General features: G+C 43.2%; 2 protein-coding genes across 2 annotated transcripts in view; both read left to right on the top strand.

The window, feature by feature from the left end:
* Positions 1 to 2,429, top strand: part of STEAP2 (STEAP2 metalloreductase) — a 7,865-nt gene extending 5,436 nt beyond the window's left edge. The window contains exon 4 of the mRNA XM_040964842.1: positions 2,142 to 2,429. Coding sequence (XP_040820776.1) covers positions 2,142 to 2,429 — 288 coding nt within the window. The remainder of the gene's footprint in view (positions 1 to 2,141) is intronic.
* An 11,621-nt stretch (positions 2,430 to 14,050) lies between these two features.
* Positions 14,051 to 60,734, top strand: CFAP69 (cilia and flagella associated protein 69). Its single transcript, XM_040964500.1, has 23 exons — positions 14,051 to 14,170; positions 21,568 to 21,627; positions 22,876 to 22,941; positions 25,884 to 25,993; positions 29,294 to 29,370; positions 32,070 to 32,168; positions 34,542 to 34,691; positions 34,797 to 34,974; positions 36,151 to 36,274; positions 38,797 to 38,845; positions 38,948 to 39,069; positions 40,028 to 40,244; positions 43,517 to 43,681; positions 47,388 to 47,506; positions 48,926 to 49,044; positions 50,743 to 50,824; positions 52,835 to 53,027; positions 54,708 to 54,845; positions 55,395 to 55,471; positions 56,582 to 56,779; positions 58,538 to 58,624; positions 59,577 to 59,681; positions 60,173 to 60,734. Exons 1-23 carry the CDS (start codon positions 14,051 to 14,053, stop codon positions 60,341 to 60,343), a joined length of 2,826 nt encoding a protein of 941 aa, XP_040820434.1. The 3' UTR covers positions 60,344 to 60,734.
* The last annotated feature ends 214 nt before the right edge of the window (positions 60,735 to 60,948 follow it).

Consider the following 60,948-nt stretch of genomic DNA (forward strand, 5'->3'; position numbering starts at 1 on the left):
GTGGAGTCAGCTCCCCCGTGTCCTGTAAGGCGTGGCTAGCAGCACCTGTCACAGTGAGATAGCAATCATTTTAAAGAGAAAGCAGGGAAAGTAGGGTGAGGGTGTTCTTGGATCACTTAGATAAATGAAGGAAAACATTTTATATCAACTCATCTTTGTAAAAAAGTTTTCTTTTTAGTTCAAGTGGGGAAAAAGTAAGTCTGTCTTAAGGAAATGTATGTGTGTGCAGACTTCACAAGAATACATGCAGTGTGAGACTGACAGCAACCAGCCTTAGGAGTTGTTAGAACAGCCCTAAGTTCATATGCAGAAGTCCAAAACACCATTGTGTGCTTCAGTAAGGGCAACTAACCTTCACCTTGTCTGGTATAGCTATGTCGTAGGTTTGCATATTTAAAAAACATGTAACTCAAACTGAGACCCTGCTTATGTATCTCAAAGTGTATATGTGTGTGGTTATAGCCAGATGTTTACAGCACCTGTAGGTAAGTGTATCTTGATAGTATATAAAATTTTGTTTTCTAGTCTATTTGAGCTTTTTAAAAAAATCAGTTAAAGGGTCCAGCATGGTAGCCTAGAGGCTGAAGCCCTCACCTTGCATACTCCAGGATCCCTTATGGGCACTGGTTCTAATCCTGGCAGCTCCACTTCCCATCCAGCTCCCTGCTTGTGGTCTGGGAAAGCATTCAAAGATGGCCCAAGGCTTTGGGACCCTGCACCTATGTGGGAGACCCAGAGGAGTCTGCTGGCTCCTGGCTTTGGATCAGCTCAGCTGCGGCCATTGCGGTCACTTGGGAAGTGAATCATCGGACGGGAGATCTTCCTCTCTGCCTCTCCTCCTCTCTATATCTGACTTTCCCCAAAATAAATGAATGAATCTCTAAAAATAGCAATTGAAAATCTCATTCAAATGGGACATAATCCTTCTCTCAATTCATTTTTCCTTTTTGATGAAGAAAAAATAAATGTATTCCAATTGCTAGTTTAATCACATATAAAAAGAAATAAAATGTCCTCTGATAAAAGGTGCTAGACAGGTACATATTGTCATTATAAATTCAGATATGTAATTGTAATCATTTTGCCTGTGTATTTTTCTAGTGAATTTAGATGTTATGTCACTATACAGATATAGTATTACTTTTTGTAGCCCAGACCATTTCTCAAAGTAAACAATCTTAAACGTACTAATTTAGGAAAGCAAAGAATATTAATATTTTAGAACTTAACCTGTAAACTGCCTAAATATTCACAATTCTATTTAATATAGATCTATATTAATTTAATATAGATACTAAAACCTTGGGGTTAATTGCCATTGGTATGATGTATTAACAGTGTAGAATTTTCATATTTACCTATAAATAGTGAGTGTTTGTTTGTGTGCATATGCATGTCCATAAAATGCTCTTCAGCACTTCATTTTTTGACACGTTTAGTATGTTTTTATAAACATACATAACATACATGTATTGAAGAGCTTAACTATAAAAACACTATATATGAATTTCAAAACTTTTGCACCAAACTAAGCTTGTCTTTCAACTTAATTGACCATGTACTTTTAGAACCTCTGCCATATACACTTTTTTTTTTTGGTACATGTCTGGTGGGGCTGTGGATCCCTTTGCAAAGGAGATGTTAGCATGTATCAACACCCTGACGCAGAAGGTACACAGGAAAGCAATAATTGCACTATGAGTTAGGAAATCAAGTACAGGACAGGGCCTACCGTGACATCACTGTAAGCTGAAAGATGTTGGAAACAGCAGGTAGTCAGCCAAAAGACTTGGTTAATTAAAGAATGCACATGCAAAATGCATGGGCTGTTATGAAGTATTCATGTTATATTTAATGACATGAGGGACATGATCCTGTTGTGGAAAATGTGATAATTAGAATATTGAATGTCTGCAGTATGGCCTACTTTGTGTGAAATAAGTTATACATGTTTAAATAAGTTAAATATATGTATATTTATGTAGAACAATAAAAACTGGTTAGTAACTTTGATTCAGTAGGGGCAGAGTTCCTCAGGTAAGGCAATATAGTTTTATGAAAACATGGAGTGTGTCTGGGTGACAAGTCTAAGTGATTCTTTTTGCTTGCTCTGTTCCCTTTGCTTGCTCCGGTGCGTCCAGTCCACTCTGGGCTATGTCGCCCTGCTCATAAGCACGTTCCATGTTTTGATTTACGGCTGGAAGCGCGCTTTCCAAGAGGAGTACTACAGGTTTTACACCCCTCCCAACTTTGTTCTGGCTCTGGTCTTGCCCTCGGTTGTCATTGTGGGGAAGAGCATTTTGCTCCTCCCGTGTGTAAGCCGGAAGCTAAAGAGAATCAAGAAAGGATGGGAGAAGAGCCAGTTTCTAGAAGAAGGCGTTGCTGGAACAGTTGCTCCTCTCTCCCCTGAGCGGGTCACAGTGATGTAATGGCCTGTGGGGCCCGCTGCTGCCACGGGAAGTTCTACACACGCCGTGATGTTGAGGACTCCTGCGTGATCCACTGTAAGCGTGCCATCAGATTTCTGTAGGTCAAACCCTGTGAAATGAAAATTCAGTCATATTAGCAACAGACTGTCCTTCGAGTTAAATTTCACAAATGCCACATTTTGCCAATATGCAATTTTGTAGTCACACGTACTGCTTCCCTTCAGCTCTCTTTTGTTCTTGTTATGCACAGATGTAACACTGTTGTAATGTTAACTGTACTTCGTAATCAGGTCAAAATATTCATAGTTAACAATATTGATGTAGCATCATAGTAAAAAAAACACTTTGCAAACCAGCAGCATTGTAAACTTTTAATATAATTCAGTGGATATAAACTTTTTTTCTGAAGCTTAAAATAAGTTTTTAATTATTATCCAATTTAAGAAATAGAAATGCATAATCACACACTATTTTTAAGAAAAGATACATTAGCATCTAGGTAAGGGTATGTGATAACATTCCTATATATATAGGATTTGAATGTAATTAACTGTATGATGCGATATTACCATGTGATAAAGGCAAATTTAAAAGACAAACAAAATTCTTTTTAAGGTGCACTGAAGACATGGCATACACCCCGATAATGCATACCTCATGAACACTTTCACTTTCTCCTGCCACAGAGCAGTTTCATTGTCATATTGATAAGTTGATCAGAGAGAGAACTCCATAATATTTGGCTTCTCAAACTGCCATGTCTGATATGGCATCAATTCTGGGAACCGGTGTCATCGCTCTCAAACAGCTACTGGTTTGTCACCACACGTTAGCCAGTCGCCATTCTCTGTGGAATGGGATTTTACAGCTTATGCTTACTGAGGGATTACCACGCACCAAACTCATGCTATGCACTCTACTTGCGTGATCCCATGTACAACTTACTGCAGCGCCCACGAGGTAGCTGACCTCATCGTGGATATAAGCAGCTCAAGTTTAGAAAACGAACTACTTACCTTATGGCCCAAGTCCACACAGTTAGTAAGTAGCAGAGTGAACCCTGAGGTCCAGGGAACCGTATTTCAGAAGCCAGGGTCTCAACTGCCCAACTGCCCAGCCCCTGCTCCAGCCCCAGGTGCAGAAGTGCTTCCTCTCTGGTAGGAAGACATCGGCTTACCTTAACCGTGGGTTTGTGTGTGAAAGGAGCAGTGTCATACGTCTATTTACGGTCACTGGGCCGGAGATCCGAAGCCCCCAGGGAATACAGAGGATGGCACAGTGTCAGCAAGTTACTGAGGTCCTACAGAATGTTCTCCACAGTTCCTGAGGGGCAAGCCATCTCCTCCTCTCCATCAGGGAAGTCCTCTGCCTGCACAGCTGCTCACTAGGGATCAGTTTATGGGCTGAGGGTTCATAACCTACTCCAGAGACAGATTACTCATACAATTCTTTGGTGCTGACATTCCGCCTTGCAATCATGCTTGGTTCAAATCTCAGCGTGCGTGTTCTTCCACTGACTTATTAAAAATGGAGAGTTGCAGACAAGAAACAATTATATGCATTCCTCTCCCAGAAATGACGACATCTCTGCCCTTACCCACTTTCATCTTGCTGCCAGAAAGAACAGGGCTTAGTGTTGCGGGGCCTACCTTGTCCGTGCAATCCTCTAAGTCTCTGACTCTCTGATGCTTCTGTGCTTTCAACTGACCGCCGTGTTTATTATTTTAATTATATCTCTTTTATTTTAATTATATCCCTTCCTCCTTGAGGATCGCTTGTTACTTCATAGATGGAATTCAGTTGGATGATAACTTTGAAGGGTGAACACCTCAACACACTATTACAGTTACAAATATCTTCAATACTCTCTTATTTCTTGCGTTTTACTCTCTGACTACCATACATTATCCTTTTAATATGGAAACATAACAAAATAGTTATAAAAGTTAGATGACTACTGAAGTATGCTGTTGTTTATAGTAAGTAGCCCAGAACACATGTGAAAGTATTGGAAAATGAATGCTTTGAAATTATGAGAAAAACTTGTATGAAAATGTATAAGTCATGTTTCACATGGTCTCCTTTTCAGTTTATAAAAATGGAATTATCTTGAAGTCTTAGGATGGTTGTAGGCTACTCATTATCATTCTAAGGATTTACAACCTTTCTAAAAAATGAAATTCATTTTTAATGCTTTTACTGCTCCCAATGTGATCATTTTTGTGAATCATTATTTTTATAGTAATTATAACTTTTTTTTTTGCTTCATTCTGCTGTCCTCAGCAAAAGGACTTAGTTCAGCGGTTGGTTAACATGAGACTGAAGTGGCGAGAACTGAAGAGCAGGGGCCTGTTTCCTGATCCCGTGCTTTAGAAGTGGCCCTGAGGAAATGAGAAGGTAGCAGATAGACTCAGGCTGAATCCTATGCAAAGAAAAGCTAGTCACTTTTTTCCTACATGGAAAATACCCACAGGCTAAGCGCTGTGACAAACCGTATGTACAGATTCCGTGCCTGCCCCTAGTAAAAGTATTTGAAGTCACATTTAAATAGGACTGTATTCATTAAACATCTGTTTTTCAAAGAATATATGGAAATCATCCCAGATTGTCTACCTGTGAAATTTTTATTTAAACTTTAAAATATTTAAATGTAAGGATAAATTATATTTGTAAGTATTTATCAGAGATAATTATTTTGAGCTACATAAAAGGTGGCTAATGAAGTCTAGTGTTACACTACCTGATTAATTTCTCATAAATTAGCATATCCGTCACTTAAGGAATTTGACTTTCAAAATCAAGCTTGTAACGGTGATTTAGGATATATTTATATACTCCCATCACAGTCAGTTATAAAAATGATCTGTGTAAAAGGGCTTCAAGAATGTAGCATATCCAATTTTTGTATTTGTCTCATGCAGTATGATGAAACCTAAATCCTTCTTCATTGCCTTTCATGCTTGAACTGCTTCGTGGTAGAACCTATGCAGAATCTTCGCTGCAAAAGTGGTTTAGGAAATTTAAGGTTTCTTAGGTGACTTTGTAAATAAAGTGCCAGAAATATAACCCGTAAATACTTCTGTAAACATGAATTAACTATGGAGTTGCTTCAGTCTAAGAGTCCTCATTTTGAAATAAGCGTTTCAGTAGCCTCAAAGGTCGTGTCGAAATTATCTCATGATTTTAGAACTTGGAGCAAAGCTGCGGAGAGCAGCCCCGCTCAGTGTGTCATCGGGAAGTGACACGTCCCTCTCCCAGCTGTTCCTGAGTCGGTGAAACAATGTCAGGTGTCTGTTGTGCAGCTGTTCTGAGCTCTAAATGGATCTGCAATAACTGCAGTGAAAATGCAATCTGTTCTCACCCTCACACTGAGCTTTCCTGGGACAAAGAAATTCTTCCATGTCTTTTTTTTTTTTTTTGTCCCCATGGGAGAAAACTTTAAAAGTGCTTAATTTTCAGAGATTCTATCCATCTGCAACTACACTGTGCTGTTTGGCCACACACACACAGATTTTTAGCTTTCGGGAACCATACGGATTTTCCCAGTGACTAAATGGGTTCAATTAAATCAGAAAGGCGGAAGCTTCGGTGTGGTTTCTGAATTGCCAGCCTCAAGCGAGTCTTCTCTCCAGGGTTTTCAGGAGGGTCTGGCCGTGCTGCCACTGCTCCTCCAGGAAAAGCAGCCTCTGGTCTGCCTGCTTCCTTCATCCTGCTGCTTAGCTTGTGGATCTCACTGTATCCCAGATCCCTGCAGAAGACCCTCAGATTCAACCCTAGGAAGACCTTGTGCTCTTCCCTGCTCCTGCCACATTGTCCTGCATTTAAGCCACTGGAAAGTGGAGTTTGCTACCTGAAGTCAAAGTGAATCCTTTCTGGACTTGGCCTCCTTGTCATGACACTGTGTGAGACTGTTCGAATAGAACAGACTGCAATAATTCTTCCCTTTAAAATCTTGTAAAGGGTAATGTGCAATTCATATAAAATTGGATTTCCATTGCCAGTTAATTGTACTTGTTTTTTGCCTTGATATTTCACTGGATTTTTTTGTATCTGCTTAGGGAACATGGTTTTCTTTATAATTGTGCAACTGATATTTACTAAACTGTGTAATCTACAAGATGTCATTGTCAAATTATATGCCAGGTTTTCATATAATTCTCATAGACCTGCCTTATAAACATTTAAAAATAAAATGTACTGAGGTTTTAACTTCTTCGGAGAAAAATGAATTTTTTTTCCCAGTTGGGGAGTAATAGTTACAGTTGATGGAAGCCATCTCACACACTTGTTTCCTTTCACCAGCACCAAGAAAGAATACAGGTGATGATGACTTGGGCTGGGGGTGGGGGAGGGTGTGTCTTAATAAGGTGATGTTCTTCAAATTATTTCACAACATGCACTCAGGAAGCATCTTAAATAAGGGCTCACACACAAGTTCAAGCTGTCCCGCAGGCTTCCTGATAGCACAGAAACTTTGAACAGCTTCAGAGCCCAGTGTCTAGTGCTGTGGAAGCCTCAGTAGATACCAAAGAGACTGTGATGAGTCATGGCTGATTGTTACAGAAGTTGGGTTATTATCAGTGACATCCATGTGGCCAGGCCCATTTCTGCCTGCCTCTTCATACCCCTCCCTTCACAGCCTCTATCCCTTGTCTTGCTTCAGGGCTGGTGGCCAGCAGCTGCACATTCACCCTAGAGCAGGGTCCCTGTGACTGCTGCCAGCACCAGCACACTGCTGCCCGTTACCGAGTCCTGGGTGCTGCACCTTGCATTGGATCTTGGAGTCCCTGTCTTCCCTTGCCTCTGCCAGGCAGACCCACAGTGCTGACATCTTGAAAGCAGAATTGTTGCTTATATGCAGTTAAATCAGAAGTGCCTGCAAGCAACCAGTGACCTTTCAGTGCAAGTGTGGTCCAAGTGTGGCATGTACGTCTTACGAAGTCTGGCATTAGGATTCAATTGGCTTGAACACAGGAGATGCAGCCTAAGACAGGAGGAGATGAATTCTCTTCCCTTCTTTTCCCCCAAATGAGCTGTTCATAAATCCTTCTTAAATGCCCTAGAAGGTGGCTGGGTTCTGGCATAGTGAGTTGGGCCTCTGCCTGCATCCAATATGATCACCAGTTTAAGTCCCAACTGTTCCACTTCTGATCTAGCTCCCATGTGGAAAACCTAGAGGAAGCTCCTGGCTCCTGGTTTCGGCCTGACCCAACCCTGGTTCTTGTGGCCTTTTCAGGGAGTGAACCAGCAGATGGAAGATTCTGTCTCTTTCTCCCTCTGTTTGGCTCTGCCTTCCATTAAAATGCATAAATAAAGAAAAAGAATCTTTAAACAAACAAAAATGTCCTGCTAGGCCACGCAGTTACCTGTACCTGTTACAAGGCTGAGTCACACCTACGCTGACACTCCCTTCTCTAAGGCCTCACTGTCACCTTGCTCACCTCCGCTTCCCTAGAGGAGCATTCCACAGTAAAGTACCAGCTGGTGAGTGCTCGCTGTGGTTGCTGGTGGCAGGCAGGGACCCCTGGCTAGCACAGGGCTTTGGATGGTGGATTTTTGGAATGCAAAGTGAAGCATGAGATAAATGAGGATTTTGACATCATCTGGGCACTTTGTTGAGACCCCTGAGAGTACACGTATCTCTCAAGGATGGATTCACATGGATCAAGTGCGCAGGGATTGATGGGAATAGTAATATGTCACTGCTGTGAGAAATGTCAATGTCATAGGGAAAAAAAATACTATTGTTACCTCATGTTTGTAAGGATTCAAATGAGAATCCAGAAAGTACTGGGATCTGTTATGAACTGTGTCGCTTTCGATTCCCTATGTTGAAGCCCTTATTCTCAACCCCCCAATTCTACCTTAGAATATGACTGGATCTGAGCTAGAACCTTTAGCAGGGTAACTGGAGTCAGGTGAGGCCTTACTCCAATGTGACTAGCAAAGAGATTAGGAGAGAAACTTGAGCAGAGGGAGGGCCACATGAAGAAAACGGGGGAAGAGACCAGGCCAGAAAGAAAGGCCTCAAAATGAAAACCATTCCACCAAGCACCTTCATCTGGGATTACTGCCTTGCATAGGGAAGTGTGTATTTATTGTTGAGGCAGCTGGGTCGGCTAAGCACCTGGCAGCCCGACAGGGTCCACACACAGAACGACTTGCGTGAGTCAGGGCCAGAATTCGTGCGGTTGGAGTAAGCTTGTCTGATCACTCCTGTACTACCAGAAAGCCAGTTCTGTCCTGGGGGGTGCTTCTCTGAATCCCCCCACCATGTGAAAACAATTAATGTTTGTTAATACTAAAATCTCAGGAACATGTTCATTTCATGTAATTCTTCCTATAAAACTGAAGTTTCACACCCGATAAGTGCAGTAAAGTCTTCATTTGTTACCATTTAGTCTTTCTGCTAGCTGAGACTACATCCTCCTGATTTCTTAAATTACTTCTGATTGAATTGTTGTTAGAACACTTTACGTTGGAATGGCTGACTTTAGGGTTGGCTGTTCTTTCACTTTTTACTTTCTCTAGGAAGTTATTATTCCAAAATTCACATCAACAACTGTTGCAAAAAAGCAATTAATTTTATGGTTTGCCCCATTCCTTAATCTCATATGGGTGCAGTTCCTATCCCAAATGCTCCATTTCCTATTCAACTTTGTGCTTGTGGTCTGGGAAAGAGGTAGAGGATGGCCCAAAGCCTTGGAACCCTGTACCCTCATGGGAGACCTGCAAGAGGCTCCTGGCTCCTAGCTTCAGATTAGCTTAGCTCCAGCTGTTGCAGCCATGTGGGGAGTGAACCAGTGGACAGAAGATCTTTCTCTGTCTGTCCTTCTCTCCATAAGTCTGATTTGTCTTTCCAATACAAATAAAAATTTTTTTAATATTTTTTAAAAAGTAATCAATTTTCTTTGACAGTCAACCTGACAGATTATTTTTTTTAAAAAAGTTATTTACCTGAAAGGCAGAACAACAGAGAGCAGAGACAGTGAGAGATTTTCCAAATGGCTGCAACAGCCAAGGTTGGGTCAAACTGAAGCCAGGAGCCAGGAGTGCCTTCCCAGGAGCTTTAGCAGGAAGCCAAGTGAAGCAGCTGGGACCACAAGTGGATTTCAAAAGGGCACTCCAATATAGGACACTGCTAACACAACCTGCGGGGCCGCAAGACCGGCCCTGACCTGAAAGATACTTAAAGACACTGAAGTAGATTAAATTCTAACTTTATATGAATTTCTAGTGATACAAAATTTCCCTAAAGGTAACCTACTAAGACAACAATTACATCTCATATGTGCTATACAATTTTTCTAACTTACTCTGACTCAGAAAGCAGTTAATACTTGTTTGAATATTTCAAACATCTGGTATTAATTTAAAGACTGCCAATCTTCACGTGTAATCTCAAATATTTATTAGGAATAGTCTTAGTTCATGTTCATAAATAATTACAGTTCTACTGAATGTTGCTGGAGTATAAGCAAGAGAACATCTTTTGAAAGAAGCAAAAAAACAGGAATCACATTATTTCTTAATATTCCTTTATTTCGAAATGTATTTAGCTTTCCTTATTACTTTTTAACATGAATTTTATATGTATGTTAACATGAAAATTTCTAGTTTATTTTTAAATCTACAATGACTTCTAAGAAATTGCAATCTGTGACTCACAAGAATTGTTCCACAGAATCATCAAATTGAGACATTTCCTTTCTTTTTTTTTTGCTTCAGTTTGTTTCTCCTTGTTACTCTACTATTCACGTATCAATTAACAGAAAAGAATTGCCATTTCAGCAGTCACTTTACCGTTTCAACCCTCTATATTTTGGTGCCATAAAGAAGGAATCAGTGTGTAATGCTTAAAGTTAAATCCACATAAGTCACTTAAACAACTAACATTTTTTTAAATCTTAGACCTGATTTGCTTACCAAGAAGAAAAGCAGAAAAGTCTAAGATTCGCGTCATCAGGCAAGCAAAGAACGTGGAAAATTCACAACTGGAATTGCCAGTAAAAACTAGTTTTATGGAGACTGATAAAGTTCCTCTTAAACAACAATGTACACACACACCACACACACACCACACACCACACACCATCCACACACACCACACCATAAACACACCACACACACACCACACACCACACACCATCCACACACACCACACCATAAACACACCACACACCATCCACACACACCACACCATAAACACACCACACACACACCACCACACACACCACACACACACCCACACCACACACACACCACACACCACCCACACACACCACACACACCACACCATAAACACACCACACACACCACACCACCCACACATACCACACACACACACCACACACCACACAAACACACACTACCCACCCACACACACACCACACACACACCACACACACACCACACACACACCACCACACACACACCACACACCACATACCACCCACACACACCACACACACCACACCATAAACACACCACACCACCCACACATACCACACACAGCACAAACCACACACACACACCACACACCACACACACACTACCCACCCACCCACACTATAAACACACCACACACACACTACACACACACCACCCACCCACACACACACCACACACACCATCCACACACACCACACAAACACACCACACACACACACACACACCACACACACACTGCCGCAGCGTCTGCAGCCTGGATGTGTGTAGGTCACCTGCAGATCTTGTTGAAATGGAGACTGCAGCTTCAGGCAGTCTGTATCTCTGGGCAACCCCAGTGCCAAGGGGCAGTACAATGACCCCACTTTGAGTGGCAAGGACCTAGTGTTGACCTAACTCTGAGTGACATGTAAAGTTAAATTGGGCTTCAAATAAAGTAAAAATGTGCTATAGCCCTTGGAGTCTTTTTTTTTTTAAGATTTATTTATTTTTATTTGAAATGCAGATTTACAGAGAGAAGGAGAGAAAGAGACATCTTCCATTGACTTCCCAACTGGCCACAATGGCCAGAGCTGAGCACATCCAAAGCTGGGATCCAGGATCCTCTTCCAGGTCTCCCACACGGGTAGAGGATCCCAAGGCTTTGAACCGACCTCTGCTGCTTTCCCAGGCCATTACCTGGGAGCTGGATGGGAAGTGGAGCAGCCAAGACTCAAACCAGGGTAGAGGATTAGTCTGTGGAGCCACAGCACCAGCCTCTTGAAATCTTGAGTGAGCATTTACTGAGCTCCTGGTGTGGTCTAGACCAGGCGGTCCTAAAGCATGACTTCAGACCTACATCCTTCTGCAGATGTTGCCTGTCCTCCGGACAAGGTGGAATGAAGCCACTCCCTCTCAAGTGACAACTCCGTCACATAATGCAGAAGTAACACAGGGGGACACTTGGCACCTCTATACCACAAGACAGTCTCTCAAGTCTGATTCTGGGATGTTTGAGGATGTCTGTCTTGATGACCTGTCAGTGGTTAAAGAAACTGCAATTCAAGTTCTACTCATGTCAGGTTGCCATGGAACCTGCCCCATGATGAGTTTCCCTAAGTTCACTGAGGAAGAAAGTTGAGGGGGGTTTTAGTGCTGGGGTGGGGTGGTGAGGGAACATTCCTGAGAATTGTGTTCAAAAAGCACAGGAAACAGGTATTGTGGACAGAATAAATATGTAGGTCTGTACACAGTGGGTAAGGTAAATATCTTGTTGATCATTAGTCAGACTTCAGTCACCCCAGGGGAGGCTTCCAGGGTCAGGAGGTCTGTGGGCCCTCAGCGTCAGCCTGTGATGCAGACACTCAGGTTAGCGGGTCTCCAAGGCAAGCTCTGCTCCAAGGGCGTGGCAGGTGTTTTGCAGGTATTTCGGAGATGAACTTGTAGATGGAAAGTCTCTGCCTCTTCCCTTTCTAGCTCTGCCTTTCAAGTAGATTTTTTAAAAATTAAAGGCTTTTTGTAACTGTAAAGATAAAAATTAAGGAGTGGGGGCGGTGCTTTAACCTAGTGGCTAAAGTCTTCACATTGTGTGTGCTGGGATCCCATATAGGTGCCAGTTCATATCCTGGCTCCTCCATTTCCTTTCCAGCTCCCTGCTTGTGGTCTGGGAAAGCAACCAAGGACAGCTCAAAGGCTTGGAACCCTGCACCCACATGGGGGACCTAGCAGAAGCTCCTGGCTCCTGGCTTCGGATTAGCTCAGCTCTGGCCATTGCAGTCAACTGGAGAGTGAACCAGCAGATGAAAGATCTTTCTCTCTGTGTGTAAATCTCCTGAAGTCTGTATATCTGCCTTTCCCATAAATAATAAATAAATAAATAAATGGGGGCAGGAAAGGAACGTGGAAACCTATGTAGGGAGATGCACGGAGGAGAGAGTGGGCAGCAGTGTACAGTGCTACAGGACGGAAGAGTTCACAGGCTGACCCCACTATTTGTGGCCTCAGAACTGCTTCTGCGGACTCAGCACATGCGGCTGGAAGAGCAGAGGGCAGAAAGGGGCACTGGGAACGCTCGGTCATCTCGCAGCACTGTGCTTGCTTTGGCGATGGTTTTGCACAGGTGCTGCCTAGGCCCTCCTGCCCGCACGTCTGTTCTAGGGCTTGAAATGGCACTCGGTGTCTGGGCTGGGAGCAACCTTAGAAATCACCGAACCCCCCCCTCCATCCATTTTATGAATCAGAGTCCCTGAGAAGGGAGTGATATTTACATGACTGGAGTTTGTTATGTGCTCTTTCGGAATTTACCAATTCTACAGATGTAAACATTAAAAGTTATATTCAAATCTTGGGGCAAAAACGGAAAGGGTAGGAGGATTCTAAGAATCTGTCAAGGCCACGGTGGTTAGAGCCAAGTTAAATGCTTTATCATCTTAATCCTTCTGATCCTTCTGGCTCTAAGGATGGAACCGTAGAGAGGGAAGGTCCCCAGTGCGGTCAACACTGGGCCTTTACTGTGCGCGCACCACTTAACTCCGTCAGTCCTCTCAACAATCCAGCTTCACTCATGACAGAAGTTGAGTTTCCAAGGGCAAACTCGCCCTCAATTCACCCACTGGCCACAGCCTTTTAACGTTGGGTACAGTTCTGCTCAGTTCTTGGGCTGTCCCTCCTACAGTTCAGGAGAAGGGGGAAATGCCAGGGACATCACCTCACTGACCAGGCAACACAGATCCACCTCTCAAGGTTCCACTCAACCAAGCCTGTTTCTAGCCAGGCCCGTTCCTAAACACCAATACCAGAAACATGCTCAGGTACTACTCCTTTGCTCCCATTGTCTTCCCTGCTTCCAACACTCCTTGCAAATCCTGCCTTCCAGAGACTGCAGGTGGAGATTAGCCTTTGGAGTAGTTTGACTCTCCGGCTCTCCGTAACAGTCGCCGCCTCTGACCCCGCCCCTAGCAACGCGCCAGCGTGTGTTAGCAACCGGCTGGCCAGCTGGCGTCGCGGGACCCGGGGTGGGCGGCTGCGGCGCCGGACAGGTAGCTCCCCGGTGGCAGAGGCCGCCAGACCCAACTCCAGTTGCTCGCAGGCTATCTTCTCTTTTCGGCATTGTAGAGGTGGAGTAGGGTCTCGCAGCTGCCTGCCCAGCGAAGAACAGGAGGACCTCTGCCCTCATCCTGTACCCACCCACCGATATGGCTACTCTCGAGGCCCCGGCGACGGCCGAGCCTCAGGGGTACGGTGGCAGCAAAAGGACCAGCAGCTTCCGCCAGACCCCAGTGGCCAGGCTGGTGACGGCGGACGAGGAGGCGCAGGTAAGGGCGGGTGTCAGGGGAGGCAGGTCACAGGGGCCGGGGGCGCGCGTGGAGACGGGGCGAGCCCGAGGGGGCGAGGGGCGCGTGGGGAGACGGGGCGAGCCGGAGGGGGAGAGGGGCGCGTGGGGAAACGGGGCGAGCGCGAGGGGGCGAGGGGCGCGTGGGGAGACGGGGCGAGCTCGAGGGGGCAAGGGGCGCGTGGAGACGGGGCGAGCCGGAGGGGGAGAGGGGCGCGTGGAGACGGGGCGAGCCCGAGGGGGAGAGGGGCGCGTGGAGAGACAGGGCGCGTGAAGAGACGGGGCGAGCCCAAGGTGGGGACAACCCCACGGCGCCACGCGCTGCATCCTGCCTACCTGCCTTCTGGGACCGTCCTGTGTGGGCGCTAGCGCTGACCTGGGCTCAGCCCGTGAGGAGCCAGGCTTGGGAAATAGCCTCCTTGGTGAGATTGGATGCCACAAGCAGATCCCTCGACCCTCAGATTTTCTCCACCGGTGATGATTGTAGGGCAAACTGGAGAAACGTGCGAGAGAAGAGAATGAGTGCATTCCGACCGTGCTGGGGTTGGCTTCTGTAGTTCTTTTCAGTCAAGAAATATCCGTTTAGAGAGTACACCACACACACACACACACATACACACACACACACACACTCACACTCACACTCACACTCACACTCACACTCACACTCACACTCACACTCACACACACGTTCCTGGCCGGGGTGTTTCCAGATCCCAAACCCTTTACTTTCCAGGAGGGTTTGCCATCCTGCTCCACCCCATCTCCACACTCCACTCACCTCAGGGCTCCAACGGGTGTCCCGGGAGCCCTGAATTCTATAGAGGAACCTGGTCCTGCCTCCCACTAATGAGCTGGGACCCCCAGGGAATCCCTGTGGAGGCTTGGCGAGTCCCCATTTGGCGTCAGGAGCACCTAGAGCTGCTGTGAGCTGCGCCTAGCCCCAAACCCTGGGGCATTTCCCGGAGGGCCAGTGGGCTGGGGAGCGGGCTGTGCTCCTGTCCCTGCTCCAGTCCCTGGGTCCCTCCAGGAGCAGAGAGGAGCCAGTGTTAAGGAGGGGACAGGGCCATTGCAGCCCGAGGCCGGGAGAAGTACTCAAGAGGTGACCCCTCTCCTGTCCCAGGGCAGGGCTGGGAGGATGCCCAGCATTATGGATCTGCCCCCGGATACAGAGAAGGTGAGCTGAGGCAACCCGTGGCCCTCGGATTGCCTGCCCTTTCGATTTCAGTTGTTATTATTGTTATTATTATTAAAGGAAAAAGGAGATATGCTTTTAACAAGCCACAGCATACCAAAGAAAGCTCAGTAAGTGTAGTTAGTATATGTATGCCAGGGTGTTTTTTAAGTTCTTGGAAAACGGAATTATGTTGGTGTAGAAAATTTTAAAATCGATGCTTGTGTGTATGTTTTTCTCTCTTTGCTCTCCTTTTTGTCTTTTTCTTTCTTAAGATTTATTTATTTTTATTTGAAAAGCAGAGTTACAGAGAGAACAGAGAAATTCTTCCGTCTGTCGTTTCACTCCGCTAATGACCACAAAGACCAGAGCTGAGCTGAACTAGTCTGAAGCCAGGAGTCAGGAGCCTCCTCAGGGCCCCAGCACGTTGGTGCAGAGTCCCAAGCACTTGGGCCATCCTCTGCTGCGTTCCCAGGCCATGAGCAGGGAGCTGGGTAGGAAGTGGAACTGCCAGGATACAAGCAGTTACCCATGCGGAATCCCAACACTGCAAGACAGGGTGCACTTGATCCAAAGTACAGCATTAGCCTGCTGAGCCACCGTGCTTTTTTCTTTTTCTTTTTTTTTTTTTAAATCTATCCTTTTCTCTCATCACTATCTTTCCTTCCAAGATCCTGGTTTCTTTTCCAGGAAGAAATTAATCCTGTCTGTGGCTTGTTAATAACTACTTCTAACAGTATTGAAATGTTCTAAAGGATAAAAATGTTTTAGAAGTGGTGGTGGCTTCTTGTTCTGAGTGTGTCCTGTCCAGCCATTCCACCCTGGCACCCTTCACCCACGTCTGCTTGAGAAGCAGTTGGTCCTGGCAGCCAGAAGTGAGTGTGGACGCCACTCAGTTCCTTACAGCAGCTCCATGGCTTACGAGCCATGGACCTAAAAGCACGTATTTTACCTTCTGTCAAATGGAGATAATGACACTACAGATGTTCATTCTAAGATTGGATGAGGTCATGCCTGTAGAGAACTTGTATAGTGCCACAAATATGCAGTTGTTAACAGCAGCAGCCACCTTTATCCAAGGCACTAGAGCTTCCAGAAGCATTTGGTCATAAAGCTTCGGGTATCTCTGGAGATCTTCATTGTTTGACTGTTCCAGGTGGTGTGAGTGAGGCTGCATCACCCTGAACTAACACTTGCTTTTCATCCAGATAGCCACCTGCGCCGTTTGTCTCTCCAAGGACAGTTCTAGCTGGCAGCTGGAGACTTGCTGATTCAGAAATGGCATGTCATCTGCCTGTGCCTTTGACAATTTCATACAGAGTGAAATCTGAACTGTTTCGCTTACCTCCAGCCAAGTTTATGTGTTTGAGGAGATAGGCCTCAATGTTGTTACCTATGACAGCAGGCAAAATGTGCAAGTTAGTTTGTACATTTTTAATGTATATTTCACCTGTACTTGAAGTAGTATCCGTTTTTGCATTTGTTGATAGTGATGATGGTTGCCCTTCCTCTGTCTCCTACTTGTTCTCATGTTACCCTGATTGAAGATCTTGCAGAGCCCTTTAGACAGGGGCTAACCGCAGAGTGCCTGAGGAGCACACAGCGTCTCATTCAGTTGGTAGATCTGGCCCCGTACAGGCCTGGGACGGACCTCAGGACCTGTGTCTCCAGGAGGTCCCCGGGTGGTGCTGTGCCGCTGGCGGGGCCATGCCAGGTCCCACAGGGCAGTATAACCAGCACTGCAGTTTCCCACCCAATCCAGGAAAGCTGTAGGAGATTGTGTCCTGCAGATTCAGATTCTAAAAGGATAAACAATAAAACAAAACAGAATTTCAGTCCTCCACTCACCAGATCAGAAGATTTGAAAAAATCTCGGGGCACCAGGAGGGCTTTAGAACTACTTGCAGTCTTCTCTTGCCACCATGGGGCATCTGTCCATCCTGGATTCTGTCGCATCCACCTGGTCAGCCAAGCATCCTGCCTCCTGCTCCCTGCCCAGGCTGTTTGCTTCAGATACTGCTTTCTCCTCCCCTGAGCCCGCCCTCTCTTCCTTTCAGAATCTCACTGTGTCTCACCTCACCTAATTACATCCACTAACTGACCTCACTTTTCCAGGCCTGCTTCCTTTCCTCCAACAACACTCTGCTGTACAGGAGTGTCCTCCAGTCCCGCGTGACCCTGACCTGCTCTGTGGGGCTGTTTTCAAAGAACAAGGGCCTAGCTGGGCCCACAGATGCGCTGTCGTCATCCTCAATATGGAGCACAGGACATTTTCCCAAAACTTACCCGAATGACCTTCAGTTTCAGGATCACAGTCCTCCGGAGGATAGCCGTGCTCTCTGCCCAGCCTGAAGTGCCTTCCTGGTGCTTCTCTGGTCGCTCCCTGCACGGGTGCTTGGTCTGTGTCATACCCAGGACGGGAATCTTCCTGTTGGTTTCTTCCATAGTGCCCCCCGGGACAGCACCCATCCCAACACCTGGTGTCTAAGAGTGATATTAAATATTTATTAAATGTGTGTACGCTGCCTCTCATGTGCATTCCACGAACTCTTACTCTCCGGGACGACACCATTTCCACTGGCCTTCATCCCGGTAGGTCTTCTCAGGATTGGGGACAGTCCTGGCTCAGGGCCACACGGCTTCTCCCCTAACACTACTCATTTTCTGTTGGCCACTTTTTCATTTGTCTAAGCTTTGTCTCTCCTGCTAGAATACAGGAGTAGGAGATACTAACTTGGTCTTCAAAGAATTCATGGAAAATCCATATCACAGCAATAACTGTGGATTTCAAAAGAACGTTTGCACCAAAATAAACTTATCTTTCATGCAACTTCTCCATGAGCTCTCCAAACCCCCTTCCCCCATAAACCCTAATAGGTTTATGTCCTTCCCAGAAGTCCTTCCTCTGTTAGCTTCTTCTAGCTTAGGAAGGTTTCCGTGAAGCTGCAGCCCCTGGCCTCCTGGCCTGTCGTCAAGGGGACCAGGCCTTGACATTTGCCCTAGCCAGCATGTTGCCTTAACCTGCTTCAAGACTTCACTGCAGGGTTAGCCCTCTCTCCGAGTCCTGCAGGGACTGCTAGAGAGATAACCATACTCCACAGCGCCCCAGCACCTCCCACCCCCTTGATCTTCTCTAGCATATCATCATCTTGTCCTGAACTATACAGCTTCCTCACTTTGTCTCCCTCAAAGTCTAGCTGTTTGTTATAGGAGAAGGAGATGGTGCAGGTTCTAATTACTGTCCTAGCCTGGCCCACAAGGGACACTCGATACATATTTGTGGAATGAATGTGTATTTGTGATTAGTTGACCTCATTTACCACAAATTTTCCATTACCACTGAGGCCTATTTCAAAAACCTCTGCTGCAAAGCTATGTCCTGTCCAGCTCAAGCCTCTTCCTTCAGCACGCCCGGAGGGCGAAAGGCCAGGTCACCTGGGTAGTCCCTCAAGCTGGGAAGGCATCCTGTCGTTCCTCCTCTTCCCACTGTGCCCATCAGTTCTACTTCTTTGATGATTTAACTCCAGTCGCTGTTGCCTGTTCCAGCTGCCAGAATCTTAGGAGAGCTCCAGAATTACAAGCTTAACTCCCTGCTCCGGTTCAGTCCCGTCTGGTTCAGTTTCCGCCGAGCAGTCAAAACGATGGTCCCATTACTTACATTGTTGGGGTTGAATCTTGCGGCGATCAAGGCCGCACTAATGAGAGCATAGACCGGCAGCTGCCGCTGTCTGTTGCTGTGGGCAGAGACGCAGGGAGGCAGGGAAGCTCTGCAGTGGGAAAAGGTGAGGGGGGACATCTTCTGATCTGCTCTCAGTGGAGGCGGTTGCCATGGGAAAGCTGGAGGTGAGCAGGATAGAAGCAGGGCATCCTATGAGATTGACTTGGGAATCATGTTATCACACATTTAGTTGGCTTCTTCTGCCAACAAAACGTCTTTTTGTTTCTGTGCTTTGTGTTTGATTTCTCTTGTCCTGAGTTAGAAGCAGGGTGGGCAATAGATGAGAAAGCTGACAGTCATTGACCAAAGCCTGGACATGTCTGGACCAGTTGCAGTGGGGCTGTGGCTTCGTTTCCCAGACTGGCTGCTGCAGAGGTTGTAGCCCCGGAGCAGTGTTAGTATTTATAATCTGGCTGCCATCCAGGTACATATTCAGTCACTCAGAACCCTTCAGTGGCTTCCTAAGAGTCTTGGTGTCACATGTAAGGCCTTCTTTAAAATCCTGCTGCAGACGGGTGCCCCTGAACTAAAAAGACAGTGTGTTCCCATGCCTGCACCATTCCTGAAGCATCTAACCTGCGAATAAATATTTGTGGAAGTAGGAAATGGCTAAGGAACGAGGCTGGGGGTGGGGCAAGACCAGGGAGGGGGCAAAGAAAGAAATCTTCAAAAATACACCAAGTAGGAAAACAAAGAGTAGCATGAACTGGTAAGTGAGATGTTCTAGAGGATTCTATGCTGTCGTCTTCACTACTCTGTGTCTTACAGAAGTTATCCCTGCCCCTCTGGGAGGGAAATCCAACAGCACACACAGAGATTGAAGAGAAAGCCCTGTGATGATTTTTATTTCAATATATTGACTAACCCTCCAAGCAAACACTGCAGAAAATCCAAAACTATAAACCCACAGTACCTATCTGTCTGTATTCTCACATATGTGGAATCCTTGAAATGTGTATAACCAAAGCAGCGTTTGTGGATTGACTTATGTATCAACATAAGTCCTCAAACTTGGGAAGGTAGCACCTCCGCTTTTGCCCGTCACCCACAGATAAACCTCGTCACAAAACGGCTTCTTCGCGGTTGGTTGCATTGTCCAAGCTTTCTTTGAGCAGTTAACAGTTCTGCTATGACAGATGCAGTGTTGGGTGTGGGAATGCCAGAAAACAAGTTTGGGTTTGGTTTGGGTTTGGTTTGGGTTTGGTTTTGGTCTTCATGTAGACTGCAGGGTGCAGAGTGGTGGGGGGTAGTCATGTGAGCCGTTTCAGAGCAAAGTGACAGGAGTGGGAATTCAAGCCGGTGTAAACGCAGGTGCCATGGGGGCGTGGAGGAGAGACTTTTGTTTCTAGCGTTTTTTATCCCTTGGCGAAGTGACACCAGGGCTTCATCTTGAAGGACCTGTGAGAATGAACTAAGGAGGAGACCAAGATTATAACAAAGTGACAACAGAGAGGCTGGAGTGAGGCAAAAGTAGTGAGGCACACAGCTTGTGTTCAGATCAGATGTTTATTTAAGCATAAAGAAGGAAGTTGAAGGATACAGGAGTGGATGCTAGAGGGACAGCAGGAAACCTGTACAACTGTGAGAAATGACACCTGAGGAACCAGGAAGGGAAAGTGACTCAAGAAAAGATGAAAAGTTGAGATGTAAAACCTTAAAGGTTCCTGTTTTCTGATGTGGATGACCTAAGCAGTGCTAGTACTCGCTGAGAAGGAAGGAGCACCTCATTCAACAAGAGGCTTTCCCACCTGTTAGTCTTACCGTGGGTCTCCACATGCAAACTTAATGTAACATGCATGCACATACCTGATAATTCAGGGCTAATGAAATGGTAACATAACTCTAGAATTCAGTGGTATCTTCCTCCAAAATTATTTTTTTTAAGATGTGCATTTATTTGAGAGGCAGAGCAACACAGAGTGAAGGAAATACAGACAGAGGTCTTCCATCTGCTGGTTTACTCCCCAAATGGTCACGGTCACAGTGGCTAAAGCTGAGCTAATCCAAAGCCAGCAGGCCAGGAGCTTCTTGGCAGCAGGCTGTCTTCATTGTAGCACTGGCGTCACACGGGCAACAGTTTGAATACAGCTACTGCGTTTCCCACCCAGGCCCCTGTTGGGTGTCTGGGAAAGCAGTGTAGGATGTCACAGGTCCCTGGGCTGCAGCATCACATAGGAGACCGGGGAGAAGCTGCTGGCTCCTGACGTCAGCTTGACACAGCTCTGGCCATTGCAGCCATTTGGGGAATGAACCAGCAGAAAGCAAATAGCTTTCTCTGTGTCTCTCCTTCTTGCTTTGTAACTGTGCCTTTTGAATAGATAAAATAAATCTTTTTTTAAAAATCTCATCTGCTCTTTATTCTTCTTGCTCTCACTGTCATAAGATATTTTCAAGTTGCAGAGGGGAAAATATGCTAGAAAAGTAGTGTGTTTGCTGTGCTGCTTTTTATCCTTGTGATGTAGAATACTAGGATTTGTGTGTTTTCCAGGGTGTTTTCAAGCCTGTGGACCTTAAGCGTGTTATCCGACTCCTCAAAGAAACTGATACAGTGAGTAAGCTACATCACTTGCAAAGTTTTAGTTCCCTGAATGGTGACTGATGATGCTTGGTTCGAACACTACCCTGAATGTGTTTTTCTTAAATGCTTTCTTAAGTTTTATTTGAAAGATGTGTGTGTATAAACACATACACACAAATACATATGCACACACAGAGAGATCCACCTTCTACCCACTGCTTCAGTTCCCAGATAGCTGGAATGGCCAGGGGTGGGCGAAGCTGAAACCTGGAGCCAGGAGCTTCTTCCCACTTTCCACGTGGGTGCCCAAATGCCTGGGCCTTCCTCCACTGTTTTTCCCAGACCACCAGCGAGCTGGATGAGAAGTTGAGCAGGCAGAACACACACTGGCAGCTGTATGGGATGCCAGCACTGGAGGTGTGGCTTCGACTGCTACACCTCTAAACATATCTTAAGAGCTACAAAATTGATCTGGAGTCAGATCAATGCCATTGCTCTTTATCTGTGTGTTTTGAATAAGTTATTACAGTGATTTGACTTATGCTTCTTGTTCTGTAAAAGGAGGATACTAGTACTACTAATATTTTCCTAATGTCAGAGTCATTGTAAAGTTGAATAAAGAATTATGTGCATAGTGCCTATCTGCTGCCTTGCAGAGAAAATATTCTCAGCATACCATTTCAACTATTACTAGTATTATTCAACTATTGTTAGTATTATATCTGGAAGTAACTGCTGCTTTTTAGGCTAACCTACTTTTTCTTTTAAGATTTATTTATTTTTATTACAAAATCAGACATACAGAGAGGAGGAGAGACAGAGAGGAAGATCTTCTCCCCAAGTGAGCGCAACGGCCGGTGCTGTGCCGATCCGAAGCCAGGATCCAGGAACTTCCTCCAGGTCTCCCATGTGGGTGCAGGATCCCAAAGCATTGGGCCGTCCTCGACTGCCTTCCCAGGCCACAAGCAGGGAGCTGGACAGGAAGTGGAGCTGCTGGGATTAGAACCAGCGTCCATATGGGATCCCGGCGCATTCAAGGCGAGGACTTTAGCCACTAGGCCACGCTGCCGGGCCCACTAACCTACTTTTATTTCCCAATTTTCTAATAAAATTTAAATGCTAGCTTTATTTTTTGCTTTTACTGTTTCAGGAAATATTTTGTATTGCTTAAAATACATTATCTGAAGAAGTACTTGATAATTGTAATGTGTACTGTTTATGTATTTGGCTTATCAACCGACTTAATAGCATAAGACTAAAACAGGTCATTTGTTTCAGGATGATTTAGAAGAAAAACAACTGAAAGCTGTCAAGAAAGTGACACAGTCTTATCAGAATGGACTTGTATCCTTCACATGTGTGCATTAATTTTGTTTATTCTGAAATGGGAGGAATTCTGTCAGAAAAGTATCATTTCCTGTTGCTGCAACAACAGATCATCACAAATTTAGTGACTTGAAATAATGCAAGCTTACTGTCTTATAGTTCTGGAGGTCAGAAGTACAAACCCCACCTCACCAAGCTGACAGCCAAGGTGTTGGAGGGCTGGTTCCTTCTGAAGACTCGAGTGGAGAATCCGTTGTCTTGCCTTTCTTGTCCAGGGGCTCCCTACATGGGTCCCTTGATTTATAGCCGTCTTCTTTCCAGTCGGCATCACTCTCAGCTCGGCTTATGACATCCCCTCTCCTTCTCTCTCACTGCTGCCCCTCCTCCCTCTCTGCTGTAGAAGGATCCCTGTAATTGCATTGTGTCCACGTGCACAAGACCTTGAATCACATCTGGAAGTGTCTTCATAGTGGAAGGCAGCATACACATTGATTCCCTAGGTTAGGGCATGGCATCTTTGGGGAAGCCATCGTTGTGTCTATAATTTTAAAAATAATGTAACATTTTGTGTTTTCACAGAATTTTACTTTCTGTCAGAGAATATAGATGAAATGAAAAAACAATGCAATGCAATTAACTTGGTGTCACTTTGTACAGATTCAGAAGGACTGTGGGTATAGTTAGTAGGACCAGTCAGGTCCTATTTCTACCAGTTTTTAATGAGCGCTTGTACCTTTGCTGAGCTTCCTAACTTCTCCATTCGTATAAAATAGGAACAGTCACACTTAATGAGTTTGATGAGAAGAGACAATATACATGCAAGTGCTGGCAAATCTGATTAACATTGTATGGATGCAGTATCCTGACTCAGTCTGCCACCCTGGGCAAAATACACGGAACCGCTATGCTTCAGAACCTTAAAACCATCTGTGTCTCAGGCAATGTGCTGTTTTGTTGTTAAAAAAAAAAAACCCTGTTTGTGTGTGTGTGTGTGCAATTATGAAGAATAGTAGTGGGGCAGCAGTATGGCTCAACAGATGAGTCTGCCACCTGTGATGTCAGCATCATAGGATCATATGTCCTATTCAGCTCCTGCTAATGCAACTGGGAAACCAGTAGAAAATGGCCCCTGCACCCACATGATAGACTGGGATGGAGTGCCAGGCTCGGGCTTCGACATGGCCCAGCTGCAGTTGTTAAAGCCGTCTGGAGAATGAACCAGCAAAGCAATCTTCTCTCCTCTCTTCTCCTCTTTCCTTCTTCCTCTCCCCTCCCCTCTTGTCTCCCTTCCCCTCTCCTCTTTTTTCCTCTCTTTTAGTAACTCTACCTGTCAGATAAATAACTATATCTTTTTAAAAAGAAATAAAAGTGCCACAGAAATAGCCGACTGTTACAAAGTTCTTAATTGTCCGTTCTCAATTTCTTACTTCAGACTGGAAGCCTATAGTCTCTGAGTGGGTAGTGTCCTATAAACTTTCAGCAGAATGCATGTAGACCATCTCTGGCCTGGTCTAAAGAACATTAGCTTGTCCCAGCGTCAAACACTGTGAGCCTTCTAGTCAGAAAAAGCTGCCCTGTACTTTGATCTAAATCTTCTTGTCCTCCTTTCTAACCTTGGTTCCATATGGATCTGTGGGATCAATCCAAGGGTTTTTGCATACTAAGCACTGTTCGCTAGTAGCCAGTGACTTCCTGTTGTAAAGTGGCACCTCAGTACCTGTATTAGTTGCTTTTATTTCTTCTTTTTAAGATTGTTTTAATATATTTTTTTACTGGAAAGTCAGATTCACGGAGAGAAGGAGAGACAGGGAGAAAGATCTTCCATCTGCTGGTTCAGTCCTCCAATGTCCAGAGCTAAGCCGATCTAAAACCAGGAGCCAGGAGCTTCTTTCAGGTTTCCAAGCAGGTGCAGGGTCCCAAGGCTTTGGGCCGTCCTTGACTGCTTTTCCGGGTCACAAGCAGGGATTTGGATGGGAAATGGAGCAACTGAGACATGAACCGATGCCCATATGGGCTGCTGGCACTTGAAGGGGGAGGATTAGCAAACTGAGCCATTGTTCTGGGCCGGAAGTAGAATTCACCGAAGACATTGAAGTCACAGCTACCCTGATCTCCTGGCTTTAGAACAAAATCAGAATTTGTTTACGCAACAGAGGGGCTATTTATAAGGGTAAAATAGAAAGATAATTTTACCTGAAGATCTAGAAGATAAGGTTTTGCTTTCATGTTAGTTTTAAAATTTTGTTTGTTTATTTGAAAGAGAGAAATGGCGTCATTCATTCTCGGTCCACTTTGAGCAAGGGCTCAATTCAGGCTTCCCACAGGGGTAGCAGGGACACAACTGCTGAGCCACTCCTGCTGCGTCCCAGGGTGTGCAGCAGCAGGAACTAGAGCTGGGAGTTGAGTACAGACACTCTGCTGTGGCTGCAGGTGTGTCACCCGCCGGACTGAACACCCAGCCACCCAACATACCAGTTAAAATGAACTCCTAACCACCGTAAACCCTCAATGCAAGAACATGAGTCTGAGTTCAGTGTAAAGTAGGGCAGTAATATAAAGTAAGCCTCCGAGTTACTATTTCTGGAACAGTGGATGTTTGTATGTAGGAGGTTGGGGAGAAAATACAATTGAATCCAATCACTAACTTTTTGTAGCATGTTATGCATGGCCAGTAGTATATTACTGATCAGCTGAATCCGTGGTGTTTGTAGTTGGTAATCTGATTCTAAAATTGTGATGACAGGAAAAAATGGAATAAGAGATTAGTGAGACAAAATAATACTATTCTAAAAAATGGACCTTAATTTTTTTAGACTTCAAAACAAAAGTAATTTAGCAGTATGTGCCCCATGTAACAAAATAGGTGGGATTCCGTAGATGTTCTTAGCAGAAGTGCTGTTTGGAATGTGCCAACAGCGATCTGAATCTTCCTCCTTATTCCTTAACCAGTGATGCTCAAGCCCTTAAGGGATTTAGCACAGATATTTAAAATTCTGAGTCTGTGTGCAGAAAAAATTGAACACCATCCTCGTTTTATAGAATCTACACATGATATCCTACAATTGTGTGGGTAAGTAGATTTTCTTTAATTTCATTTTGTATTAGAATGTGATGTTTTATTATTATGCATCACAAAGATATCATGTGTTGTGGGGTGTACAGACTCTGCAAGTTGATCACTTACGTCCAGCAATTTGTATTTTTAAAAGTTGTCAGTTTTATCATAGTTGAGATGATGAGCCACAAAAATAAGCACACTAAAATACATTCTTGTAATTAGTTGATGTTGAGTGATTGATAAATTTTAGGTTAAACCAAGCAACTGTATTTTTAGAGTGAATAATTGAGTTAATCTATAGATAATATCTTTGGTTTCAGTCTATTTTTTTTCTTATGTTTTTAGATAATTTGACTCTGATAATAATAAACCCTATGTCAAGTTTTGATATTTATAAATTTGAATGAAGAAAAAGCTATCAGTTATGCTTGGCTTATTTTTTTTTAAGATTTACCTTTTTTTTATTATTATTATTTGAAAATCAAAGTTACAGAGAGAGAGAAGAAAGAAAATTCCCCTTCACTCCTCAGATGCCACAATGGCTGGGCCAGCGCGAAGCCAGCAGTCGGAAGCTTCTTGCACGTCTCCCACGTGGGTGCAGGGACCCATGCATTTGGGCCTGTCTTCCGCTGGCTTCCTAGGCATGTTAGCGGGGAACTGAACAGAAAATAGAGCATTCGGCTCTCCCTGGGCACCTGTATAGGATGCCAGCCACACAGGTGTTGGTTTTGCTTACTGTGCCACAGCCAGCCCCAGGTTTATATATTTTTTTAAATGCAAATCAGAAGTTATTGGTAAAAGCGCTTTGTCCCATGCTCCATTTCCCCCTTTACCACCAGGTCAGAAGCTGGACTTACATTGTGCCTCTTTGCTGCCACACAGTGGCCTAGCTAGTTACATGTTGAATTGCCATAATAAATAAACTGACAATTTTATCTTCTAAACCTTTCTACCTATTTAACATCTTCAATAACATTGTTTTTTTTATATGCAAATAGTACTACTCATGCTACTATGTATTCATGATAGCATCTATCACTGTGGGATTTATAAGCAATAATATTTACAATCTTAAATTTAATATTGTTGATATCTTAATAAAATAATCAAGAATAATTGTTGGATGCCTGCATCATGTCCTACTTTTTAATAGGAACCAGGATAAATAAATAAATGCCCTCCTGCTTTCAAGAAACGAAAGAATAGGATATGATTCTCATTTTATTCTTTAGAAAGAAACTTTTTTCCCCACCCTTTTTATTTATTGTTTTATTTTGAATTTTATGGTACAGTTATGTAGGATCTGGTATCTCCCCCCACAAAAATCTTTCCCCTGACTGATTTTCCCCATATTTTTACAATAGTATACTCGTTCATAACAAGTTATAATTCCATCAGTATGCTCTTTAAGTGTGCCCCAACATTGCTGGTACAGACAATTTCAGACAATCCAGCATCCCATTATCTAGACGTGTCCAACAGTTTTGTTGGGAATCGGCTGGGGTCCGTGCAGTGGGTGTGGATGACACGAAGGTGTGAAGAGCACAGCTCCCCTGTTTGGCAGGGCCCGGTTGGTGTCGCTGTGACCACCCTTAACGCGGTCTCGCCCCCTGGTTGCATGGACACTCAAGCACCCCACTAAGAATTCTGCAATCTATTGAGACATTGTTGTTTGCTCCTGTGAGTGGTTTTTGCAGCCGATGTGAGCTTGAGAGTTAATGTCGCTGATAATGTCTTGGTGAGTGGGCCTTTAACAAGAGCTCACACAAGAGCACAATTAAGCCCATGCCATTTCTGGACATCTTATTGTGTGCTAACCATTGCCTCAGAGTCAGGCCCAGACATGTAGCACACCTTCTGGGAAAGGGCTTGATAAATATCCTAAATATTAATGCAAGTGATGGGAGTGAGAGCTGAAACTGCACTGGCAATAAATATAGTCACTGTGATCTCAAAGGCTAGCCTGTCTTTGCAATTTCTTTGGAACATAGAAAATGTAACTGTTTTAGCCACTTTTATAATTTTTAGCTAGAGGAATTAAGGATACTTTTATTAAAGAAATATGCTTATAGTTATTGTTTGATTGTTTATGGGGTTGTCGAGGGATTTAACATCTGAAACTTTTGTCTTGGATTTTTACGTTTTTCCTTGTGACATATTTTTTCCATTAAAAGATGGGTAAATTGTAGAAATAGGAATGTAGTAGGAATGTATTATTGATGATTAGCAGGTGATCGCATGGGCCTTGGCCTTGGAGTCCTGGCTGTCGCTCCTTGGCTACTACTGAAGGATGAATAATGGCTTGTTTTGAAATATATGAGTACAGGTTTTGCAGAATTATCTTTAGGGGCACCTGCTTAGCTTTGAAGTGCAGACGGAGTGACCAAATGTCTGTACATGCCCCCTCAGTCTTGAAGTAAGAATAGAACAATTAGTTGTTTGTGCCGAAGCTTGTGATGTGTCTGAGTAAATTAAGAATGACAGCTTCTTGAGCCGTTGCGAGAGGGCTCCAAGTGACAGTGTCCATGTCTGTCTTTATCACCGACTCCATGTGCCCTTCCCGAGCTCCGACCTCGGCTGGAGCTGGTCTCCTGCAGGAATCCATCTTTGATTTGGAAGTAGGGATGCATGTTGCATTGTATCTTCACATCTGGATACCGTAGTCTCTATTACTCCATCACTATACATTCCCTTAAGTGAGAAGCCACAAGATGAAGTCGGTAACAGATATAAGCTTAAAACAAAGACAAAATGAAAAAAGAAAAAAATCTCCATAGAGTCGAAAAAATGCACCACAGTGTATCCAATGAATGTGTGACAAAAAGAAACCACAAAGGTCTAATTTGCATTATGGTTTCCTTATATTAGAGAGAAGATATGGTATTTGTCCTTTTGGGTTTGACTTATTTCACTGAGCATGATGGTCTCTAGTTGGGACCGTCTAGTTGCAGTAGAATTTCATTCTTTTTAGTAGCTGAGTAATATTCCATGGAGTAGACGTACCGCAGTTTCTTTAACCACTGGATTGTTTCCATTACTTTGCTATTGTAGATTGTGCTGCTGTAAATATAGGATTACAGGTCCCTTTCTCATATGCAGTTTTCATTTCCTTTGGGTATATTCCTTTAGTGGAATCGCTGGGTCATATGGCAGGTTTATTTGCAGTTCTCCATGCCAGGAGGTGTTTTTAGTAGAGTTCTGAATGTATGCCAATCTCAGTGGAGTTAGGGCCCCCATCCTTTTTTTTACAAAAGATGTTTCTATCAAGGACATCGTTAAAAAGCTCTCTTACATTCTTCGTCCCTACCGAAGCCTGCCATTTTTGAAAAAGAAAACTTCGGATGAGATAACTTTCGCTGAAGACACTGCTAATTCAATTGCACTCCTGGGTAAGTTGTGATTTCCTTGTGGTAGAATGGAATGAAACAAATCAACTGTTCCTACTGACAGAAAGTGCCTATCTGCACTAAATTTCACAGAAATGTCCCCTCCTTGGGGAGGCTCTTGCTTTGTTTTCTGCTTTGAATTCAGCATAGTGTGCTTGGTGATGCTCTCTGCACAGGTGTTTTTTGATACCAACAAGATTCCGTCTTCCTTAAGTGCGAAAGACTGGCAGATAAGTCTTGGTGCTTCATCGACCTGACGTTGTGCAGTTTGAAGGAATGTTTAGCGTTTGTTGTCCACCAGAAAGCATGCATTCCTCTTCCCACAGTGACAGGCAGTCTTCACCTTACAACTCTGATACTTAATTTCTAGAATCTGCACTCCTCATTGCTCATTAAATTATATAAAATTTTAGATAAAGTCATAAAATGCTGACACGTTAAGAACTTGGGAGTAATACACAAAGACGCGAGGGCCTGTGTTATGTATACAGAAAACTGAGAAATCTCATGAAAGGTTAGGCATTCCCGTCTGAGCCATTGCTTCACTTTCTGGAGGAAGAGAGTAACCGTTTCCCAGGAATGAGATCAGTGAAACATGAGCTCCTTGAGCAAGCCCCTGAGACATGACAGCATGTTCCCCAGCAAAGCCTGACTTAACTCTAAAAGAAAAGAAAAAGTACAGGCCTGACTCAACAGTTAGATTTACTTGATTTTGGGGCCTGGTGTGATAACCTAGTGGCTAAAGTCCTTGCCTTGCATGTGCTAGGATCCCATATGGGCACTGGTGCTAATCCAAGCTGCTCTACTTCCCTTCCAGCTCCCTGCCTAGGGTAGCAGTAGAGGATGGCGCAAAGCCTTGGGACCCTGAGCCTGCGTGGGAGACCCAGAAGAGGCCCATGGCTCCTGTCTTTGGATCAGCTCAGTTCTGGCCATCACGGCCTCTTGAGGAGTGAACCAGTGGATGAAAGCACTTTCTAGCTCTCCTTCTCTCTGTAAAATTTGACTTTCCAATAAAAAAGAAATAAATCTTACAAAAAAAATTGACCTGAGTTTTAGTGCAAAGACAAATTTATACTGAGCAGACCTAAAGCCAGGACCAGGAGTCTCCTCTGGTCCTCCCATGCAGATGATGCAGGGTTCCAAGGCATCGGGCTGTCCTCTGCTGCTTCCCGAGGCCATCAGCAGGGAACTGGATGGGAAGTGGAGCAGCTGAGGCACTAACTGAAGCTGTCTAGCATCCTGGCACATGCAAAGGGAGGATTAGCCAATTGATCCACGGCGCCAGGCCTTTGAGAGCAGACATTGTAGGATAAACACTCGGCACATTTCTTACTGAGTGTGCACCTGCTCTTTGCCTGCTGGCTGATGCCTACAGAACCTGTCACTGTTGCCCGTAGGGGCAGAATGGGCTCTTGGCTTGAGTGAGCTCCCTGCACTGAGTACTAACTGAGTGCTGCTCTTCTGTTCCTTATGTTCTTAGTAGCTGCAAACCCAAGTTTTAAATAATTGAACACAGGACGTTTAACAGAGGCTGTTCACGATATTTCCTAAGAACTTGCAGTTTGTGCCATATGTAACTAAGTCATACTGTATTTTCCTTCAAAGGTAGCTGTTTCAGATTCAGGAGCAGATTTTCAGAAATGAATGAGGAAAGAAGTTGGTACAGCGACCTCAGACTGTAAAACAAAGTTGAGAGGCATTATCTGGACATATGATTGAGAAATCCTAAAATTTCCTATGAAATGTCATGTTTTCATGGTTTTGTTGAAAACAAGTGTAGTTGTTCTTATTGCTTAAAGTCTTTCAAGACCTAAACAACGCGTTGTTTTTTCAGTTCTAAAACAAAGGTCCAAAAATTAAAGTAAGAGAAAGAATCTTGAAGCTGACATTTCTTAAGTGATATCTTTTTGCAAATTACCCTGAGCCTAAAGATACTCCTTTGTGCCTCTCCTTCCACCCCCTTACTGCTTCCCTCACTGTCAGAGACAAACATTATCTAAGACCTAACACAAGAACACCTAAGCGTTGTATTACACTCAGAGAATCCCGCTGGACCCATTTGCAGCCTCACTCCGTGTGTCCTTGGGCGTCCAGTGGCTGTGACTCATTTCCGGAATCCCACAGATCACTCCGAGATTCCCTTGGAATGCTTGCAGGATTTCGACACGTGCAATCCAGCGCTACGTGGCAGGCTGATCTGATAGTCATTTAGATATGCCACGAAGAGGAACCTTCCCCAGCACGACACAGATAACTCAAGCATGGAGCTGTGGCCTATCGGGCAAAGACTATGTAGAAATGTACTTCCTTCCGGTCTGCCAACACATTGAAACAAAGCTCACTTAGGATATCTCTAAACCAAGAACACATTATTAAAAGAAACAAATTACTGACTCTTTAGTCGGGGAGAAAATGCTCACCTATATCGTGCCGAAGTAGTGATAATGCACAGTTGGCTTCCCAGGTTTATGTCATTGGTCGTTCTTCTTTTCCTAGGAAAGAGAGGCTGAACCATTGAGGCCCAAAGGCGCTGGGATGGGTCCCCGTCCACTCACACACATCCACATGGAGAAGATGCCCCGTGACCCACTTTATATCTCTAATAGGATATTTTTAATAACCAGTGCTAACACTGTATGCTTCAGTTTGCAAGTAAACTGTGGGCAGTGTCATTAAATAGTGCTCATTTCTCTTTCTGGCAGGTGACTTAATGAAAATACCGAATTCTGAATTGCGGATACAAATTTGTAGGTGTATTGTTGACTTTTATCATTCAGAACCACCAAAGAAGCATATCCCAGGTAAAGTTTCAACGGCCTTTTGGCGTAACTTGTGTCTTTAGAAAATAAAAATTTTTATGTCATTTCTTTTTGAACTTGCAGACAGAATGAGGTCGCAAATGCAACATGTCGCAATTGAGTTTTTTGGTACTCTCAAGTAATTCCTCATTCCATCCTGAAACCGCCTCGGTGTTGTGAATGGGTGGTTTTTCTCTCTCCCTATTCCCCACCCTCCCACCTTTGTCTTTTGAGTAAATGAAGTCGCTAGAGATCGTGCAAATCCCCATGAAATTTTTGAAGCCTCCTTTTGTTTAAGATCAGATTGCGAATAGCAGGAAGGAAGCTGAAGAAGCGTTCCATAGGATAACAGGGAGAGTTGATTGAGCGTTGCTGTGTCTAGGATGGTGGGAGCTGGAATCTGTGACAGAGGAAGTGACAGCTAGTAAATGAAAAGTACAGATTTCTCAAAGAACCTTTAAGAAAATGTTACAATACAAGTTAAGGGTTAGTTTTGGCGAAACGCAGGCATTCTTAAAAGGAAAGTAGACAGGGCCCAGTGTGGTAGCTTAGTGGCTAAAGTCTTTGCCTTGCGTGTGCCATGATCCAATATGGGCAACAGTTCGTATGAGGCTGCTCCGCTGCCCTTCCAGCTCCCTGCTTGTGCCCAGGGAAAGCAGTCAAGGACGGCCCAAAGCCTTGGAACCCTGAATTCACGTAGGAAGCCCAGAGGAGGCTCCTGGCTCCTGGCTTTGGATCAGTTCAGTTCTGGCTATTGCGGTCACTTCGGGAGCGAACCTGCAGGTGGAAAATCTTTCTGTCTCTCCTTCTCTTTGTAAATCTGACTTTCCAATAAAAATAGGTAATTTTTAAAAATCCTATTAAAAAAGAAAGTAGACAGTGGCATGATGCTAGAACACGAGTGTTGAGGTGTGAGACGTGGTGGCGGACCTGCTCTGGCAGCCTGCGGCAGGGAGGAACGTCCACACTCCTTCTAATTTCTGCTGCTGGGCGAGACTGGACACCTGGGGGCGGCTGGGAAATCCCCACGGAGAGTAACTGCAAGAGTTGTAGCCGGAAAGGTAGGTGTTAAGCTCATACTTTTATTATTACTCTGTTCTCCTAAAGAAATGCAGACTTAGTGGAAAAATACTTAGTGATTTTGAAAATATATTTTTAAAGATTTGTTTATTTTTATTGCAAAGTCAGATATACAGAGAGGAGAGACAGAGAGGAAGATCTTCTATCCGATGATTCACTCCCTAAGTGGCAGCAACGACTGGAGCTGAGCCAGTCCAAAGCCAGCAGCCAGGAGCTTCTTGGGTCTCCCATGTGGGTGCAGGATCCTAAGGCTTTGGGCCATCCTGCATTGCGTTCCCAGGCCATAGGCAGCGAGCTGGATGGGAAGAGGGCTGCCGGCATTAGAACTGGCGCCCATATGGGATCCTGGCGTGTTTAAGGCGAAGACTTTAACCACTATGCTATTGCGCTGGGCCCTTCCTTCATTCTTTTTAAAAGGTGTTTTGAATGCCTGCATTTTAAATGCAAGGCTAGAGCATGCCAGAGAGAACACATTTCAGGAGTGAGTGGGCAGGATCTTGTCCATGACCAGAGTTTGAACTCACAAAGATAAGACAAGCTGGCAGATATCTCAGGATTTTGGCAAAGTGAAGGAATCTTCTTGTTCTCAAAAGTCAGCAAGTTTGGAAATTAAATTAGTGAGATTGCTAAGAAAAATAACTCCGTCTGCAGTGAGATCGCTGGTGTTTATTCACCCCCTCATTGAATGCAGTTTCGCAGCTGGTAGCTGGATGGCTGCATTAAAAGCAGGGTTATTTTTCACAGGCCCTCACACAGAAGGAATACACATCACCAAGAACCAGCTTCCTAAGATACCAGTTTGCTCACTGGCATTTATTAAAGAAGCATTGTATCTTAGCTCTAATTTTATTTGCTACCTTATGAATGTGCTGACTTGAATGGTGACAACATTTAGTATGTGCAATCATGACAGTTTTCTGTACAGAAAGTCATATCTACTAACACATAAAAATGACACATTGTTCTTTTCTAGAATTTGAGGTCTGCTTCTACAATTTGTGGGCCTATTGCACATCCATCCCTACAGTCAGGGTCAACCACGGGCCTCAGGCCAGAATCAACCCACTGCAGACAAAAGCCTTATGTTGTGCAAAGCTTGAAATATGTGTACTTACACTGCGCCCTGATACAAAAAGTTTATCCGCCGTATCTTACACGGTTTCAAAGCTACACACTTTTATTAAAAGCTTTCGTCGTCGTTTTTGTTGTTGTTGTTGTTTATGTTAAATTACACATTCCTTTCTTTGAATGATCATTATATGTAATAGCTGTACATATTTATTATTTAATTGTTAGGTTACCAGCCAGCTAGTTCATCATACAAGATTAAAATGGCCGAAGTTGGAGGACTGGCAAAGATGATGGTCTGGTCAATGACCTTGCTTGAGAATCAACTTGCTGAGAAACTTTGGGTCCTTAAAGTCCTGCAGCATCTCTCCACTTCCGGTTTGTATAGTGTTATATCTGAATACTTCAAGGCCAGTTATTTTTGTTTCCGTCTAACAATGTCAAGGCCATCCCACATAAATCCTTTTTCACCTGTATTATCAGAGGTGAACTGTACTTCAATGATGGAAGCACGGGCAGCCAGGGAAATCTGTGCTCACCTCAATGACCCAGACCCCTCCGGACAGCTGCTGTTTCGCTCTTCGGAAATACTCTGGAACCTACTGGAGAAGTCTTCCAAAGAGGAAATCATACAGCAGCTCAGTAACTTGGAGTGTTTGCTGTAAGTATATGGCCTAGACAGAAAGAGGTTTTTAACCTTAAACTAACCTTGGCATCCCTGTTTGAATCTGCCATCAATTAGGCTTTGCAGTCCTGAATGGCTGTTCCTCAGGACGCCTTTTTTGTGCTGTGGCGTCAATGAATTCACACAGTCCTGCGCCAGGCTTTTACTGTATGGAAGGCTCTTCAAGTAGCTTACGAAGGCTGTTATGCCTTTGCATATGAATAATAAAAGACGTTTAAAAGAGCTATATAATTTAATCACTCATTAAATTTCTTATGAAATGTATGCTGTCTTCCAGATGCCAAAAGAAGCGTTAGCAATGGAATGTGAGTAAGCCATCAAGCTGCTCACTCATTTATTCCACAGATAACTCATCTACTCTGTGCCAGGTTAATTCTAGGCCATAAGAGTGCAATTGAAAACAACGCAAACACAGTCTTTATTTTCATGGAATTTGCACATGCTAGAGAAATGGGCAAATAGAGAAGCAACTCATAATAAGTGATATGATACATGATAAATGTAGGCAGGAAACGATTGCGGGGTGCTTGCCTGGTCTGCAGAACAAGGTTGAATCAGCACATTTTTGTTTGCAAAGGACCGAAACACCAACCGAACTGACTTAATCAGTATAGGAAATGTATGGGCTCACAGAACTGCAAAACCCAGCAGGGAACTGTTTCACGCGCGGCTCTCCTCAAGGCTGCACCTGGTCCTTCTTGATCCCGCTGCAGTCTCCCACTGCATTGGCTTCATTTTGAAGCTCCACGCGGTGAAACCTAGGGAGTTCAGATTCAGATCGCCTTGATCCCAAACCAAGCAGAAGAGTAGCGCTCCCGGAAAGCGCAAACAAAAGATGCAAGTGAATCCGTTTGGCCCTCCGTTGTCTGCTGTGAGCAGTGCCCATTCCAGAGTGCCTGTGTTCTGGCGAGCACACGTCCCCCGATTTCAGACTGGTGCCTTGTCATCTCCGCACATAGAAGTAGGAAGGCTTCCTGGGGCCCCTGCTGCTAGAGCACTGGTGCCATTCCTGCCACGTTGCCTCCCACAGCGCCCCCCTCCTAGAACATTACAGCGGTGATGTAGACTGCAAATCTGAATTTCGGAGGAACACAAACATTCCTTCCATAGCAGCATTGTCTTTTTTTTTTTTAATGTGATTTTATTTTCTAGGGCTTTGAAGGAAGTATTTAAGAATCTGTTTATGAGAAGTTTTAGTCATTATGATCGTCAGCTTAGGAATGATATACTAGTGATCACTACAATCATAGCTCAGAACCCCGGGGCACCGATGACTGTAAGTATAACCCCCACTGCACTGCGTGTAACTGAGCAAGTGGGGACCCTGGCAGGTGTCTATGTTATGTGATAATGTTTATGTATTGTGTCACAACACTGAGTTGTGTTTTTGCCGTAACAGTCACCGGTGCAAGCCTTGAAGCTCTGCCAGTGTTTCTTTCCATCCCCCAGAAGCTTGGGGCTCCGCTCATGTTTTGACACAGGGACACAGGTCTCCCTCCCATCCCGCAGCACTCCTCTTTTGCTTGAGCAAGGAAGCTCTTTACTATTTCTTCTAGTGAAATGTAGATTCTCTTTGTTTTAAACTGAAAATAGCTTAATGTATGTGTCATTGAATGTAGGATTCCAGGTTAAAAAACACAGTCTCTGTTCTGGCTTCCACAGTTTCTGATGAAAAGCAATCGTTTCAAATTGCTGTTCCATTTATTATGCTGTATCAGTTTTTCCTCCGATTATTTTCTAGAGTTTTATTCTGTCTTCAATTTTGAGCAGTCTTATGGTCGTGCACCAAGAAGGTCTCATTTATGTTTACACTATTTGGCATTCATGGGGTTTCTGCAATATGTGAATTGGCCATTATTTCTGCAAGTATCTTTTCTGCCCTATGCCTTTTCCCCCTAAGATTTGTTTATTTGTGTATTTAAAAAGAGTAGAGATGGAAAGAGGGGGGCAAAACAGAGAGACAGTCTTCCAGCCACTGGATCACTCCCGAAATGTTTGAGCCAAGCAGGTCTTGGCCAGGCTGAAGCCAGGTGCCAGGTGCATTGCCAGGTGCGTTAGTGGGAAGCTGGACTGAGACAAAGCCACGCTTGAGTATGAGATGTTGCCTGGTGTGCCCAGCTCCGTGGCAGCCCACGCACCATGATGCCCATCACTCAGCCCTTGTTTTTCCTTCTTATTCTGAGACTCTTGTCACTTGTCTGACTTTCTTTCAGTGATTTTCTGCTTATTCTTCAGATTGAATATGTGAATTACTCGGTTTTAAATTCATTGGCTCTTTCTGTCTGTTGCCCCCATTTTGTTGTTCATCTCATCTACTGCCTTTGTGGTTCAGATTTCTGTTTTCAATTCTGGAATGCTGTTTTGTGTAGCTTTTACAAGTCCTGTTATTCCACTCATGATAAGCCTTTACTGTGGGTTCTGGTATACTCTTTTTTTTTTTTAATTGCCAGGCATTTAGGTGTCTACTCACTGCTATGGTAGGTAGAAGTTCAAACGGTAGGTAGATTTTCAGTTCTTGCAGCCTTAGGAATGAGTGTTCCCTGCTGGTGTGTGAATCAAGCAATCAGGCAGAGACTTGGAGACAGATTATAAACAGATTTTGGACTTCTGTCTCCTTTGTCTTTCCCCTGTATGGGATTTCTCTCTGTGATGTGCTGGTTGCTGCTGGCCTGTGATATTTCAAGCCACCAATAACACAGGATGACAATGTTTTAGAATCTCTCCATTTAAAAAAAAAAGTGGGGAGGGAGGTAGGAGAAAGGAAGTTCATGCAGTGACATTCCCCTCTTCGAAGCCCTCATTCTCTTCCGGTGTCCACTTGCTGTTGACCACAAGGGTTGTTGTTATAATCTGTGCAGAGTTTATCACTGACTGTTGGCTACTGGAGGATTTGTCTGAGAGGAACTTCTCTGCCTTACCACAAGTTGAGGCTCTCCATAGATAGTGTAAAGCTCACTGAATAATGAGAATCCTGTTTTAGAGATCTTCGACAATATCCACAGATCAATAGCTGCATACCTCATAAGCTGTATTTCAAGGAACTGGCTCCCAATGCTTCAGTCCCCTCTCAGAAGAAGGGTCCATACTTTAGTGCGAACGGGCAGTCTTGCAAAGCATGCTGCTTAGGCTGCAGGGCGCAGTGGGCCTTCCTGCTTGGGAAGCCCCGATCAGTGAGTAAGCTCTCATTTTTGTCCTTCCCAGCACGGATCACATGGATCACATCTGCACAGCCTAGAGCAGCTGTGTTCGTTGTGAAGTAGACTAACAGCTGCAAGTTCAGAAGCTCCGGGTTTTCCCTTGCACTCTCCCTAATGTGCAAAGTGTGCCTGGACTCTGCTGCTGGGATGGGCACACCCCAGCCATCCCTGAGAGCCTTCCAGAGTCAGCGCTGTGTGCTATCTCTTAATCAAACAGTGTACTCGGAGTGTCCAGGGAGGAACTGGGGGTGTTTGAGAAGTTACACTCCTTTCTGGAGTTCCTTAAAGGCATAGATAACAAATTACAAACAGTAGCGCAGTGCGGTGCACTTGGAGTTCCTTGTGTGGTTTAACCTGTTATAACATATTCTAGAATAATGTAAACTGTTTCCTAGGGCCTGTAGAAATAAGTTTGAAACTGAATTACAAGTCTTACCTTGTAGTTTGGTTGTGGCCTTATTGCTTTACTTTCATTCCTAACTTTTATTAGCATTTTAGAAATTCAGATGAATGATAATGGAGGACTTTAAGAAGACAGATTAGTATGAATGTGTCTTAATTTTTAATTCACCTTCTTGTTCATTTTGTTTATTTGTATTAGGAAACAGGCTTTACCAAGGACTTGATATTATTTGCAACCTTTAATGAAGGTAAAAAATAAAAATAAAAATCTAAACTTCATATAATTATATTGGTAAGCCCTGTATATAATTTTGGATTTCATTTTACTCTTTTTATTCTCTTCTTTACAGTTAAAAGTCAAAATCCTTTGGTAAAAGGTCTTAAGCTTTCAAACTCCTATGAAGATTTTGAGTTGAAGAAATTGTTATTTAATATAATTGTGATCTTATGTAAAGATTCCCCTGCTGTCCAGGTAAAAAGTAATCAAAAGAGGAAAATTCATTAAAATATATGTGGAGTATATAATATGGCTGCATATCTTTTATCAGCCCATATATTTACTGTAGAAAATAATAAATTCTTGCCTGCTTTTCAGCTTTTAAAAATTTTCCTTTTTTTATCTCTTAATAAGCATCAAAGCACCTCAATTTAAAGAAAAAAAACCTGAGAGATTTATTGATATTATTTAAAAAAATATAAAATAAGTTTCATGCAGGTACATCCAGCTTATAATCTTTGCCTGACGAGAATGATAAATATTAAAGGAAACGGTTAGTCTTCGCACTGCCAATCTCAATCCCTTATGAATATTCATTTTCTTTTTTTTTCTTTTTAAAGATTTGTGTATTTAGTTTAAAAGAGTTACAGAGAGAAAGGATGGTCTTCCTCCTGCTGGATCACTCCCCGAATGGTCACAGCAGCCAGAGCTGAGTGGGTCCGAAGGTGGGAGCCACGAGCTTCTTCCCAGTCTCCCACACAGGTGCAGGTGCACAAGGTCTGGAGCCATTAGCAGGCAGCTTCATCAGAAAGTGGAGCAGCATGGACTGGCACCTGCACCCATATAGAATTCCAGCATTGCAGATGGAGGATTAGCTGGCTAAGCCACTGTGCCAGCCCCTCTACATTTTTTTCTCCAAGCAAACATGTTGTTAATTTTTATTTGTCATGCATCTACCTATCTATTCTTATGAGCTAGAGAGTTCCTGCCTCAGAAAAGGAAATCACAACCGACTGTCGTTACTATTGAACGTTGCTCTTTCTTTGTCGTCTTTGTGTCCGTACTTTGACGTGTCTTCAGTTCGTGGTGCTCAGGAAGGAAACACTTTGAAATTATCATCAGTGAAATATCAAACTGGAAATCTTTAATTTTTTAGACTAAATAAAGTTATTTTGGTTATGTTTCTAACAAAATATCCTTTGTTTCTCAATAGCTCCTAATCGATGGCAAAGTTGTGTTGGCTTTGTTCACCTATGTGAAAAAGCCTGAAAAACACAAGGTAATTGAATGGTCTCTGGCCCAGCATGAAGAACTGCAGCTGCATGCAATCGCCACGCTGTCCTCGGTGGCCCCCTTGCTGCTGGACGACTACATGTTGTGCCAGGGGAACGCTCGAGTCCTCGCCTTCCTGCAGTGGTGTGAAAGTGAAGGTGAGTGCGTGGCACTGCAAACGCCTAGCAAAATCCCAGCTCACGAACGCTTGCACAGAAGGAGAACGATGCAGTTCGTTGAGGAAGTGAGGAGAAAAATGCATAGATCTTTCTTCCATTTCCGGTGTGTCTGTTGTTTTAAGGAAAAGTACTGAGATTTCATTTTACGGTGAGACTTTTGAAAATGCTAAAACTGTGCTTAATATGCATCTAGAAATTGTGCACATGATTTGACTTAAGCTTTAGTATTATGTAAAAATTATATTTGGGAGGCCCAGCATGATAGCCTAGTAGCTATATTCTTGCCTCCCATGAATTAGGCTCCCATGTGGGTGCTGGTTCTAAAGCTAGCTGCTCCACTTCCCTTGCAGCTCCCTGCTTGTGGCCTGGGAAAGCAGTCAAGGACGGCCCAAAGCTGTGGACACTGCACCCCCGTGGGAGACCTGGACAAAGGTCCTGGCTCCTGGCTTCAGGTTGGCTAAGCTTCAGCTGTTGCATACATTTTAAAAAAATTATATTTAGGAAGGAAATAAATTCTGAAAATATTTTAATGCCTTCCTTTAAATGTTTATTGAAAGCTTACTAGTACCAAATATTATTTTTTGAAGATTTATTAATTTTTGTTGGAAAGGCAGACTTATAGAGAAGAGACAGAGAGAAAGAGCTTCTATCCACTGGTTCACTCCCCAGGTGGCCACAACGGCCAAAGCTGAACCATTCTGAAGCCAGGAACTGGGAGCTTCTTCTTGATCTTCCACATGAGTGCAGAATCCCAAGGCTTTGGGTGATCCTCTACTGTTTTTCCAGGCCACAGGTAGGGAACTGAAAGGGAGGTGGGGTATATGGGATACAAACCTGCATCCATTTGGGATCCTGGTGCATTCAAGGCAAGGACTTAGCCACTGAGTTGTCACACCAGGCCGCAGGTGCTGCTTTAGCAGGTGAAAATTTTAACAGTTTTGGCGTGACATTTAGCAATGCAATTAAACCCCAAGTCCTTGCTCCTCTGCTTCCTGTCCAGCGTCCTGCTGGTGCGCACCTTGGTAAACAGCAGAGGCAAGCCTGAGTAGTCAGGACCCTGCCACTCATGGGAGAGACCCCAGGTTGAATTCTGGAATCCTGGATTCAGCCTGTTCTCACTCTGGCTTTTCCTTTATGGGCATTTAGGGAATGGATCAGCGATTGGAAGATCTCTCTCTGATTTGTTCTCTCTCTGATTCGTTCTCTCTCTCACTCTCTCTGTTTATCCTCTACTCTCCTTCCCTGTGTCTCCCCTTTTCAAATAAATGAAAAAAATCTCAAGAGATTCATAACAAAAAAATTCCTACTCCTTGGTGCTTGAAATCTGTATCTGTAGTCAGAAATAATCAGTGGTTATGTAGTCTACCAAATTGTGCAAATCCCCAATTTTATTAGTATTTTTATCTCAATTCTTAGAAAGCAAACACAGTTGGATTTCAATTTTTTTATGCTCTACAATCTCTTAATTCTATTTTCTACAAACGTGTTGACGTACCCATAAGCGGCCTTCGTTATGCTCCTCCTGTGGAGGAAGGAACATACATGAGATGTTTTTTCTGTGCCTGATTGCTGAGAGTTTGTCCTGAGCAGTGTTGGGTTTTTGCAAATGACTGATGGCATGTGATCAGATGACCCTGTGCCCTTCCCTGAGGATGGGGTGATAGAGGCAACTCACCCTTTCCTGCATCCTTCAAACGATTACGATTATGCTAAATCAGGACTTCTGCCTGTTTCATTAGCTCTTGTGAAGGTAGCTTGGTGCAAGTATAACTATTCAAATTGATGTGTCTATAAGCGGATGACCACTGGACGGTCTTACTCAACAACTTTCATTCTCTGTCTTCACTGTCTGACACTGTGATACAACAGGTTAAGCCACCACCCAAAATGACAGCATCACATATGAGCTCCGGTTTGAGTCCTGGCTACGTGCTTCCAATCCAGCTCCTTGCTAATGTACCTGGAAAAGCAGCAAGAGATGGTCTGAGTGCTCAGGTCCCTGCCACCCCACGGGAAACCCTGCTGGAGCGCCTGTGGCAGCCTGGCCCAGCGCTGGCTGCTGTGGGAGTGAACCAGTAGATGGGACAATCTCAGCTTCTCAACCTCCTCCTCCTTTTCCTCCTTCTTTCCTCCCTCCTCCTGCTCCCCTCCTCTCTCTTCTTCACTCTATAACTCCGTGTTTCAAATAGATAAATCTTTTCTTTAAAAATGCAGTTCCAGTAGCATTAGTATTTACATACATATTTTTATTCTCTCAAATTTAAGCTCTACAAAAAATGTATGCATAATAATATTATAAAGCTTAGAGGCCGAGTGCAGGAACCTAGTGGCCTTGGGTGCTGGTTCATGTACTGGCTGTTCCACTTCCCATGCAGCTCCCTGCGAGTGGCCGGGGAAAGCAGTTGAGGATGGCCCAACAAAACCTTGGGACCCTGCACCTGCTTGGGAGACCCGGAAGAAGCTCCTGGCTTCCTGGTTTTGTGTCATCTCAGCTCCAACCATGTGGCTGTTTGGGGAGTGAATCAGCAGATGAAAAATGTAAATCTCACTTTCCAATAAAAACAAATCTTTAAAAAAAAACTTAGAAATTATAAAATTCTTCGTCAAAATCTGAATAAAATATCAGGCCACAATTGAGAGAAAGCATTTATTACTCCTGTGATAAATGTAATAAGTGATTCTATTTAATAAAGAACACCTAACCATTTTCAAAAAGGTAATTTTTAGTAGGTAAGAATAAAAAGGATAGGGATGGCTTTTCATAGAGAAAAACTTCAGACTATTCTTAAAAACATTTAAAACTGCCCAACTTTTCTGGTAACAAAGGGAGTATAAATTCAGACAGCGGCGAGCCGGGTTTTACATCTAAGACTCCAGGAATCGATGTTACGCGTCGTGTCTACATAGACACGTCAGCCAAGTTCAGTGAGCACAGCCTCTCAATCCTGCTGTCACGTGACCCAGAATGTTTACTGTGGATCTCTGTAAAAAAAAAAAATGAGTCTTTTAAAAACAATATTCAGCAGCAGAGACAGATTGCAAAATAAATGTGCAATGTGATATGCTTAATAAAATCTTAAAACATGTATCTGTTTTGAAAGAGAAAAAAAAGGAGATTTTTGTTTCCCTAAGCAAGCTAAAGCAAATGTGACAAAATTTTGACATCTGAACTCAGACAGAAGGTATCTGATACTGCTGTTTTATATTAGATGTTTTAACCTCCTTGATTTTTTTTCGATTTCCCCCCGCAGACTCCTTCTTCAGTCATGGCAACAGCTTTCATGGCTCAGGCGGCCGGGGCAACAAGTTTGCCCAGATGCGTTACAGCCTGCGACTCCTGAGGGCCATGGTCAACGCGGAAGACGAGACTGTGAGCACGGATCTCTGTGCAAACGGGGCGATCCAGCAACTCATAGGTGAAATGTAGCACGCTGGTCTCTGAAGACAGTAGAACATTCAAGAGAGGCTGTGTTTGAAGCGCTTCTCTACAAATGTACCTTACGTTAATGGCTGAGAAGTTTATATCAACATACATTGATGTTTATGGCTGAGAATATTTCCTTGATTCTCATATTACTGCTATAAATCCATTTGTCTTCTTACTGAAACATCATGTTTACTAATCTTCAATTCAGACATCATTTTACTTAGGATATTTCTCTCTCTCTCTCTTTTTTTAATTAGCTGTCCTTAATGTTTCATTCTTCTAGTAATAAGATCACTAGTTTTGGCCAAACATTCTGAAACCATTTTAAAAGGGGGAAAACGTTAACATTTTTTCAGTGCATCTAATGTGTTAAAACACTGATACTTTGGAATATATGAAGTATATATAGGGGTTTCTTTTCTGAAGTGAAATATCAGTTAGCTTTGGTTTTAACTTACAGTGTGCTGTGTTAAGCCAGCTTACCTCCCTCTCAGGTGTGTACGTGTGAGCCCAGCATGGAAATCTGAACCCCTAAGTGAAGCTTGCTTCGCATCTTGTTATTAAGAAAATAATTCTCCATCTGTCACCTTTCCTCATTTTGAAAAATGAGAACCAGTTTAGTCGCTTGCATTTAGCAATTGCTTCATTGAGTAAACGATACTGTCTACGGGATGTCAGTTGATTAAAAGTGTCTACGGGACAAGTCTTGTGTCCGTGGGAGCACCTGCCCCTCCGTCATCGCTGCAGGGGGTGATGCCTCCAGTGACTGCACTGGTGAGGAACAAGAGAAGGGAGCTAGGCACAGCGTTCACCTCCGTGCCGAGTTCGCTAAGCTTGACTGCATCTGAAAGTGCATATCATTCCAGTTCGTATTTCCTTGTTTAAAATTCAGCCTTTTAAGATTTACTTATTTATCCATTTATTTATTTATTTATTTGGAAGGCAGAGTTAGAGAGACAGAGAGAGATCTTTCATCAGTCTAGTTCACTCTGAACATGGCTACGTAGTTGGACCAGACTGATACCTCGAACTCCATCCGGGTCTCCCATGTGAGTGGCAGGGGCCCAAACACTTGGACATGCGATAGCTAGCAGTAAAACTGGGGCTTATTGGGGATGCCTGTATCACAGGCGAGAGCTTCTCAAGGCCTCTTCTTTACTGAAGGATTCCCAGGAAATAAGTCTTCTGTATGTGCAGAATGAAGTCTTATTTTTGCCTGATCTGGGGACATGTGACAGGGAAAAGAGAAGACCAATTGCAAAGATTCATCTCTTTTTAGGATTTTCTCCCTTTAACTGGGAAAAAAAAAAAAAAACAAAGTTGACCCGATGATCATTTGAGGTTTTGGAGGCAGGCCTTGTCTCACTAAATCCAAGGGGACTTTATCGTAGTGCCGCACTCAGTGAGCAGTGAGCGCGTTATAAATGTAAATGCTTTTATGCTTTCAGTGTGAGTTGCAAACGCTTGTAGAACAGGACACTTGGGATCTTCCCTTTGGCGAGAACACAGGAGAAAATAAGGCATGTCGTGGGAAGAGAGCACGCGCTTACCTGCACCATTAGTGAGGCGCTTGGTTACAAGCATAAGCTAAGAGGGTCAGGTAGCTTTTAAGAGAAGTCTCAGTAGAAGCTCATGAGGCTAAGGGTATTTTCAAGAGGGGAAAAACTGAATAGTTTTTCAAACAAGGGGATAGCATGAACAGAGATATACATTGCACTAAAATATGCTTGGTGATATATTCAGAGCTAATCCAAGTAAAACTGATGTTTTAAGAGGAGAACTAGTATAAGGCTGGTTGTGTAGTCAGGAGATAAACTGGAAAGCGTTTGAGTAATAGTCGACCTAGTTTGACCTTTAATCTTGAGGCACAGGAAGCTGACAATGAGGTTATGTGTAAACTGTCATTATATTGAAAAAAAAAACCCAGAAACAATAGAATGATTTGTAATAACATAAAAAGAGGGAAAGAAAGGCAGAGAGTTAAAAGGATACTAAATGTGGAGAAAACTCATTCAATATTACTATACTGTGTATTGCAGGACAGCAGGGGAAGTTACCCATTGGAGAATGAGTTTGTCTAGAGGCGGAAGCCGGCCCATGGCCCCCACATTGGATTCCCAGAGAATACTTTTGAAAAAGAACCTATTTGTGACCCTCTGTTGCTGAAAAGCCCATGCCTGCCCCCCAGCAGGCTCCAGTGGCTTCCCTAGGGTCTCATCCCCCACCTGTCAGTCATCCTAACAGGGTCAGCAGCCTCTCAACGCCAGCTTGGAAAATAGGTTGTGATTTCACAGCTCCTCGTCTGCCTGCTGGTACCAGGGACCCCTGCAGCGGGAGAGCTGAGTGTGATGCTTCCCCCGAGATTAAAGTGAGGCTCCTTCCGGACAGTTTCACTGCGGATCTCGTATCTCTGGTGGTTGAGGTTATTGCCAGTCCTTCAGTTCTGATTCCAAGCAAAGGCAGACTGCCGCTGTGGAAAGCTGTTGAAGATGCTCTCAGATAGACACGACGGGGCACAGAAAGCTGTAACAAGAAGAGGAGACACCATGAGAGATCTTTCCTGTTTGCTTAAAACTGACCCTAAGAGAGAGATGGAAGTGAGTCAAACTACAGCCAGGCGTTTTCATCACATGCAAATATTCAGGAATGCATCATCACTGCCTCATAAGGACTCTGTGCATTTCTGAACACCAGTTGCTTAGAGCGCCTTTTTAAAAAGATTTATTTTATTCTTATTGGAAAGTCAGATATACACAGAGAGGAGGAGAGACAGAGAGAAAGATCTTCCATCCGTTGATTCACTCCCCAAGCAACCGTAATAGCCAAAGCTGCACCAATCCGAAGCCAGGAGCCCAAGGCTGCCTCCATGTCTCCCACACTGGTGCAGGGTCCCAAAGGCCATCCTCTACTGCTTTCCCAGGACACAGGCAGGGAGCTGGGTGGGAAGTGGAGCAGCCAGAATTAGAACCATATTGTATCTATTAGGCATATGCAGGACGAGGACTTTAGCCGCTAGGCTATCGCATAGGGCCCTTTAGAGCACCTTTTAAAGACACTGCGGTAATATTGTGTTGGTGTTCTATACCTGAAGACCTACTGATTATATTGAACTTCTCTATTTTGGGGGCTATATACATGTGTTTGTAGAAAATCTCCCTGTTTGGGACTACTGATTATGTTAAGATTCAAGCAGTTTATCTTCTCTCCACAGCTTGTAGGTTATTATGTGCTCAAAGTAGCTCCTTTTGAGCCTGGAGCTTAGCCTAATGGCTAAAGTCCTCACCTTGCATGCTTAGGGATCCTGTATGGGCACCGGTTCATGTTCTGCGTGCTCCACTTCCCTTTCAGCTCCATGATTGTGGCCTGGGAAAGCAGTCGAGGACGGCCCAAAGCCTTTGAAACCCTGCACCTGCATAGGAGACCCGGAGGAAGCTCCTGGCTCCTGGCTTCAGATGGCTCTGCTCTGGCTGTTGTGGTTACTTGGGGAGTGAACCAGCAGATCTTTCTCTTTGTAAATCTGACTTTCCAATAAAAATATATATATATTTAAAAAAAGAGAGAGAGAGAGAGAAAGAAAACATCCCCTTCTAAAATAGATTCTTTGGGTGAAGAAATTGTTTAAAAGTGATTTTCAAACAATAATTACCAAAATTAAAATACAGTATCTAATAGCTTCTTCAAATGTTTTCCAACAGGAATGTTTACAGCTATGATTAGGAACCCTCATGAAAATGAAGAGGCTATTGTTTTGGAAATCCAGTCTGATATATTGCTCATCCTGTCTGGTCTTTGTGAAGATCATATCCAAAGGAAGGTACATGAATCAAAATTTTGGTCAGATCTCTCAATCACCTAACTATGAACTTTTCTTTAAGAAATGTCCATAGATGTTGTGTTTTTTATAAATTTTGTGAATATTTGATATTTTGTTCAGAGTACAATTAAATACAGTAAGATGTACAGATCATAAGTATATAGGTCAGTAGGTTTTGACAAATGTTATATACCCTTCAAGGACAAATACCCCGCTTAAAATATGGACTACGGCCATTTTCTATAAATTGTCCCTATCCCCTCCCCCGCCAAGCAGCCGCTGTCTCTCTCCCATCCCTCTCCACTGGTTTTGCCCCGTTAGCTTTGGCCGAGTGGGATTGCGACCCCTGTCATCCAGCTTCACATTCTGAAATATGCCCATTTGCTGACTGTAGCAGTAGGTAATTTCTTTTTATGGCTGAATGATATTCCACTGTGTGCATGTGCCTCGATTGTTTGATCCAGTCCCCAGCCTGCAGGGCTTGAGTTGTTTCTCTTGGGCCTGCTAAGAGTCAGACTTCAGCAGGCATCCTCATACCGGTCTGTTTGTGTGTATGCTTTTATTTCTCTTGAATAAATACGTGGGAATTTGGTGGATCATAAAAAAGACTCATTTATCTTTTTAAGAAACAACCAAATAATTTTATAAAGTGTCTAAACTATAAATGTTTGGTCTTTCAATTGGGTTCATACCTAAAACTGAAAGTTAAAGTAAGAGCTTAATTTCTCTATCATGTTTGGCTCCACAGTAGATTTGGAGTCTCGGCAATTAACAAAAAGAATTGAAATTGTAAATATAAAAATGAAAAATCATGAATATTTCCGTAGATGGCTTGTAGGGGTAGTGAATGCATGCTTAGCACCAAGCCACATACATTTTTGTTTATATATTCTGCCATCTTGTGCTTTTCTGGAAAAATAATAATTTTGCTTACTGGGAACCAGAACCAGAGGACTGGGAAATGAGTTAGGTAATTGGTAAGGGGAAAATACTAAGTGCTAACAACATCATGGAGATTATTCAGAGCTTTGGCTACCTTTGATGTTTCTCTCAGGAGCATTGGACACAACAGCTGTGCTGTGAAGTACCTGCCCCCAGCTGGACTGCATTGACCGTGATGTGGCAAAAAAAGAGGGGGCCACTCCTGGACAGTAGTTTTGGTTTTGAAGAGAAAAGAAAAAAAAAATCTAAGGAGACATTAAGTCGGCATGTTAATTAATGCTTTGTTTTTAAAATGACTAGTTACACAATAGTTGGTCTGAAATTACTCAGAATAAGCAAGTCTAACTTTTTTAAATTGCTTTAAAAATACTATCTTCCCAAAAGTATCACTATCAAGATATTCCTACTTGGAAAGGAAGCAGGGAAGGAAGGGGGTGTTTATTTCAAGAAATCATTTGAAACCAATCTCTTAAACAGGAAATGTTTGGAATAGAAGGCGTAGATATTATTCTTCATGTAATGAAAACAGACCCGAAGAAGTTGCAAAGTGGCTTGGGTTACAATGTACTCCTTTTCAGTACATTGGACAGCATTTGGTAAGTATTACTCTAACAAAGTTAGAAGAATCACAGCTTGCACTAAAGCCATGCACCCTGATTTTCTTCCCTCAGAAGCGTAGCAGCAACATAACTCTTCTTCAAACCTTTTTCCTAAAAACAGTCCAAAATGGCACCAAGAGTGCTTTGGGAAGTAATATTGAGGTCCATTCTTTAAGTATGATTTTTTTAAAATACCTTCCAATTTTTTAAAGTAATGTGTCATCTTTCTTCTTAATTTTATTGAAATACAATATATATGCAAAATTATAAATCATATAATTTATGATATATAATTAAATTAAGACATTATAATATATTGTTAAAATACTGATTTTAATTTAATATCTATTAATTTATAATTGTTCATATCAAATTAATATATTGGCATTATATGTTGAATTAATGTGATTGAATATATAATTGTATATTATATATAATTTATTTATATATATATATATTCTAGCATATTATTACAAAACTTGCACAATATATACCCATGGAGCCATAATCCTAACGTGTTTTTCTTGGGGCGAGTATTTGGTGCAGCTGTCAGGACACAATGACTGGGGTTGAGTCCCCACTCAGTTCCCAATTCTGGCTTTGTGTTATTGTGCACAGTGGCAGGCACACACTCGGGTGGCTGACAGCCTGAGGAGAGACCTCAGTGAAGTTCTGGGTTCCTGGCTGCAGTACTTAGGGAGGGAACCAACACATGCATGCTCTCTGTCTCGCTCATGTCTGATGCTTACATGATGATGAAGGCCAGGAGTCTCAGGTGGGGAAGGAAGTCCACAGGCCAGATGCCAGGAGCACTGCCGTGGTCATTCCGGTCCATCTGAGGGCCTGAGCACTAGGAGAGCCGGGCTCAAGCTCATCCGACTTGGAGTTCGACCCTCTGCGCTGGACTCCCAGCTTAACGACCAGACAGGGGTTCTCTATTGTCCAGCCTTTTTGTTCTGTTGAGGTCCTCAGCTGATTAGCGTCCACCCATTCTCGTACTGGTTTACTCTACTACTAGTACAAATATCAGTCTCACCAGAAACACCCTCAGAATCCAGACTGATCCTAATCGCTAACAACCCTGGGAAATGGTTTAGGCAGAACCACGTGAATGGCAAGGACCAAGGCAGCGAACCCCACCCGTTCTACAACCACTGTCAGGAAACAGGCCCTCTGTCCCCCAACAGCTGACCTCTCTGTTTTTCGCCAGCATGGGAGAACAGTGCAAGTGGCCCTCCCAGTATGCTCAGCCCTCAAGGACACTGCATAGGGCTAGCCAGCCGGCCCTTTGGTGAAAATACCAGCCCCAAATGTGAGATGGAATCAAAAACCAACCAATGTTTGAAATACACCAGCCTCGTGACAGAAGCAACAGACAGATACACCTTTAAAAAATAGTGACTAGAACAACTAGAGATCTTTAAGAATCACTAACACCCTAAAAACAAAATGTTGCTTTTCTAGAAAGGAAATAAGCAGTTATGCAAATTAATTCACTGATATTGGTTTAAAAATAGTTGAACTTAAAGTTGCTTCAGAATTCCATATATTTTTAAGACATTAAAGAAATAAGCTACTTGTAAAGAAACAATTAGGAACAAAAAAGCAATTAGTCTTTGTAATTAGTTGATAGAATCCACAAATGAATTTAACGAAAGATGTTCCAGCAAATAACTAATTTCCTTTAACTTTCAGGTGTTGTATTTTGGGATGTTACTCCTCCGAGGATTACTTTCTCGAAAAGGAAGGCATTTTTCTCCTTCTGGATATGTTGGCTGTAAGTTTTGTTGCAAGGCAGAAGATTAATAATCTGAGTAACACTGAAAACTACTCAGTGGAGAAGTTTGCCCCTGGATTGTATTTGAATGCCGTGTTTTAAACAAAACCTTTTCTTGAAGAGCCGTAGTGAACAAGCATGTTAAAGACTGAAGATGGGCCCAGTGAGATGGTTCAGTGACTAAATTCTCACCTTGCCATCACCACAATCCCATGTGGCCACCAGTTTGTGTCCTGGCTGCTCCGTTTCCCATCCAGCTCCCTTGCTTGTGGCTAGGGATAACAGTGGAGGATGGCCCAAAGCCTTGGGCGCCCACACCCACATGGGAGACCTGGAAGAAGCTCCTGGCTCCTGGCTTTAGTTGGGCTCAGCTCTGGCCATTGCAGCCATTTGGGCAGTGAACCAGCAAATGGAAGATCTTTCTCTGTCTCTCCTTCTCTCTGTAAATTGGATTTGCCTTTCCAATAAGAATAAAATATATCTTACATAAATAAACGGCCCTGAAGGAGCAGGCATTTGGAACAGTGGTTAAGCCCTGGCTCGGCTTGCCCACACTGGAGTGCCTGAGTTCAAGTCTTGGTATTTCTGCAACCAACCAAGCCTACTGCTAATGTGCATTTTGGGAGGCAACAGGTAATAGCCCAAGTAATTGGGTCCCTGTCATCTGGCATCTACATGGCAGTCCCAGAGTCAGTCCCAGCCTGGCCAACACCTGCTGGCTTCAGTGCTCAGCGATGTCCATTGTCACAGTGATAGGGAGGATACGAGTGCCAGCTTTTCAATCGGTCTTTGAGAAGGTTCCAGCCACGGAGTTCCAGCCATGCCACCGTCTGCAATTCTTAACAGAATATAAGCCTCCGTCGCCCTGGCAGAGCAGCAGAATGCGCTTGTGCTTCTTCATCTCCCTGAAGGAACAGTCAGTGGAGGTTTCTGTCTTCTGTCTCCTCCCGCACCTGCCACACAGCAACAGCCGCGTCCCTGCACTGTTGGGGGGACCAGATGAATGTTACTGTGGATGTGTTTGCAGGTGCACAGGAGTGTGTTTGCATATAAACGTACATGAGCACCCTGCTTAAAACAGTACCTGACACAAAATTCTGAGTCTATTATTATGAGTATTGTTAAATCATATATTAAATATGGATTAACCCAGTCAAGTTCATTGCAATTTATAAAGTATTTCTTAAATATTTATTTATTTGGAAGATGGTGCTACAGAGATGGAGAGAGAGAGAAGTCTTGCATTCATTGATTCATTCCCCAAAGGGCCTCAAAAGGCCAGGATCCAGGAGCACCGTCAGGTCTCCCACATGTGAGTCATGTCGTGCTGCTTTGCCAGGACGTTAGCAGGAAGCTGTGCCGCAAGAGGAGCAGCTTGGGCCGGCGCGGTAGCCTAGCGCCTCAAGTCCTCGCCTTTCACGCACTGGGATCTCACATGGGCACTGGTTCGTGTCCCAGCCACCCTGCTTCCATCCGGCTCCCTGCCTGTGTCCTGGGAAAGCAGTCAAGGACAGCCCAAGGCCTTGGGACCCTGGGAGACCTGGAGGAAGTTCCCGGCTTCTGGCCTTGGATCGGCTCAGCTCCAGTTGTTGTGGCTGCTTGGGGAGTGAATCAACGGATGGAAGATCTTCCTCTCTGTTTCTCCTCCTCTCTGTGTATCTGACTTTCCAACAAAAATAGAATAAATATTTTAAGGGAAAAAAAAGTGTAACAGCGCCTGGAAAACCAGTACCACATCATCATCTTACCAATATTCTGTAATGACGCTTTTCAGAGAACTTCAACCTTTGACATTTGCCTTTTTCTTGGGAATAAAAGAACTCATTTTTTGAGGCTTCTGTTTAGTACAGTTCTGCCAAAGTATTTATTCAGCATGCAGTAGTGATTGCTAATAATGGTGAAATATTAACTTATTCATAATACAGGTGTTCCTTTTTTAAGGCAATCATCCTTAATATTTATTTTAACTGTTTTTCTTTTTCTTTCTTCTTTTCTTTTTCCTTGTTAAAGTTGAGCCAAAAAAAGTTCTGTAATCTAATACTTGGAATAATGGTTGAATTTTGTGATAATCCCAAAACTGCGGCTCATGTCAATGCTTGGCGAGGGAAGAAGGATCAGACAGCGGCTAGTCTTTTAATTAAATTATGGAGAAGGGAAGAAAAAGAACTAGGAGTAAAACGTGACAAAAATGGGAAGATTATTGGTAAGTGCATTTCTAATTGTTAGAAAAAGCAAATAAATGCATATTTTAAAGAGAATTTTAGGGGGTGGCAAGTTGGCTCAATTGGCTAATCTACCACCTCCAAGTGTTGGCTTCCCGTGCGGGCAGTGGTTCTTGTCCCAGCTGCTGCCCTTCCCATCCAACTGCCTGCTGTGGCCTGGGAAAGTAACAGAGGATGGCCCAGAGCCTTTGGGACCCTGTACCCGGATGGGAGACCCAGAAGCTCCTGGCTCCTGGTTTCAGATTAGCTCAGTTCTGATCATTGGGGCCACTTGGGGAGTGAACCATTGGATGGAAGATCTTTCTGTGTCTCCTTCTCTCTGTAAATCTGACTTTCCAATGAGAATAAGTAAATTAAAAAAAAAAAACTTTAGAAGTTATTAGGAAAGTATGAAGGTTTTTATTTTTTAGTCTGAAATTCTTTTGGCCAGAAAGAATTTCTTGTGTCATAAATTCTGAATAACTGCAAGAAAACCAATAAATCAGAGGCAGGTGAATATTTTTATAGAGTATTTTCAAGAGACAGTATTTGCTTATGTTCTTTAACTCAAAAAACTAACTGTGCTTCTAAAGAAGTCTCTTGTGGCTTCTAGCTCTTCTCTAAAACAGACTCAGTAATGTTTTCTTTACCAGTGAAATTTAGGGGATTATGAACAGACTGCCTGAAAACAAATCAAAGTTCATGAATTTTAATCACTAGAGTCTACATTAGTGAATATTTCAGTATCAGTATTTATTATCAGTATCTATTATTATTATCAGTATTATTAAATATTCAGTATTAGTATTTATTAGTATATAATACATTACATTTTCTGAACCTTTTTAGATTCTTCCTATGGCTTCATCTAGACTATCAGTATTATTCAGTTTTGAATGAAAATATTTCCACTTCTTATGATTTCTATCTTTAATATCTTTGTTATTATTTCTGAGTTTTGATCCATAATATTGTAATATACTTTATATTTATGCCATTGTATATAGATGCCATCAGTTTCACTGACATTATTCAATTTCCAAATCTAAAAAGTTTTTTTTTTTAAGATTTGTTTTTATTTGAAAGGCAAATTTTCAGAGAAGAGAAGAGAGAGATCTTCCATCCACTGGTTCTCTCCCCAAATGGCCACAAGAGCCAAAGCTGAGCCAATCCAAGGCCAGGAGCCAGGAGCTTTCTCTAGGTCTCCCTGCTGGTGCAGGGGCCTAAGGGCTTGATCCTCTGCTGCTTTCCCATAGCTTAAGCAGGGATGTGGGTGGGAAGTGGAGTAACAGAGCATGAGTCGGTGACTGTATGGGGTGCCGGTGCTGCAGGCAGGGGATTAGCCTACTATACCGTGGCACCAACCCCATATATATGAGAAAAGTCTCATGACTTGCATGAAAGTTTAATTTTTAAAAGTTTTTTTTATATGATTTTTCCTACTTCACGTAAATAGAGATAAATACTTTGCACCTTCTACACTGATTCTGTATGCTTTCAAGAAACAGTAACCATATAAAAGACATTGATACTGTTAATATTTTATAGTAAATAGCAAAGAATTTATGAGTAAACATTTTTATGGATTTTACATTGTATAAACTAAAATCTAAAGTGAAGGATTTTCTCACGTTTTTTTTATATCTGCCCCCTTTTATATTTTCATGTTATCCAATGATCAGATACGAGGAAACCTCTTTTCACTAACTTCCAAGAAGAACAGAAAGTGATGCCCCTGCCTGCAAACTGCCCGTCCATTGCCGTTATGGACGTTGCTGAGAACATCAGAGCAAAAATCTACGCTGTGCTGGGCAAGCTGGGTAAGAAACTGCTTCTCAGTGTCTCAAGCGTGCATGCGCGTGCTGGGCACTCACGCTGATTTTCTGTGGGACCCCTACACAGTCTCGCTATACAGGTGGTCACGTGTCCCTCTGATATTCCAGTGCCAGGATGCAGCGCTGACGAATTGTGTCAGAATCTGCGGGCGTGGGACCCCTGGCACCGGTGTTTTCTAAAGCCCCTCACCATTTCCAACGAGCAGCTACGGTTTGAGGCAGTTTAGGTGGTTGGACTCACACCAGCAGAGTCCTCTGAGTTGGTTTTGCTTCAAAGGTCCTGGCTTCCTGCTAGGAAAGAGTCCTCAAATGCTTGGACCTTCTGAAAGCAGACACACAGGAAGGATGAGCCCTAGTGGGTAAGATGACCTGTCGGAGGTTTCAGGGTAGGAGTAAGCCAACCGCCCTCACAGAGGCAGCTTTGTCATAAATTAGGATGAAACCAAATGTAACTGCATTTGTTTTTATGGAAAGCACGAGTCTCTTGGAATCACTTGCTCTATTAAATAAATTCTCTGTATAACATTTGTTTAGATTTTGAGAATTTACCAGGCCTCTCTGCTGAAGATTTTGTCACCCTTTGCATCATCCATAGATATCTTGATTTTAAAGTAAGTACCCTCTAATTAGCATTTTAAAAAGCTGTTCTGACAAATTATCAGTTGAGAAATAAGTGATCTCTTTGTAAGCATGAGCAATCAAACATGTATAGATTTTATTTTTTTTGCATCAAATCTGTTAAAGGAAAGTACAGTCAACTAATTGGGCATCGTGCATGGAGTAAGATTTCATTGGGTTTGTTGTTAGTTTGAAAGTGAATGCTGCTGATGTAGAGCTGCTCAGGACCCTGAAAGCCTTGAAGAAATATAATTTAGTCTTCTCAGAGAGCATTATGAGATAGGATTAAATAAGCTGTTACTTATTAAAGTATTAATACTTGTTAAACTAGTGTTGTTACTTTATGCCATCATCAGATCCTACCGAAGGAATACTAGGTTGGTTTACCTTATTAGTTACATTTTCGCCAGTAAATAAATGCTTTGGGAATTTCAAAAAAAGTCTTTAAGAAAGCATTTTTTCTTGCATTAATGTTGGTACTGTGTATTTGAATGTAATTGAATAAACTGCAATTTTCAAATGAAAACAAAGCTAAGTCTTGTGCCTACTTTGGATAAATAAATTTTTCTCTGATGCGAAATATTCACAGGTATGTTCATTTCTAACCAGGGTGTAAGTAACCCGGAGTAGAGGAATGTGGTGGGATCTTAGAAATGAAGACTTCAGATCAAGTTAGGATTTCTCTCAACTAGACAGTGAGGGCCGAGATCCCATTTCTCAGGGGTGTAAAGTCTGAGCACATTTTCCCACAGTCAGCCTGAGCTAGCCTGATTACCACTGAGATCATTACAGAGAAAAGCTGCAGTTGTGCGGAAAGGTGAGAATAGATCAGTTTCAGCAGGTGTGAGAACAGAGTGGCTGTAAAAGGGCAGTGGACCAGCTATCACGAGTGGAGCATCATCCACAAATACTTTATCAAGGAAAAACATTTGCTAAGTTACTTCTGAGTTACTGAGCTCGTACCCCAAATCATTCCCAATGCACTTAGCTCATTTCCAAGAATTAAGACAGGAAACATGTAAGCGTGGACGGGAATAGTTTAAAAATTACCTATAATTATTATTCCTTGATGATTTAGCTTCATTAACACTTTGTTACAACAGATTGGAGAAATATGGAATGAAATATATGAAGAAATAAAACTGGAAAAGTTAAGGCCAGTTACTACAGATAAAAAAAGTTTGGAGGCTATTACAACGGGATCAGAAAACATTGGAAAGATGGTTGTTTCCCTACAAAGTGAAATGATTGAAAGCCAAGCGCGCCAAGATGTACAAAATGAACAAAAAGCTTATGCCAAAGTAAGACACAGCTGCCACGAGTGTTTATGTCTGTGTATAAATAAGATGAAATTATCTATCAAGTATATTTATTTTACTCCTGAATGTTTGAATCTGTACAATTTTGAAAGAAACCATGAAGTTGAGCATGAGATTCAATTATTTGTACTCCCCGCTGCTTGATGCCACTTTTTTTTTTTTAAGATTTATTTATTTTTATTGGAAAGGCAGATATACAGAGGAGAGACAGGAAGATCTTCGTCCCATGGTTCACTCCCCAAGTGACCGCCACAGCCAGTGCTGGGCCGATCCTAAGCCAGGATCCAGGAGCTCTTCTGGATCTCCCCACACGGGTGCAGGGTCCTAAGGCTTTGGGCTGTCCTCCACTGCTTTCCCAGGCCACAAGTAGGGAGCTGGATGGGAAGTGGGGCCACCAGGATTAGAACTGGTGCCCATATGAGATCCCGGCACGTACAAGGCGAGAGGACTTTAACCGCTATGCTATGGCGTAGTGGCCCAATGCCACTGTTAATCAAAAGTACAGCTCTTGCTACTTGCTGCTTAAAACCAGTGTCCTCGCTGGGGGAGTCAGGTCCATTGCAGAAAGTGCAGACTTGAAGAGGTGATGGACTTTGCATCACAGAGCGTCTCAGACTCAGGTTAGCTTGAGAACTTTCTAAAGGAGAGACGGGAGTGAGGCAGAGGGGAGCTCTCTGGCCGCAGTGCTGGTGCTCAGCCAGATGGTAACTGCTTGACCTGAGCTTTGGCTGGTTAAATTCTTTTCATATCTGAGATCCCATAATTTCAGCCAACTTCTTCAGGTCAGTCCCTGCAATTATTTTTTTTAAGATGTATTTGCTTATTTGAAATTCGGAGTTACAGAATGGGAGGCAGAGAGTGAGTGCGCTTTCATCCAGGGGGCCGTGCGCTAGGCCAGGCCGGAGCCTGGAGCCAGGAGCTTCTGTGGGGTCTCCTTGTGGGTGGGGTCGCAGAGGCCCAAGGGTCTGGCCATCTTTGCTGCTTTTCTCAGGCCTTTGCCCAGGGAGCGGATGAGACCTGGAACAGCCGGGTATGAACTGGCTCCCAAATGGGGTGCTGGCCTCACAGGCAGTGCTTTTACTCACTATGTGCTGTGGAGATCTCAAACATGCATTGTTTACCTGGTAAACATAAGCCTGGTTAGTCACACAGTTACTTTTTGTTAAGCAGAATGTTAAGAATATGGAGCCACCTAGAGTTAGGACTGTAGCATTACTGTTTGATTTTTTTGTAGTCACATTTTTAAGAAGCGGGCTTTGCAGGCGGCTGGTCCTCTCCTCCATAGAGTCCCCACAACAAAGTCAGAGTCATCATGAAGTCATTTGTCTGGCCGCAATCACAAATTAGAAATAGTTTTGCCATTTTTAGTAGTCAAACAGGAATCTGTTTTTTCCCCTCTGCATGTTAAGTTGTTCATACCGCTTTTGCTGGATTATAATTTGTCCTCACGAGTGGAGCTGGTTCGCAGCAGCGTTGGTAGGAACCACTGTTGCAGAACAGCGAGTATGCTCACGCGTTATGGGAAGCAGGCCCAGCCCTTGCCATATAAAGAGCAGCAAAGGGTTTCTGTTCCATGTTAGGACTTCTGTGTTTTTACTTGTCAAGTTCCATGATAGTGTCCGCACCTTTGCCAGTCAACCTTAACCTTGAGAAAGGGGCGTTTTCTTCAAAATGAGGGCCTTCCAGCCTTCCGTGTTCTTTCATAGACGCTGAACATCTTCATTACATTTATCATTTCAGATCCAAGCGACACACAAACAAAGAGAATTGGCTAATAAATCATGGGAAAGTTTCTTGGCTAGAACATCAAATGTAAAAACGCTAAAGGTACGATTTGTGTAATCTTACTGTATCCACAGCAAGCAGCCAACTGTTGCACAGGAACTCTGGGAGTTTTTCTCTCTTATCACTGAAGGCAATATGATACTAGCATTTAAAGGAAAATTTGAAATAAATATTTGCAGGAACCTTTGGTAAACTGCTTTTCCTGGAAGCTAGAAAGTGTTCTAAAAAGTTCCTAAAACCTGATTGTCCACTTGGAATCTGTGGGAAGCAGCATGAACTTCCAAACTTCCATTACTTCCCCTCCTCCCCCCACCTTCTCCATTAGTAACTTTGGGTGCAGGTTTTCCTAATGTTACAATTCCCCCTCTAGATACAGAATTGTCACTTCTTTACTCCCTGATGAGCTCACTGAAGGTAGCCAGTGAGGACCCTTTCAGTGAAAGTTCTTCCCAGCCATACTTGCACATTATCTGCAAAGCAGCCTGAGTCTTAAAGGAACAACTGATGGAAAGCAGCCTCCCCCTAAGCATCATGATACTTAATATTTTACCTGTTTGTGTCTCAAATATTAAATCAACTGCAATAAATGATATCTGGTATTGTAAATGTTTGAAACATTTAACTGTACTGAATTAGTATTTAATAGATGCAGCATGCTTTGAGATATGCATCACCTGCTAGAAATTGAGTAGCTTATTAACTTATATGCCAAGAGTTAAATGTGATCTCTTCGAAGTCTGCTTTATTCCACGGTCCCAGTATGTCCAGCACCTCTTGAAATCTCCAGGATATTTTTAGATGACTAGTGTCTTCTTCAATACACAAGGATTTAACTTACTAATTTACTTAACTAAATTGTCTTTTTAACCTAAATTTGTAAATGCAAGAAAATGCAAACCATAAAGTCTAGCACAATTAAATGTTCTTTATGTCTTTATTATAAGAACCATAATTAATGCTAATTTTATTTTCTTGCTAATTTAAAAATATTCAGAAAGCAAAAAAGCTTCAGGAAAAAGCTATAGAATCTTCTAGACATAGTGTACGACCACAAAATGCAATATTTCACCAGACAGATATTAAAGGCCTTAACACAACGGTAAGATTATTATTATTATTTTTTAATTCCTTAACTCTTTCTTAATTGTCATTGAATTTAATTCCCCAAAATGTTACTTCTATGGGGTTTTCATCTTTTTTTTTTCTACTCAAATGTCCAGTCATCATGGGATACCTGTCTCCGAGGTACTCCTTCTCCGACCCAATGCTAATGCAAACACAGTTCTCCAAGATTCCTGAGAAAAGTTCTTACAACTTTCCATTTCTGACGGAAAACATATAACTCTTCTTTGGCTGGCAAACTGATCCGACAATAGGCCCACAGGCATGGCATCCTCTGCTGAATGTAATTTGTCCCCATTTACAAAATCTGTGAGCAGTAGAGCTAAAATTCAGAGCCAGGGTCCCTGGCCTTCCCAATGTGCCCTTCAACTCACGGTTATTTGTATACGCAACTTCATGTCTTCAAGTCACCTGGAGGGTGCATAGGTATTTCCCATATTGAAAACCTTTATCAATATCTTTATAAAGGTGCCGTCCGGTCGAGTGGTCGCGGTGGAGAGCACCCCGGTGCGGCTCCTGGGAGGACCCCTGGCTGACATGGACATTGCTCTGAAGAAGCTGCCCATCCGTGGAGGAGCCCTGCAGAGGGTGAAGGCTACTAAAACTGCAGAGGAGCCCAAGAAGGGCATTCCCACCTGATGGCCTTGAGGACTTGGGGGAATAAATTCTGCTTCTGATTTTTAGTTAAGCACGTCTTTATATACAAACCTACAGCAAATACTTTAGAATAATGGTTTTAGTGAAAATACTGTTTAAGACAAAAAGTAAGAAATAATTTATTTTTGTTGAAAACATCAACATGCAATATTGTTGTCAGTCTCTTTGGAAAAAACTGTTGATTTTCTTAACTGAAATTGTAGAGAGGGGTCTGACAGTTGGACTGGAATTTTGAGTTTGCAGGAGTTCCATGGTACCAAGATGAAATTATTCTCATCAGATTCAGACAGCTGGAGCCAGGAAGCAAGGGAGGAGGAAGGCTGAAGCTTGCCGTAAGTAGGTCTCCAGTGGCGTTTGGAAAGCCCTAAAGCAATTCTTTCTTATCTCACACCTCATGTGTGGCATGCATCTGCTACACGTATGCACAGGTTTCTCTGACAGTTTATCTTGAACATCGTTTCAAGATTGAAAAGCTCAGACAAGACACCTTGGAAAGAACCTTGGTTCAACCAGGGATCCTCCACCAGAGAGCTGATCCAACTCCTGATGGGGGTCTCCAAGGTCAGTGAACTTTATGTCCTATTGGT

This window comes from Ochotona curzoniae, unplaced genomic scaffold (genome assembly GCF_017591425.1).
Source record: "Ochotona curzoniae isolate NIBS_2020 unplaced genomic scaffold, NIBS_Ocur_1.0 scaffold_3835, whole genome shotgun sequence".
NCBI lineage: Eukaryota > Metazoa > Chordata > Mammalia > Lagomorpha > Ochotonidae > Ochotona > Ochotona curzoniae.

What these genes read in the sequence shown, in the direction of transcription:
- CFAP69 (XM_040964500.1), top strand. Translation starts at nt 14,051, where the DNA reads ATGGCTACTCTCGAGGCCCCGGCGACGGCCGAGCCTCAGGGGTACGGT. An exon ending in AGTAACTTGGAGTGTTTGCT is followed by an intron (nt 34,975 to 36,150) that starts GTAAGTATATGG and finishes TTTATTTTCTAG; the next exon opens with GGCTTTGAAGGAAGTATTTA. An exon ending in ATAGATATCTTGATTTTAAA is followed by an intron (nt 55,472 to 56,581) that starts GTAAGTACCCTC and finishes TTGTTACAACAG; the next exon opens with ATTGGAGAAATATGGAATGA.